Source organism: Protobothrops mucrosquamatus, unplaced genomic scaffold, assembly GCF_001527695.2.
Source record: "Protobothrops mucrosquamatus isolate PMUCROS unplaced genomic scaffold, P.Mucros_1.0 scaffold1334, whole genome shotgun sequence".
Classification (NCBI taxonomy): Eukaryota; Metazoa; Chordata; class Lepidosauria; order Squamata; family Viperidae; genus Protobothrops; species Protobothrops mucrosquamatus.
The window spans coordinates 49353-121441 of NW_015387532.1; the positions used below are offsets into that span (position 1 = coordinate 49353).

Consider the following 72089-nt stretch of genomic DNA (forward strand, 5'->3'; position numbering starts at 1 on the left):
GGGTTGTATAAACAGAGGCATAGAATCAAGATCACGCAAAGTATTAGCACCCCTTTATAAAACACTAGTAAGACCATACCTGGAATACTGCAGCCAATTTTGGTCACCATATCACAAAAAAGATCTTGAGCGTTTGGAAAAAAATCAGAGAAGAGCAACTAAGATGATCAAAGGTCTGGAGACTAAAACATACGAAGAACAGCGGCAGGACTTGGGTTTGGCTAGTCTAAAGAAAAGAAGAAATAGGGGAGACATGATAGCAGTGTTCCAGTATATGAGGGGCTGCCACAAGGCAGAGGGGGTCAGGTTGTTCACCAAAGCACCAGAGGGAAGGACGAGAGATAATGGTTGGAAGCTGATCAAAGAGAGAAGCAATCTGGAATTAAGGAGAAACTTCCTGACAGTGAGGACAATCAACCAGTGGAATAGCTTACCCCCAGAAATCATGGGCACTCCATCATTGGAGATTTTTAAGAAAAGACTAGACATTCACCTGTCTAAGGCGGTATAGGTTCTCCTGTTTGAGCAGGAGGCTGGACTAGAAGACCTCCAAGGTCCCTTCCAGCTCTATTCTATTCTATTCTAGTTCCAAGTGTATACCGTTTGGAAACAGAAATTAGAAAATTAGGATTACTGATATTTAGCAGTTCTCTTAATTTCAACCAGGAAGTAATACAAAGGAAATCATCTTTTAAAAAATTAGTTTTTTTTACCCATTGATTTATTTTACTGGTATTGACTTAATAAACTCATTCCATGCAAAGAGTGAGATGGAATCAGAGCCAAAAGTGGGTGAAACAATCTTTCGCTTTTTGGCATACAGCATCTGCAGGAAAAGATCAGATCAATGTACCAGAATTAATTTCTTGCCAAGTTTTTTGAAATCAGGCAATAGCAACAGCACTTAGATTTATATACCCCTACTTTTCCTCTTTATAGCCCTCTCAAAGTGGTTTACAGAGTCAGATAATGCCCCCAATAATCTGGGTTCTCATTTTACCGACCTCGGAAGGATAGAAGGCTGAGTCAACCTTGACCCAGTCAGAATTGAACTCCTGGCAATGAGCTGTGAATTAGAATACTGCATTCTAACCATTGCATCATCACAGTTCTTATGATACAATTTTGATAGAAACATATAGATCAAAGACCACAAGGTGCCCACTTTGATGCAAGCATAGAAGATAAGAAAATGGACAACCATAAGGATCAGTTTAATTCAAGAGCCAAAATCACCAAGAGCCAAGGTTTCTAGAAGAGCAACCCTACATAGTTCCATACATCAGTACTTAATGCAATTTGACATTCTTAAATTTTTTGCAACCTTGATATGCAGGTTAAATACCCATATCCATTTCTGGGTAATGGGATCAGATAGTAATGGTAGAAATCACTTTGTTGAAGGAAACAACTAAGAAGATCTACCATTATTCTTCAGGTAGAAGAACCTATATCCCAAAGCACCAATAAAGAATATAGCAGAATAAAAGATACCAGTGAAACAAGTAGCAACTTCTCCTTGCTCTGCATACAATGCTTCTTTTGATGTTGCTACTCTGATGCAAAGAAGCTTTACAGTAATGAAAAGGGAGAAGAAAAATGCATAAATAATAAATATGCTACAGGAACTAATTAAGACTGTGCTACCATTTTGCTTTCATATATCCTATGAACAGGACAGGAGGCAGAATTAAGTATTCAAAATATCTGCACCTGTCATTCAAGAATGTGAAACTTGGCAACACTCCCAGAACCAAACAAAGTTGAAAACAAACTTTCTAGGATTCTCTTTGTTATTATCTCCTTGAGGTCAATTAAAAGTCCCCACACTATTTTATTTAAAAACTCAATAACTAATCAAAGCGATTTACATTAATACTTTTTAAAAACTCTTTAAACTAGCAACATTTCAATTGAAATTATAAATCCAAGAAACCGCTGTTACATTTATCCATAAGAATTGTGGAAATCATAGTTTCAATATATCTGGAAACTCCCCCAAACTTTAATCAAATGTTTCTTTTACTTCCAAATAGAATCAGAGTCTCATAGGCTTGTAGAAAGAGGATAACCATATTATTATTATATCAGGTTTCAACTTCTATTCGCCACCATCCTACTATTCAGCAGAGGTTTTACTGTACCTAATCTTGAGTTTTGCATACTGTATGATCATAGACAATCATGAATTCCATGCAGTGAATGAATGGAGTAATAACAACAAATAACAGTTCCTCCAACACCACCTATTTTGTTTCCCACACAAGTTGCAAACCTGGAAAATCTCTTGTCTCTGTGCTGGAATTTGCATCATGACCACAAAGAACAGCAACTGATATGGAAGTAGATATAGTCAAGCTGGATAAAATACACACTAGTATCTTTGGGGGAATTACCTACAAGAGTGCCAAAGTTTTTATGTAAAACATCCAAATATATTCTTTCTATTTTATTATTCTGGCTCCAAGTATAAACTTTGCATTGTTCTTTGTGAATAAGTTGGATATTTTTGCAACAAAGGATAGAGTTCTGTTTCTGACTCTGCTGAATCAATCATGCCTCCATTTAGAATGGTGGCTATAACATTTGAGCAGTCACTGCGAACATAACAAATGCCTTTTGTATTGTTTCAAAAGCTGGAGGAGGGAACCCTCCCTTCTGTATCCTGGAACAAAGGAAATCCAAGTTACTTATGCATTTATTTTGAAACTGCATTTGAGGACTACCTAAACACCTAGTCCAAACAGCAATTCCCTGATGGAGACCATGCTTTACTGAATTAATGCCTCCTGATGGCCATTGGAATTCCAACTTCTCACTGCTAGCTCACCAATCAAAGGATTAATTTAACATTGGAAGAAAGAGGAGACGACAACAAAAATGTTTTGACTGTCTCCAACTTGGGAATCCCAAATCAGTTTTTAAAATGCCACTTATGACCTAATCTTCATAACTTACTTTAAAAAAAAAAAGGAAAGGAAAATACCTTTCCTTTCCTGTGTAATGCAGAAAATCAGAATATAAGAAAGTGATATAATTCTGAATATGTCAAATATCAATATTTATTTAAAAGACAACGGACCAAGACATAGAATACATTTAGTTTACAATTAGAGCCAAGTTAATTTCCCAGAAACTCAAAGCCACTCAGTTGCATCCTCTTATGTACACCCAAACCGTCTCATTCAAAGTTCCTGAATAAGCAGCATTTTGTCAGGCTGTATGGATGCAGGTTTCGTACTCCACATGTATGAAGTAATGCTGAAAACTTGCAGACACAAAAGGATTAGAGAAGCATCTCTTTAATGTGTCACATAAGACATGGTGATGTGAAGCCAAGCCCACTTGTTTAATGCCACCTAAATATTGTTGCATGAAGCTTGTCCATCAAGTTGTTGCAGTAAATGCAACACAACCTTTAATAGCCATCTTGCCAAAAAGAGCACAGAATTACTGAAACAGTTTATCATTATCCCTATGCAGTTTAAATTGAAGGGCATTGCAGCCAGCTGCCAAGGGTGTGTGCATACACAGCAGGCATTTATGAAGAGTGAAAGCCTTTTGGTGCATACAGCTGTAAAAAGCTCCTACGAGCTGAATCCATAATACTGCCAAACCACAAAGCTTCTTAAGCTATTATAGACATTTCTCAGAGGACAAGTACCATTTATCATCAAAATAAAATTGTATGTCACATTTATTAAAAAAAATGTTTTGTCATGCATTGGTGTGTTTTTGTATGTGCACATATGAAGACAAAATAAAGGCTTCATAAAATAAAAGATATTTGAAAATATAGTAGTCATTAAGAACCCAGCCCATGAAGCAGCAATCACTGTCAGCCTTTCTAACATACACTACTGACAAACCTCTGCAAATTCCTGATGATCCGCAAATGCTTTGCCTTTCCACACCCAAATATGTAGTATGAATGCATGCACTAGCAAATTAAGGCTGAAACACATATACACAGAGATGTACATCAGATCCATTTAATTCTTACCTTTGACTTGAGTGTCATATTCAGCTATGATCTCCTTATCCTTTTTTAATTTAGCTGGCGACGTCATGTTTCCTCCCCCCAAAAAGGTTATCCTCCGAACAGATCCTCCAGAATATCACAAATAAATATAATTTGTGTTCCTCCCAAAGGAGGGGGAGCAAAACAATCAGTTGGGCAGGCTTGTCTTTCCTCCACAGCAGTCAGTCCATGGAGAGAGGGCGTGAGATGGTGCGTTTGCAAGCAGCAGAGACATGCAGATGTGAAGGGCTCAGCGGACGGAGAAGGCAGCAGTTTGAATTTCCTGCACCAAAATCCTGAGCAGCAGTGGTGGTAGCAGCAGCATCAGACTAGAGAGAATCTGCAGCCCCCAAAGGCTTTTCCCGATTGCTAACATTAATAACGCAGCCAGGGAGTGGAAGTCCTTCTGCGCAACAACATGTTGTGTGTGAGTCTGATTCTCGGTTGCTGCTTTTCTTTCTTTCTTTTTTTAAAGGACAGAGTCAGAGATGATGAAATTAAATTCCCAATAGTAGAAGTGGAAAAAGCTCCAAACCACTTTCTTCTATTACACTGCCTGTAAATTCAAATATGTATTTCGTTGGCAAATGCTTACATATGTATTTCATTGGCAAATGCTTAAATAAATATGCTACCAATGTGATTTCAAGATAAAAATGTAGTTCTAATCAAATGGTAATTGTAATATGTCACATTAAAGAAAAATGCAAAATAAGTATATTGAGAGGGCAGATTGCGAAAGGTTATATTATCATCAGGACACATGAAACCCATGAAAATGAAGAAATGGAAAGACAAAGAAAAATCAACCACCAAAGAAAGCAATTAAGTAAATAAGAAAGAAAACAACTATAGACATAGAAATATGGAAAGCTAAAAAGGGAAGCCAGGGCCAAATCTTCATATTATTTGAGCCAGGAAAGCTCATAAATTCATCCAAAGCCATTGTATAAGCATGGCTAATCCCCTTTGGTACAGTAAAACTGCAGCCATAGTCCAGCCAATAGATCAGATTTAAGTATTTTTATTATTGTTAATTTTGCAGATTTGTCCTCCACTGGACCATATCAGCAAAGAAAAACTGTACTTGACTCAAGACATCAAAGCTTATTTGGACTTAGGAAATGCAGCTCAAAGACAGATGTGAGTCTCTCAGCAGGGGGAACTTTTGCTTTAGGATCACAAGCTACTGTTGGCCATAAATGTTAAGAAAGGGTTACAGACAAAGGGGGAAAAAGATCCACTACAAAAAGACAAACAATGTGGCCAACAGAAACAGGAAATGGTAAGGCTAAAGGGACTAAGGGCAAACAAACAAAGAGAAAGTGTGGCTAACTCCAAAAAAGTGTAACATACTTTTTTGTATGCTTCTGCCACATCAACCATCTGTGAAATAACTCTAAAAAAATATATTAACCGCTCCCCATCCCATCTACAGTGCTCGTCTCCACACAGATTCAAGCCCCAGTCTTTAATCATGAGAACCTAGTTGTTCAGAAGTCAAATACAATGAAATATGACAGAGTCTATTTATATAGACACCCCCCCCCCTTTATTTCCATCTCCACCCAAGCATATAGATTTCCACAACTGTTAGCCCACCAAGCTGAACACATCCCACCAGGCATGTTTTCTAGCTAATCTAGTAAGTGACAGACATTCTGTTTTACCAGTGATATTCTGTTTTATCAGGCCATTGTATATATGGTAGCTGGTGGGCTACATTTAGCCTAGTGGATCAACAGAATATTGAGACAAGGTTCATTTTTTTCCCTTGTTACTAAATGTGTATTAGGATATAAGAAAGGAAAACACCAGACTGGAGAGGGAAAAGAAGGCAGCTTTGTTATTGGGCAAATAAAACTAGGGAGCTGTTGGCTATGCATAGCTATTCAAAAGCTGTTTATATAATAAATGAGAAATAGTTAGAATATTTCAGAAAAAGAGATCGTATAGAATGCTATAATTCTACTGGTCTGGAAGCATTAGTCCTACGGGCTATTTTAACCGATTATCCCAAAAGACTAACTAGAATACAGGAAGTTGCACTCGAAATAGGTTTTTTGAAGCAGTTTTAAGGAAATAGTTTTACAAGACCGGGACTCTAACCTGAAAGAGCTATCGTATGTCACAGGGGAGCAGTTTGTAGGGGAATCTTCTTCTCGCAGGGGAATATGGCAATTCAGTTCCCGGTTTGTCGCAATGGGAAGTATTATGGGATGGAACCTCGATCCTATTAAAATCTGTTGATTTCTCAAGGGGGGAGGGCGAGTCTGGAATATGACGGCAGGGAATGCTTTCAAAAAAAAGCACATCCTTTCAAAAAAAGAATTATATCAAAGTGGACTTCCAGATGGCACAGGGCGACAATTATACTAATTACAATCAATTATAATCAAGTTCGGGAAGGCAGACGGGAGGGTGGACCTCTCGCAAAGGAAAATTATGGAACAGGGTGAAACTGAAGTCGGAAGACGACTTCAAATTCCAACATCGTAGACGCGATTATTACCTGCACTTCTGGCACAGACCGAGCCACCTTCCACGCCTCGCGTTCTTCGGGATACTCCCGCGATCCGTTCCCTCCGCAGTCCCACTCCTGCAACCCCGCCCATTCGATTTCGCGACACCAATCAGAATCGAAAGCTACGAAAACTGCCAGCGACGCGAGCCAATGGCCACATCCTATCGTCTCTTCTCCACACCCTCCATCCCGCCAGTTTTCTGTATCGGCACCGCCCACCAAAGACTGAAGAAGGCCATTCAGGATGCTCGCACGGCAGAAGCTCAGCCCAGTTGGTTCGCATCCATAAGAGGAAGGAATATGTAAATATGAGTTCTAAGCAAACCAATCCAAAGTAAGGGGTGTCGCTTCATTCTCCGTACGTTAGGAGAGAGGCGGGATAATATCCTAGCTCTTCCAATGGTTGAGGTCGATCTCTCTTTGCCCGGAGGCGGGTCAATAATTTTCCAATGAGATGCGAAATTGTAGATTCAAACTGACAGCCAAAGGGAAGGCTGCCTATGTTTGGGGCTTTAAGCAGCTCGGGGAGCGGGGGAAGCATCCACCAATTGGGAGGTGCTGACGGGAATCCGGGAGATTCGGATCTACATGTTCATCCAGTGAGTAACTGAGAAACAAAGAAAGACTTTGAGAGCCCTAAAAGTGGGGAATAGTTACGAGAGGCACTTGCAGGTTATGCACACGAGGGATTAATAATAGGGGATTGTGTCGAAAGAGGGATAATTAATAAAGAGAAATAATCGAGAGCTTGGAGAAAACTCCTGTCGAATCCCGATGGGCTTCTATTGAGTGTTTTATATTGCCTGCAATTAAATCCAGCCTTACCTCCAGAAGCTCAACCCAGCCAACGTAGCATTGCACCCTCCTCCCGTTTTATCCTCGCCACAGCCCTGTGAGGCCACCTGGAAAGAAGGTTTAGCGAGTTGGACTAATTCGGGGTGATCAATACATTTCATGGCAGAAATTGAACTTGCCTCTTGCTGGCTCATTCATTCTGGTTAGGAAGAAAAAAAAAGGGGGGGGAGAGGCTGAGTTGCAACTCAGCATCGGTATTTGTGTATATCGCATTAAACGGAATCGGTGGTCACAGACTTCCTGAGAAAACAGGAGCAGCAAAGTCCTGCGAGTAAGGGGTGAGAAGAGAGAAGGACTGATTTCCACCCAGAAAGCAAACACCTTATCCGACCTACTGAAAGAAGCCAAGGGACATGCTGGAGCCCCCACCAATACAGACTGACCTTAGTATGTCTGCTGGCAGTTGGAGTTTTGCAGATCGATGTGTGTCTCTGTTGTTCTGCAAGTTCTGCCAACAAGTGCTTAGTTCACGGGGCATGAAAGCCGTGCTTCTGACTGATACAGAGACCGACCTCTATTCCACAGACATGCCTCCCATCAGGTAAGTTAATGCATAGGATTGGAGTTAACTCTTTTGTCTTCCCCTTGTCTAGTTTGAATAGCTTCTACATACGAGAGATTGGAAGAATATTATACATTCTTCTTGAACCACAGTGACTGCTCTTAATTTAAATTGAGGTTTCATTTCTTGTTCTGTTTTACTACCCTTGCAGGGTAGTTAAGGTGAGTTGAACGGTTAAGTGCTCTTGGTGGAAATACAAATTTTCAAATTCACATTTTGATTTGTGGTCCCCTAAAGGGTGAGATGGAGGATGACACAGGCCATGAGTATGTTAAAACCGGATTTCTGCTGCTGAGCCTTGTCTGTCTGTCCTGATGTTTTATAAAATCTTTATGTATTATAAATGAAAACATTTGATTTATTAAAAAATAACCAAAAGCATTGGAGAAATGTAAGATTTTCTGTAGTAGGCATATTCAATTTGTGATCCAGCCAGCTAAATATAAACCTTGAGCCATGTAATGTTGAACCTTGTTGTGTACTTTTAACATCTTACATTTTTATATTCCCTGCAGAATGCAGTCTGCTTCCATTGCTCTCTTTAGCAAACTGCAAGTTGATAAGATCTTTTAAAAACGTTTCACAATTTAAATGAGAAAAACAAATAGTTTTAATGTTAGAATTGCACTATCACTGCTGTGGCGGTATGTTGAAACGGTCACTTTCACTTCCTCTTATGTTTAGTATGTGATCTAGCTATTGTGGTAACAACCAAAAGAACCAAGTGGAGGGTTGCATAAACCACAGGAAGAGATAATCTCTGTTTCTGACAGCTTCAATGGTTGTGAATCAAAATATAACTGCTAAAGTGTGTGGAAATGAAGAACCTCACTGGGATACAATATTTTCTCTATAATGTTTATTTATCGAAGACAGTATTTTTTAACATGACTAACCATTAAATTATTTGCTCCAATGGGATCAAAACCAAAACTTACTAATGTAATCTCCCATATCTGCACAATCTTGCAAAATACATGAATATAATTGCCTCCACATTGATTTCAAAAAAGATAAAGACTGCTATGAAATTATTTCCAAGATTGCTTAGAGTATCCTATTTTGTGGAGAGAATCAAGATTCCAGATTAATAACTACATCCAACTAAATGTAGTTATTATTCATTACTTTTCATGTTAACTAATGGCAAGAGATCTACAGAGTTGAGAGGATGGGAGCAGGGAGACCTCAGCCTTACTAATTACATTTTCATGCAATCTGTATGCCGCATTGTTGAACAGCAGGCTCCTCCCTCCTTCTGTGTACCTTCTGTTTAGTTCATTCATGGCCCAAAAGTCAGTCAGCACTTCAGCAGCTTTTGGATTTCAAAAGATCAAATATGCAAACACAGCATAAAATAACTTTTAAACTTCCTAAAATGATTCAAAGACAGCTGAAAATACTCCAGAACAGCCTACATGAAAAGAACTCCTATTATAGCCATTTTATAAAGGCCAAGTCTTTTTGGAATTATATAATTGCTTCTTTGGTTAAATTTATGGCATAAGTTATACATACCTGGTAAACATTAGTTGAAATCATATTATGAGACTTTGGCAGTGTTGTTGAACAATTTAACAGTGTGGCTATTGTTACCACAGGAATGTATTAAATTTAGAAAAACTGGATTTCAGGCTGAGACATTAAAAAGGAAAATTTGTTACAGTGCTCCAGGAAATATTTTACTGCTTTTTGTTTCTTTTGCTCTGCAGTAGTAATAGCTTAGCATCCTAGCTATTGATGTTCTGATGCAACTAAGTGGTTAAATGTAAAACATAGAACCAATAAGTGGAAAAACTGGGAGTTTTTAAATGGCAAACACGCCTGATAAATGTTACCTGCCATCTGATTATTTTCTATCATGTCAAAAACCCAAATGATAAAAAATAAATTGAAAATATGCTTTGGAGATTTAAAATGTTGTACCCTTATTAGGATTTTTTTTCCTTCCTAGCATTTTCCCAGAAATGTAGAATCCATTGCCACTGAGTTTGGAAGAAGACATTGAGGACTTTGTGTTTCTACCTATGTTAACCCTAATTTGGGGGGGGGCTGAAGTACAACTATCAATAGTGTTATGTATGAATCCAATCAATGAATAGAGATTTAAGCAATCCCTTGCTTTTTACAATATCCTCTTGCTACAATTCCTATCTAGGCCTAGAGCAGAGCTGAAGAAAGTGTTGCCAATGGATCATACATGATTCAGAGATCTCCATCCCAAAGTGGGCGGGTCCTAAATACTTAAGAATTAATTCACAACTGAAAACTTCCCATCTACCCTTATCCAACAGATCTTGGTTCCACGTGCTTCTAAGGGTGTAGCCCTTGACATGCCACAAAAGTTTTGTTTAGCTCTCAAACCAGAGGATTGTAAAACATATGATTGCATTGGCAGTATCACCTATATCCCCTCTGCTTCATACAAAGAACTGTAAATTATGTTGGCGTATAATATAATAGAAACAGACACAATACAGCACTGTAATAGCTAATACATCTTCAGTCAGTATATTCTATCAAAATGCACAGCCACAGGGCTTGGAATACTGTAAGCAGTGAAGCAATCCTCATGTATTGTTTTAGAAAATGGCAATATTCTAATCTGAAATAATTATGGAAATATACCACATTATTTGGAACTTAATATCATAAGAGCTTAAGCAGTAGTTTTCTAAAAGCTAGACTAATAAAGCTAAAAATCCGCAGATTATTTAATTTTCAGCCTATAACTTCAGGGTTTTCTTTAAAGCTTGAATAAGGTCTTTTGTTAATTATGTTATTCTCAATAAAAACTGAATAAGTAATGCAAATGTGCCACTTTATCTTAATAACTATCAAAGAAATATTTTCAATTTTTTCCTTCCATTCGCAGTGCACATTACAAATGTATAGAGGTACAGTCTAAAAACTAGATCAGTGGAATTCTGCTCAGCTTTTCAGCAAAACAATTTGGACCCCATTGGATTGATTCAGAAGAAACATCCCCACCTGTGGTCAATGAATAGGTCTGAAAATGAGTTGCTGTAAATTTATTGTAGCAGCATTGCCAGCTAATCCAGCCAATAATCTCACCTGCATTAATGAAAACTTGAGACTCTTAGTTAAAATTCTGAATGAATTAACCTAGCTGCATTGCTTGAATGTTGGCAAAGCAGCTACTTACTTTTTTTAATCCTATATTGATAGCTAGAAATATAATGGAATGTTTTGTTATACTGTAATAACAGTAACAATATCCCTTGATCATTCAGCATTGGTGTTCTTCAAGTTAACAGCTATATGGAAGGTAGGATTGCTTCAGAAGTTTGATTTTGAAAAGTCTGACACCAATGGACCTGCTTTTCAATTCTGAGCTATAGGCACATCAAAATCTTTTGAATTTTATACATCTAAATGTTGCAATGCAGTTCTCTACTCAAAGTATCTATAAAATGTATTTTAGAATATATTGGGAAAGGCAAAATATCTTAAAACTGTTATCTTAATTAGTTACATGTGTGTTTTCAAATTTTGTAATTTTTTTTAAAATGAAGATTCAAAACCAAGACAAAAAAAGAGTTAAAATGAATATACCTGAAAAAGATACTAAGAAATTGACTAACATCTCTATCCATGTTGCTGTTGACCTTTGACTACAATAAAACATGCCTAAGCACAGTTGAAAACAGCTACAACCTTTACACCATGAGATTGCATTACAAAAAAAAAGTTTCAGATTTAGGAATATTTCAGAATAGAATTTTTTATTTGCAATTTAGTTGTAGGCATATTATTTGGAAGTGAATATTCTTAAAGCTGTTGGTAGCTGTTATCTATGAAGATTAATAGGATTACAGCCATATAGCCCCACCTAATGATAGTAGAATTTGTCTCTATGGCATTTACTCTGCATTTAGTAAATGGGATTACAGTCTTAAAGAGCACAGTGGCTGGGTTTCTGCAACACATTAAACCAAGTCCAAATAAATTAGACTATTTGTGCTTAGTGATTTGCTGAGATACGATTCTACATGTTATCTATGTAGTCACTGTCTTAGATAGTAAAACAAAATCACTGCATTGGTTTCAATATAAAGAGAAATGCTGATTCTTAATTTTTCATTAAAATGTTTTTCTTTCCAAACTTAGGATCATAATAGAAATGTTCACTTTCTTATAATGAGCTACAATAGTATTTCCTAAGCCACGGGTGTCAAACTCACTGTGTCACGTGATGTGACATATCGCGACTTCGCATTGCTGAAGCTGGGATGAGGGCGGCCTCTGCATGATGCAACCAGCCCATGGGCCGGCAGTTTGACACCCCTGTCCTAAGCCGTTACCCTGATCATCCTGGTCTGAGATAATAGGCAGTGTTACACCAGTACATCTGGAGCACATCAAGCTGGGGAAGGCAATACTATAGAAACTAGAATTGTCTTAATTCTAGCATGAAAAAGCCACCTATAAATCAAAGTTCCTTTGACAACTCAGTTTAGTTTCTTCATTTTTGGAGAGTCCTGACAAGAAAAGGACTTCTTGTCAAAACTTCAGAAAGTTGAATTTATTTCCCAACTAAGATAGTTTTACTGTACTTCTTTCACAGTGGAGAGGTTTATGATTTTGGAAAGAGATATGTAAATGAAAAATATAGGGAATAGCACTCTGTTAGAATTTTAATTAACACTATATTTCATAGTTAAGCAATGATCAAATTTATTTTAATCATCTCCAATATCTTTTCTTTCTAATCACTACCAGTACAGTTGACTTCATTGGAAACTGTTATTACACAGAGATGTGCAAATGTAAACTGATGAATGTTGCTTGTTTGAAATGGTGAGTAATATTACAGTATTGCTATTATTATATATTCTTTAATATATAAAAATATTGTTAACTGCTATGTCTATTGCTCATTTCTATACAAGATTTAAAAGATACATGATTACTGATAATTAATCTAAGTGAGTGCTAAATAATCATGGAAGTGTTGAATTAAAAATCTGTTGGATTAGTTTCAGTAATAAATGGGATGGTACATGGTGATCTAACACCTGTTTTGGGTTTCTATATCAAAATAAGACATTCAAGATTTCCAAATAAATTGTAGTCATATAAGTGGGTCATTAATGAACTGAATTTCCATTTACAAAATTGGTTTTCATTTTTAATGGCTTTTTATAAAAAAAGTAAAAGCAGAGATAAGGTAGATGAAATTTCTCTTAGCATGGATATAGGAAATATTGAACTGTTGAAGGAAAAGTCTTCATCATGGTTCAGTCCAAGCCGGGAATAAACAACATGGCGACTGCTTTAGAAAGAAGGTTGCAATTTATTGAAGAGGAGAGCCAGACAGAAAGATGGCTCTGGAAGAAGAGAGAGAGAGAACACATGTAGGGAGTGGGTTTTTATACCTTCTTGAGCCTTTTGTTTGGAATTGTTCCTGTGGCATGAACTTTGATCTGAGTCTGAGTGTGCCTTTCCGGTATTCTGATGGTGATGGGTTAATCCTGTTATGTCCCAGAGATCAATCCTACTTCCCTGGGGCTGTTGACTCTTAGATTTTTGGTGTGAGGGATTGTTGATTCTAGAGATCTTTCTTCCTAATCCCAGTTTCCTGACTCCAGTCTTTCTGACAAGATTATCACATCTGCAATTCTGCAGACTTGGTTTCTGTTTGGGACAGAGAGACTTGAGGGTGGAGTTGGTTTCTGCTATTAAAATCCTTTAGGGAAATATATTCTGCCTTTTAAATATTTCCAAAAATATTTCTTTCTCAGGGGGGGTGACTTACCACAGAAGCTTTTAAATTTCTGTATATTTTGTATTGTTGATTGCAGTTTTAAAAAGTTAGCAGTTATGTATTAATAGCTGAAAATCAAGGTGCAAATGATATTGATCATTAAAAAATGGGGAGGAGTTATTATTATTATTTTACTGGGTTTTCGCTTTTTGTAAGCCGCTCAGAGTCACTGTGAGTGAGTGGACAGCTATATAAATCTTCCAAATAAATAAATAAATCTGTGTGTATAAGTTAGATGTCTCTGCAGCTGTTTCAAGCCCTCTCTTATTTTAACTATTTCTCTCAGAGCTTGTCAAATTCGTGCCTTTGCACAATAAATTGATAGCTAAAGTGAAATAGAATAATGTTGGTAAATGTGTTGGTAAATGTCACCAGCTGGGGTGGGGTGTGCTGCATCAGATGAGCCCGCTATTGCAGGATAGAAAGAAAGCTTTGGTTAGAAAACTGCGAGGCCAATTTCAATCAAACTAGCCTGAAGCTGCTATGAAAACACATGGTAGTGGTGGAAGTAATGGCACCAAGAAATGTAAACAAAATAAACTGACAGGGTTTGGATTCCAGTAGTGAATCCACTGCTCAGGTCTTCCTTGGCACCATTTTGAATTATATTACCATTATTTTAATTATTTTGCTGTTTCACAAAACAGTACTCCAAATACAAATAAAAAATGTTGACAAATTATAGAACTTTACCATAATATATTCATATTTTTCCTTTAAGAAAACAGAAAGCAGATAACTATTTTTCTTTGTGTGTGTGTGTATGTATATATACATACTCTGTGCATCTGTGTATGTGTGTTGCCTATTGGATGTGAATTTGACATAGAATCAGTAAGCATTAGAGTTCACAATTTCCAGATCTATTTAGTTTGGGAAGAGAAATTAAGCTTCCATTTTAAAGTTATGTTTTGCTTTCTGATGGAATTGAAATTAATTTAACTTATTTTATTAACACAATAGTACATTTGGAGGCTAGAGGTACAGATTATTTCTCCATTTTGCTTATTACCTTGTCCATTGCATTATTTTTGGTAGATGAAAGGATTTTATTTTTATTAATTTGATATGTAAGTAGGATACATTTGCATATCTATCATTTGTATAAATCATTTTTTTCTACATAGTCTTTGATTTAAAATTTGCATGTCATATACTTTGTTTGCTTTCCCAGCGGTAATGTTGTAGGCTACCATGTGATTGCTCCATGCAAACCTTGTTTATTCTCTTGCAACAATGGACACTTCTGGATGTTTCACAGTAAAGCCGTTTTTGGAATTGACAGATTTGATTCATCTGGTATGAAACTTCTATTCTGCACATGCATTTAATTGTTTTATTTTTCAGATTGTTGAATCTATTTTGTTTTTCATTGGAAATCTCATAGTCCATCAATCAGAACCAGTACAAAACAGCTGCGTAAGGAAGTGAACATATTCTTAGTGTTGAAATATAGTATTTTAATCATGTATTTTGCTTAGGTCATGTGTGATTATTAGCCAATAATTTTGCCAAGAAAATGCTGCATGTAAACTAAATTCTCCAGTCACTTACAGTAAATCATCAGACTGGAGTGAATTGGTCAGCAAATTTCATGCAAATTTAAGATGATATGTGTTGGATGTTATTTAATGCAAATGCCAGATGGTAGTACAATTAACTCATTGTAAAACCATATGCTATGGTTACATGCTATTAAGCAAATCTCTTCATGAGCAACTACATTCAGGGATGAACAATTTATAAAGCAGTCGTGGTAGTACAGTAGTTACATTTGCAGTCTTTCCCCATCACACCACCATATCTCTTTCCCAGATTTATCAATATCAACACTCCATCTGTCTGTATACCATACCAGCTATACTCTGTATAATGTTCCCATCCATCATACGTGTGTTTACTTCACTGAGAATCCAATTATCCATTTGACTGCTGGTTGCTATGTTTTTATAATACATGCTTTACTTCCATCATATTCCACTTTTCACCACATTCAGCAACTTCATTCATTCAAAACATTCCCTATATTGAGCCTATACAGTATCATAAGCTTTCTCTAAAACAATGGACAGAAAGTAAATTTGTCACATTCTTTTGCTTCACAGTGATTTGCTGAAGAATTTGCACACCTCCAAGTATAAAACTTGCCAAATTTTACTAATTGTCACCCTCTTGTCTGCCAGCTACCTTTCAGACTCATTTAACAATGTAATGCCCATCCAGTTTGTGTTTACATTTCTCTTGCATAGGAGTATAATGGCATTACTTTTTCTGTATTTTCTCCTGTCATTCCCACTCATCCTTCCATTCATATCACACTAATAAAATGCCTTTTCCTTTAAATCAGATTTATTCAAGATGTTCTACAGCACTTCCCCCACCCCACCTCCAAAAATCAAGCCTGATTCTTGCATAGTTACTATTCTAGGTAACACACAACTATTATATAACCAAATTATGACTGCTACCTTCATAGACACACAGATCAACATCAATGTACCAGTTCATATTTTCTGACATATATTTAGCTGTTTCATTCATAAATAAATCTACACAAATCCTATTTATCAACTCTACTCCATCAGATCAGACTACTTATCCCAGCCTTCCTATCTGTTAGTTACACAAATAGACAACAAAATTATTTGCTTTATTTCCATTTAATCTGTTAATTCACTGTTAATTCTTTGTCATCTTATCCTTTTATATTCTATTTTTCTATCTTCCATACGGGCTCACAGACATTAATATCTTCTGTCCATCATGCCTTTGGTCAGTCAGGGCTTTCATATAATGTGGTTGGTCTTCATAAGTCAATAAAGAAGCATTAGTTGTACCTGCATCACATGCAGCAATTCTCGCTAACATGAGGGCATAGTGAAGTTGGTTTGGACATATATTGTCATAGGTTAATTTTATCTCAAACTTCCTTAGGTTGGTCTCTGTAGACTAGGATCTATCTATCTTTTGCAAGTTAACCCTGCAAACTAACACACTGTTGTCCGTATCCCACCAACTGAGAGGTATATCAGTGTATTGATACTCTCGGGATATGTTTTCTTTGATATTGTGCTTTATTAAGTTAACTTCAGATTCTGACCACAAAAAATATAAACTGATTTACATTTTTTTTAGGTACAGATTTCTTGCTTTGGGGCAACTTACCAGATTTACATGAAAGCACGGATGAAGATGTATCCAGCATCTCTGAGGAGAAATATATCAGATAAATATTATCTGCACTGCATCGCGTGATGTGTTTCTTGTATTTACAAGAAGTATAATGCACTGATCCCAGGAAGACAGTACAAAAGGAAGGGAAAAAATCCTTCAAAGGCTGATACCTGTCACCAAAAGCTATCTGATCTAGTAAGCATCTTGCTACATAATGAGACTTATATAAAGATAAGAATGCAGTTCTTACTTGTTCACTTTCTAAAAGGACAAAATCCATGTATGTGCATATTTGGCTTCTGGAGTCACTTGATTTTATCTGTTTCCAAATTATGACAAAATCAAATATGTTCCACACCCCTATCAATTATTGTTACATTAGGATAGATCTAATAGCCACATAAGAAATAAACTCTGTAGTGCTTGATAAGTGAGTGTTATCATTTTTCTGTCCAGAAGCTAGGCCAGACCTCACTTTAGTGGCTACATTTAATGTTGTTGCCCAGAAAGCAGGCAGTACAGATTGTCCTATTGGCAGCCTTCTAATTTCAGGCATTTGTATTAGAGGGGGTTAATAGAGAGCTCTTAAATATAACCCTTTTTTTTTGCATATATTGTATGAGTGTTGAGCATTGCTAGAAGGTTAGCTTTCAAGGAAGCTGGTAGTGATTTTTAATTACTTGTGCACACAAGACCAACAAAATGGAGATCTAGCATGGGAACTGGCATATTTTCCTGCTTCTAATGGAAAGAAAAGTTGCAAAGCAACAGTAACAAAAGAACTGGAACCTCCTACTTTTCTGTATGGGGAATATCATGAAACATATGATCAAATAACAAAGTGATTTAAAATTAATACCCAAGAGGCATCATTTCTAGCTGAGTTCAGATATTTTTATAGTTCTTTGCAAGGAGGGAAAACCAGGGAATACAATACTGGAAAGGAAGTTATAAATGCAGGGTCAGCTTCAGTAAAATATTATTCTGGCTTCTTTATTGTTGGCACAAGACCATACCTAGTGTGAGTCTCACTTGTATTCTAAAGTCAAAAGCAGCAGCAGCTAAATAGCTACAGTTAGAACAGCCTATACTGTCCAAATTAATGAAATATCATCTGGATTTTTTTAAAGAGAACTAATGTGCTTTTGGCAAGAAAAATACTATATAATTATGTACAAGCTGTTTTGGGGCTTTCATTGATCTTGTTACAGGTTATTTTATGAACCTAGATAGGTCCAGTTTCATTTCTAGGAAGTGAGTCAATAAGTTTAAATCAACTTTTATTTACTTGAATGGGATAATCCAAATTCAAAGGGGGCAGATTATACAAGAGGAATAACTGCTTGTTTTTATTGTTATTTATGTTTGATTGCTTTTAGGAAAAAAATGGAACTAAATACATTGTTTGAAATCTATCCTTCTAAACCCTGAAAAAGACACATACTTCAGCTTTGATAGCTATAGAAATCTTGGCCACTTTGCAGCTACTTACCAGTTGCAATACCATGTATTCTGTGTGCTATGTGTATCTCATGTACAGAATTCAGAAACTGGAGAGCCTTAGATTTGTTTTGCTTTTTTAAAAAAATAATAATTTTAACTAATGAAGTTCCTAATACATTGTGAAAAAATATAGATGAAATTTCAAAGCCAAACATAAAGTCATGAGTGGAATTATTTCTTATTTGGTTCAGTCTGGTTGTGTGTTGACTTTGGATTTCTGCTGGAGAAGAAGGTGTGAGGTCAACATCACCCATTATAGCCAGCTCCATTTTTCAGGTACTATTCTAACCTTCTGGAATTAATTCTATGTTTTCCTATGGAAAACAGCTTCCAGGCTTCAATTGCATCTCCTGTTTGGCTCAGGGATTGAAATACAACTCAATCATTATAGTGATACCCATCTTTATCCCATCACCTCTCCCAGTGTTGAAAGAGGAATGAGAGAGTTTGGCCCTGTAATGTTGGCCCTCTACCACCAACTAGAGAAAAAAGAAGAATCATAGTGTTCTCCACTCCCATCCTTCAAAGATAAGACAATATCATCAACGGTACTGAAGGCAGCTGAAAGATCTAGCTGGAGCAGGAGATCACACTCAATCTCGGTTCCACCACAAGTAATACACAAAAGCAATCAAAGGAGTTTCAGTTCCATATCCAGACCTAAAATCCAACTTAAAAAATCCAGATAATTTGCTTTATCCAGGGTTTTCTGCAACTGTGGATACATGAACTCCTTGTAGAACCAGCTAGATATTGTCTAGAAATAAAACTCAAAGAGACAATTATTTTTTTCTTCATCAAATTCAATAGGAATTGATTCTCAATGAAGATATTGAATAGCGCTTTTAGAATTGTTTTACAGAGGGAAAGAGAACCTATACAGTCCAACTTACATCAGGGGCACAAAAGCATTTTTTATGTCAGTTGTATCCTTGATATTCAGCTTTGCCTCATTTGACCTTTTAGGAATCACCAAAATCTGTATTAAGTTTCCCAAGATTTGATGATCATAGAACAATTAATGTAAATTCATGTAAGGATAGCAACAGGCTATAATACGACTCTTCCTACATAAAGGCAATTTTACTTCTATTTTCCAGCAAATCATTGATTAAAATAGTTCTCTGTAAATGCAACATAATTTGTATTGTATTTATGAAATAGAACACGGAAGAAACCAAATAAGTAAAAGATAGCTACAGGAATAGGTAATGTATATGCCAGAACAAGTTTAATTCTTCATCTTTTTTGATTATTTAAAGATGAAATATTTAAGATGATTGCAAATGTATACATATTCGTTCATGTGTGTGTACACCAAACAGGTCACAAGACCCATACTCACATGCTTATTCTGAAAAATGGGTTGAAGGCAATCCTTGCAGCCTTTTTGATTGAACAAAGACACTAGGTGGAAGAGTGTTACACATCCAATTATAAGAAATATATGTGTGGTACTGTAAAAGACAGACATTGAAAGAACCACATAAAATCTGCATTCCAGTAAACTGCCTTAACTTCTCTCTAGCTCTGATGTCACTCATACCTATATAAAATGCACTGTAGCAGTGCATTCTCTTTTCATAATGCATTATTCAAGACTGATTGTTGCTGGCAATAAGAATGGAAGAGAAAGGAAGTAAAAACTCACAACAGGACAATAATATGCTCTTTCCACTTATTTCCAAAAGGAGCTATTTGGGGAAAGAGTGTGGGTGACTGATTAAATATATATGCTTATTTTAGAACAGACAACTGCATAGTATCTAAGAAGCAGTCTATGCTAAACACATGCAGAGAGTCTCCACTGTAACACAGTCATTGCTGTGATAGAGTGCCGCTGACAAATAGCACATTGCAAAGACACCAGAACAAAAGACTGGCTCTAATTAATTCTTTCTTTCCCAACTATTAGGCAAACTTGGTGTAATGCAATTAAAACCTACAGCAACTAGAACTAGAATTACTTTTAGCAGGATAAACTAAATCGGCATTTGTCCATATAATGATATGTTGTGTTTATCAGAAAGAAGCGTTAGCTGCCAAAAAAGGTAGAGACAGAAAGAAATTATTACATTTCTCTTGTTATCCTGTTGTTGCAAATTTAAAAGAGGACTGTTCCTTTTAAACAAATCAGTATTTTCTGAGCAGGTTATTCTGAACAGCGCAGACTTTTAAAGGTGGGTTTCATGGAACAATGAATATGTGGACATCAATATCACTCTTTAGGCTAACATTTCACTCACGTGTACAGTTCCCATTTAACTCTCTTTTATTTTCTTTTTAAAGCAGAGTAGAATAGAAGGATAGAATGTGTACTCAAATTCCTTTTTTGTCTACTTTTGGCAAACTGCTCCATCAGTTTGGCAAAAGCAGCAGCCACAGTTCTTTGATTTCTTGTCTATCTGCCTTTTATCAACTATTTCCCTACCTTTACCCCTTTTGTGAAAATGTAAATTTTGACTAAAAGCTTTTCAACTTCTTATTGACTGTAGATCCCAAACTTGGTTCCTTTTGGACAGATGTAAAATAAAACAAATTATTTAACTCTTTTGAGTTTATCGGAATAACATATCATGGAAAATAACTGCATAATTCTGATTTCCTTTTGTACATCAGTTTATATTGTATAGCAGGGGTGTTAAACTGCCGGCCGCCGGCCAGATGTGTCATGCTGAAACCGTGCCCACCCCATTGCCGGCAATGGAAAAAAAGTCACGATACATTGCGACGCATCACGTGACGTTGTAAGTTTGACACCCCTGCTGTATAGGAACATATATTCCTGCTTGTAAAGCCACAGTAACTGCAGGCGATCATATTGCAACTCTCCAGTGTAGGAGTATTTAGGCTTTTAATTGCTTAGTAAAGTACTGAGGACTGTTACAATCTCCTGAATTTGTACTCATGTAAATAGTCTTGCTATGTTTCATCTAGACAAGAGATGAGTAACACATCTGAAAATCAGGCAAATATTTTCTTGCAGTTATTTCAGTATGTTCTCTTGGTTCCTTACAGTGTTCATAACTCAGTATCTAGCTAGGCAATACATTGGAAAGCATAGATTTTCACAGAGCATTTGAACTGGGAATATGGTAAATTAACATAATTGGTATGTTTCAATGTACAGTAATTGGTTGCAGTAGTAAAAATATATTTGGACAGTCTGCCTGCCTATTTTGAACTCTGCTTTGCTGTTAGGAAGGGTACTAATGGCTATTCAAGAAAGAGAGAGAAGTATTAGTCTTTAGTTAGGGATCATGAAAATTTGTATAGGCAAGAAGGATCTGCTCCAAATTTCCCTTCTAAACTTACTCTATCTCACGGAGCATTAGTATCTTGAGGTCTTTTTAGCAGTCATGTTGTCTATTTGCAGATCTAGCAGCCCAGATACCATACATTAAGACATAAGATCTATTGCAAGTAACATCAAGAATAAAGGTTGCTATACTTGTGGTGGAGTTCAGCTATAATTTCTATTTTAAGTCCAAAGCTTATGAAGCTTGAAACCTATGAGGAAAGAGGCAATCTTATCGTTTCCTTTACCTATAAAAATACTCTTCATGGTTTTCAAAAATGTTATCCATGGCACCTTCTTCCCTTTTGTCACTGAGCCTTCCTAACTCAGGCAGAAAGAACTGAAGGGAAATTTTAACTATGTTCATCTAGAGCCCTTATTAAAACCCTCCCTTAATGGCTGGGGGTGTCATGATCCCATAGTATTCCTAATTACAGGAAAGAATAATGGCACTCATACAGCTACAATTTCTTCAGACCTTACTGAATCAGGGATAGAGGAGGCAGAATAAGTATCTGTATGGGCTCTTGAACCTCAGTGCAGATACAGTTTACAACCAGCTCAATAGATTTATATAGAAGGACCCTAAGTGCATCAGCAGGAGGGATTCAAGAGGGGAAGTTTCCATTTTATGACTTAACTCACCCCCCCCACACACTGACATGGATATCTTTTTTAGAAATAGTACTGATCACATTTGTAATTCTGTCTATGAAACCAAGATGCCTTGTTACTACAAGCTTTTAACATTTGGTATATAGATGTTTTGTGACTAAAATTAATTCCAGGGTTTTTTTGTACTGGTTAAGAAGAGCAGTCAGAGATTTAGATACACCTAACATTGATGATGTGCTTGAAAAGAAAGAGGCATAACATTTAGATTTTCTGACTCAATGTATTAGCGATCCAGAAACCCCCTGTGGCTTTATTCTGAGAACATCAAAGAAGCAAAGGGCATTTCTCATTGATTTGCTAAAGAGGTAGAAAAGAAAATCTTTCAAAAGCTAGTCAAACTCTAAAAGCAAGACATCCCATATCAGAAAGAAGGTAGGCTTTATTATCAAGAAGCTGCCTGAAAAAGATTATGTAAGGAGAAAAGGGAAATATGCCTGGAGAATGAAAAAATACCCCCACTGATATTGTGAACCATTCACCTTTAGATTAGCAACAGCATATTGTAGATTGGAACATACATGGTATCCTTGGGAACCAAGAAGTAGATAATAAATCAGTACTGTCAATGTTATCAGAAATCTCAGCTAACAAAAAAAAATGCAGCTATTGTTGCAACAAAATAGGGCTCATTCCTGCAGCCTATAAAAGTGAATTTATTCTGGGTTAGGGATGGATGTCCTTTTATAATAGATATTTGCCTATGATGATATTTCAATAAAATCAGTATTTTCATCAGAGAAAAAATACATCCCAGAGTTAAATACAAAAATTCCCATGAGTACCCATGATGATAATGGGGGGAATTAATCACATATCTCATAATATCATTGCAAAATTGTTGAAATAATCTAATATAATTTGCTTTATTTCTATAATGATGTCCTGATACATAGCGTCATGGAGGCTTAAATCTGAATATTTGTGATTATCAAGCACTAATTCCAAAGTGAGTAAGTATTCCAACTCACAATGGCCTAGAATAGTATTTTACAAGAAAAGATTAACAACAAAGTAAGTTTTTAGTGATATTGATCATTTGAACAAGAAAAGATTGAAATATATTATTTAAAACTCAGCAACATTTATTCTTCATAGAGGAAATTAATTCTCAGCATAGCAACTTTCTAACAGATAGAAAATTCCTAACACATTAGTTAGCGAGATTAACACATAGCAAAGAAGTGTCTTGGGTTCAGATTAGCAATTTTAACTGAAAAGCTAACTCAGGAGATGCTAGCAAATACTTCACACTAAAGCAATAAACAAGCATAACTGAAAATAGTATCCATTGCATGGTTTATTTTATATATTGGTCAAATTTTACATAAAATATTAAATAAAAATATCAGTTTGGGGGGCTGATATCACAGTAGTTGCAACTTCTCATCTCAATTTTCACCCATATTTTCTCAAATTTAAATATTAAAATTTTTTCATTTTTTTCAGTCACTTATGTTACAGGTGCCACATGTCAAATAAAAATAAATTGCTAATTTGAAATTTGGTATCTTTTTGATTGGCTAACATTTCACAGTTTCATAAATAATGAAATATATCAATCTTACCAAATGATACTGAATATCCACATGCCTTTGCACAGATCATCCCTCATTATAGATCTTTGCTACAATGGCTACAAAGGTAGGGAAGAATTGATACCAGAAAACCCATTAAAAAAATATTGGAGAATGAGAATTTACACTGTAGGGCTCTAATGAGGAAGTTAAATCCCATTAGTACAGTTTCAAAAATTTGTTGCCAATTTAGTTGAGGCAGATGAAATTTGCAATTCAACAATATCAGAAGAGACAATGATTCTCTCCAGCACCACCAACAGTATGGCCTATAATATACAGTATATTGTGACTGAAAGCTGAAGAACTCAGCTTGGGAGGGAAGAAAACACAACTTATGAAGATCAAATTGTACACATCTGTTCTCAGAGGGTATTTCTGGCATCATTGTTCAAGACAATAGGATGCATTTGCTTTTATGGAAAAAAAGGGGGGAAAGTGGGTGGTTTTTCCAGGTCTGATGTAAATTTTTCCATAAATATGTCTTTTATAGGAAAATATTCAAAGCACAGCAAAAATCTACTTCTGCAGGAAAAAATTGTATTGCATAAAAGCCATTTTGGGAGAGAACTGGCAAAACACTTTTATTTGCATATCTTTCACATCGTTAAAATAAGGATCAAGCATTTCTAGTCATAGACACTAACTTTTCTGCATTTAATGAGGGCAATGATTATTAAAGCCTTCCTCAACCTGATGCCTGAGACTCCCAGTATATTTAGAGGACAGTAGATTAGAGAAAACATGATTAATGCTAAGGCACAGATATGCACAATATAATTATATCATATCCTGTTCAAAGTACACAAGTTGTCTTGACAGGAAGTGCCTTTTAAAGGCACAGAATAATCTCATGCCATTTTATCAGTCAAAATCACTGAAGAAGTTTTTCATTGAAATGTATGGATCATAATCTACCGTGCTACATGCTTTTCAACTTCTTAGACTAGGGCTGACAAAGAAACTCGGCCATCCTGAAGTTCCTGTGCCTAAGGAAGGATTGGAAACTGGGGCTCCCTGTGGAGCTCCCTATTGTATATACATAGTCCTCAATTTACAACAGTTCATTTAGTAATTGTTTAAAGTTACAATGGCAATGAAAAAAGTGACATGACCATTTTTCACACTTCTGTCCATTGCAGTATCCCCATGGTCACGTGATTTACATTTCGCTACTTGACAGCTGGTTCATATTTATGATGGTTGCAATGTCGCGGGGTCATGTGATCACCTTTTACAACCTTCTGACAAGTTGTCTTGATAGAACAACTGACAAGACAATGGGGAAGCCAGATTTACTTAACAACCATGTTACTAATTTAACAACTTCAGTGATTCACTTAACAAATGTGGCAAGAAAAGTTGTAAAATGGGCAAAACTCATATAACAAATTTCACACATAACAACATAAATTTTGGGCTCAATTGTGGTGGTAAGTTGAGGATTACCTGTATATAGTATAAGCTCACTGAGTTAGATAGTGATTCCTTTGTAAAATAACATGTTTCACTTTCTAGGGCCGTAGTCCCTCTATTAATTATTGACATATTCTTCCAGTTTAGGATAAATTAGCTATTATTAGTAACCTAAATAAGATAAAGTTATGGAGTTGTGAGAGTTGAGATTGGGAGGCAAGAATCACAATCACATTCTTCTTCAATGTTACCAAACAACATGCCAAGTATCTCTTGATTCAAAAAGATGGGAGGAAAAGCCCATACGTTTGAAATGTATAAAAGTCCGTCTCAGTTCCGACTGACTGACAAACAAAACGAAGTAAGCATAGCTGAGACAATCCAATCTCTAATGCAAAACTTTATTGAGCAAATCGTTTTGGCACAGATGAAACGAAAACCAGCTCTGGTTATCTTGCACCTAAATTGCTATATTAAAAGTATAGAAGACTCCCTCCCCTCATTAGGGCAAATCACATTATCCACTTATAAAGCAGAAAATTATTATGAGAGAATGTCTTTAGTTCTCAGTAAACAAATCTTGAAAGTCCTTGGTTCTTACGAACTGGCCTCTCAATATCAGCAGTTTGAATTCCATTCTCCCTTCCCTTCCCCTCAAGTTCGTAGGCAAGCTAAGAAGCAATAATGGCTAGCACAGCATAGGCATTCTTCGAGGCTTGATAGTACATCAATAAGTAGTCAGCTACTGTATTTGACTGCATTCTTGTTGGTAACAAAGATTTTGATTTAGCTGAACCATTTCTGAGCATCTTCAACCAAATTAGATGCACTATGAAGTCTCAGAAGATCTGTAATTTATATCCATGTTTGGAATAGAAATCACCATAACAGGAATATTTTCTCCATCAATAAAATAAAAAAGCCCCAGATCCTGGCCATTAGAACAATCTTCTATACACTGAAGCCTTCCATATGCTTTGGACTGAAATGCTCCTGTCCATTGGCATCTATTGTAAATCTAAAGATTAAAATATACCCCTTTCTTATAATCATCCAGATGCTTCTATTCAAAGTGGGTTGATTTCAAGATTCAGCAGGCATTTTAAAAATAACTTTAAAAAAAAGATCTTAAATAGCTTTTGATTATATTTTATAGTCCAATTTCCCAGTCTGGTGCTTTCAGATGTGCTTGGGATAGCAAACACATAGTCTTGCCCAATATTACCTAAGGACTGTGAGCTGAATTTTTTTCTAAAACAAGTGGGGGCTGTCATATTGTTTTAAAGCCTATGTAAAAATAATGAAAACATATTTAGACACAATAAAAAGCCAAAATTAAAGTAGTTACTATTGAATCATGTACAATAAGGGGGGGAAAAGACCTCTTTTCTTTTGCATTAATGATTGAGAAGCCAAAAGATTTTTTCCTAAATATGTAGTCCCTTCTATAGTTTCTGTTCTATTGATCAATTAAATCACTAGAGTCATTATGGGTGTGCAATTCTACTGAATGCTCATGTAACACTTCTCCTTTTGAACAGTGCTGGTTACCAACAAGCTTCCAGGTATAATGTAAAGTCCTGCTTATCACCTATAAAGCCTGTTTATCAATAGTTTCTGCCTGTCCTAAATGCTCCAGGTCCCTTTAATTAAATAGCAATGGAAGCAATGCTGTTTCTGCAACAATATTTCCCATGAGATTTGAAGGCTCCCACTTTGACCTTATTTAAATAAGCCCTTAAAACCTGGTTCTTCCCCCAAGCCTTGGGCTAGAGTGGTAGCAGATCTCTTGCTGATGTTTTGACTATTTGTGTTTGTTTTTCTACATTTTTCTTTTTTAGGCTATGCATAACTTTGTTGCTTACTGTTTTATTTTGTAAGCTGCCCAATGCTATGACAGATTGGGGTGGCCTACAAATGTCATAAATAATTAAGGTATGATTTAAAAACAGCATCACTGGCATTTGATTTATCGTTGTATATATTGCATTGTGATGTTCAATTAGAAAGTTTGCAAGTTTTTGATTCAATGGGATTTTCTCCCAGGCATTGCTAACAAAGCATTCTTGAAACTTTGAGTAAAGTTTTAAACCAATTGATTTATTGTTGGGGGATGTGATCCTGATGTTATAAATCCAATTATGTTCTTTTTCAGGTGTATCTGAAACTGTTCAGCTACAAGCTGTTGACCATTGTGGTTTCTTATTGTTTGGTAACATCTCTTCCTGCAAAGACCTGCTTTGAAGACATTAGAAACACCTCTAGCCACTTGTGTCTACCCTGTGTAGACAGCCCTCCAAAGTTTAAATGAATTCTTTGCTATAGCAAGACAGACCGTTACTATGCATGCATTGGTGCTATTTTTGGTATAGTTTGGACAAGTTAGCATTAAACACTGTTCAGTTTTAGTCTATTCTCAACCATTAAGCAAATGTATGAGTTAACATCTTTATTATTCTAAGATACCCCACAGATAATTCCTACAATAGTCAATTTGTCAGCTTGGATGATAATACTTGTAGCTCAGAGTTGAACCAGAATGTTCTTGGTGGTCTCTAAGTTTGATTGACACGCTGTAGATATTTCATTACCCAGTGACAATGCCCCTGCTGATGTTACTTAGTTGGCTAATGAAATGTCTGCAAACAAGTTCAGAGACCACCAAGAACTCCATGGTATGATGATTCTCCATCCCCACATACTGTAATTCAACAAAAGTCAAGTTTAAACTCACCATGGCACTGATAAAATGCTATAAACAGATATCCAGCAACAAAAAAATTCCAACCATTCTGAGTGTTCTATAGACTTGAAACAGTGTTAATTCTCCTAGTTCATCTTTAAATCACTTCAATTGTCAAAGAAATCTCCATCTCATGTGGATTTTTCAGATTGTTTACCTTGTAGAGGTAAAGTAGACCATCTGTCTGCATTTACATGACTGTGTGTCTCTTTGAGTTAAACATAGCTGTGCCTTCTAAAGAAGAAAGCTGATGCTGAATTCAAACAGCTGCTGTAAGTGGAATTTCCTTTTTGTGAACTGAAAAATGATAGTAATGACTGTCATTACTGATGAGGGTAAACACTCTCCAGTGCAAGCATTGGTGGAAGCATTTAACTTCCCAAAGTAAATTCAGTCTTCTTGGCTAATTGTGTACAATTTTTCACTGCAGCTGGGAGTATTCATGATGCAAAGATCGGGCATCCCACTATCTTTCAGGATATGTGACAAATTGTGCCAATTCTATATTGGATCAGAAGTCAAATTCACTGATAAGAATGGATTATTATAATGTGTCATCATAGTATTTAATTACTTGCTATTCACAGTTGTGTTCAGTGCCCCAGCCTCCCTTCATGTTCAATTGGTGGAGCATGGTAGCTGAACTTGGCAGATACACAGATAGTGACTGCAATTGAGCTGAATCTTTATGTTGCTAAGTAAGACAATTGTTGTGAGTTTTGCTCCATTTTACAACCTTTCTTGCCCCACTTGTTAAGTGAATCACTGAAGATGTTAAGTTAGTTCTTAAATGAATCTAGCTTCCCCATTGACTGCTTATCAGAAGGTCGCAAAAGGTGATCATATGACCCTGGGACATTGCAACCATCATACATGTGAGTCAATTGCCAAGCGGCTGAATTTTTATCATGTGACTATGGGGATACTGCCACATGTGAAAAGTGGTCATACATTATTTTTTCAGTGCCCTTGTAGCTTCAAACAGTCATTAAACAAACTGTTGTATAGGTTGTCAAGGTCTATCTGTAAGTCCTGACAAGGATTGTAGCTATAGCAATTCATGACTGCTTGAACATTCTTTCCACACTTGTTGCTTTTCATATGAATGGTGTGACCATAATATCTAATACTGGATTTAAAGAACTTAAATTTGTCACATCCCTCTTGAGAGACAAAGTCTGCGAGTCTCTGCAACAATGTCCTGAGTTCTCACATTTTTCTTTTGTGACAATGATGCTAAATAGCATTGGGTAGCATTTAATCCCTGCTACTTAAAAAAGCAACCCTCTTCTATTGATATATTTCTTTGTGTGTATCTAGATGAGAACAGATCCTGATAGTTCTGTTATTTTTATTTATACCAGAACAAGAGGTGTAACTCATGGGGTCCAATCAACTTTTGAAAGAACTGCTTCAGTTTCCATTCAATCCAGTTCCATTTTAACTTTTTTGTATATGACAAATGTAACTGATCATGCTTTGTGAAACTTGGTTGTAGCCTTCTCCAATTATATTATTTTGCCTTTGATGTCATCACAATGTCATCTCTCAACATAGGAAGAGTATCACAAAGTTACTCTTGGTAGTCTTCAAGATAGTAAGTGAAGTATGGAGGTTATTGATGGGACTCTAATCCAATGGCAACTTCCTGACACCAGAATGCTAGTCCACTTGTTTACACAACATGTAGGTCCAATGCACTGTGATGGTTACTATGTTTTCAGAAATCATTCCAATTAGAAGTCAAATTCACACTGTGATATAATTGTTATATATTGCAGATATAGTGTCCAATTATATTGATAATAAATTGGTTTTCATCTCTGGCATGAGCTGTATTGCTTGTTTCAATTCACTTTCTGTGCTATAGATTTTCAAGTTAGCAATCCCTGATTCATTTTCATTGTCACCTTCAACTAATGCAGGTCCCAGAGTACTCTTTTTACAGTAAGAGCTTATCTTTAGTAAACAGTTTGCTTTTTCCTGAAAACAGGCTCTCTGAATATTACTAATTTTATTGCATTTTGTACAGGCTTCTCCTTTGAGCTGGTGTGTGTGAATCTCTGCCACAACAATAGCATAGTTCATTTTGACTTATAGTTCTAATACAGGTAGTCCTCAACCTACGGCCACAATTGAGCCCAAACTTTTTCTTGCTAAGCGAGACATTTGTTAAGTGAGTTTTGTAACTTTGAACAGCCATTAAATGAACTGTTGTAAGTCAGGGACTACCTGTACCTGTAGTATTAGTATAAGAAGGCAAAATCACAAAACGTACAAACATGAAACTGAAATTTTTGCCTCTGAACACTACATCAAAAATTCAACCTCTCGACCAAGACATAATCAAAACATTCAAAATGTACTACCAAGCCCAGCTTCTGCAGTGGGTCATTGCTAAAATGCAAACCGACGGCCCATCTGCAGAAGCAAAACCCTAACCCTAACCCTGACCCAGAAGCAATTTTCCAGTCAGTATTGACTGAGGTACAACCCTGCAGAAAAGTGCTGGAAGCAACTGATGAAGCAGAAGAATTAAGTGAGGAGGACACAGAAATTGCAGACAGTGATTTGCTGTGGAAAAATTTTGCTGAGTGATATAGCCAGCATTGAGAGTGCTTTCTCTGCTTACCTTCGTAAAAAGAATAAGAAACAGACTAAAACTGATTCTTTTTTCAGAAAGAATGATCACGCTTTGATTTTGTATGATGCAGTGTTGTAGGAATGATTTTCCTGGGTTTTCACTATGTGTGTTTCTGTATGACATCCTCTAATAAAAGCTGTACAATAAAATGAAACATATGTACATATCAGTACAGTTGTTCCATATGTTGACCACTTTCATTTAGTCCAGCGGTTCTCAACTATGGGTCGCGACCCCATTTGGGGTCGATCGACCATTTCACGGGGTCGCCAAGCAAGACTGTCTGCCATTTTTTTCCCCTTTTCCGGCGGGTGCCTTACCTCCCTTGGGCTGGGCCAGCTGGTGGTCGGCCTGCTCAGTCTCTGCTGCTTGCCAGCTACGCCTCGGCCGGCGCAGGGGGCGGAACCATGCATGCATGGCGCTCCCGGGCAGGGAAAGTCCTCGACTTATGACCGGTTGGGTAGTCCTCGACTTACGACCGGCTTAGTGCTCGACTTACGACTGGTTTAGTCCTCGACTTACGACTGGTTGGGGGTCGCAGCATTAAAAAGGTTGAGAACCACTGATTTAGTCCTTTGGATGGTCAACGTTCAGAGGTTTTATTGTAGGTTGATATGCTTGCTCTCTTTGTTTATGCTTATAAAACTTACAATTGCTCTGCAATCAATAATGGTTTTGACCTCAAACATTTCTGCATTGTTTTTATTATTTTTGCAAAGGTGAATTGTGAGGAGTCATGTGTAATGCTTAAGCTTCTTAATAAACTATGCCTTGCCTTCTATAATGCTTACTAAAACAGGCAGCTTCTTTTCAGCAACTACTGTACTTTTTTGCTTCAAAAAATTTTCAGCTGTGAATATAACAATTCTCAAACACAGGCAACTATCTATTAAAGCTCATCACATTGTCAGGTTCTTTTTCCATATGTGTTGGTTTATTTGTTTGATTGTTTTTATGCCTTTTTACCCCCCCCCCCAGTCAAGGCCTGAGAGGCTTTTTATTATTACTGCTATAGCTATTGCTATTGTTTTATAATCCCAGTTTTGTTGATATTGGTGTGTCTTTTCTGCTGATCAAGCAATAGATACCAAACACAAGGGCAGGGTTTGCCTGCCACTGGCTTTCCTGATCCTTCTACAAAAATTAACTCACACACAGGCAGGCCAAGCCACCATATCAAATCCCAGGCATTCTTAATTAACCAATAACAATAAATAACACTTTCCAGTGATCAACCTGTCTAAATATTATCAACCATAGCAACATTTCATTTTTAAGTATGCATCACAATTTTTCAGGCACTTGAAAATGTCAAATGTGAAAGTGGTAGATTTATATTTGCATGACTTATAATACCTTCTCTTGTCAGAAAGCGCCAACCAGTGGCATTGTCCAGTTAAGTGCAAAGTTTATTGCAAAAAATATTTTCCTGTCATGTTTATTATCTGTGGAATAGCTTTTCCAATCCAATCCTTGTATATTTACTCAGAAGTAAGTTCTTACTATGTGCTTATTCCTGAATAAATACACTCAAAAGAAATATAAGAATGCAATCATCATTTGTACAAGGTGCATGATTTGATGTTTTATTCTGTTTTTTCTAAGAAAGGTTCAAAACATTCTTTCACATTTTGTTTTCTTTTTCCTTTTCCTGCTGCATCATCATGGTTTTCTTTATACCAATCAACACTGCATGATTTCTTTGTTTCTGAAATCTGGTGAAGCCATTTTCAAACACCAGCATTTCTGACAATGGTTACAGCCAGTCAAAGAGAATTCTCTTTCAATTTTCTCTTTCAAGAGAATGTTGGTCATTAATGGTGGAAATGAAAGATCCAATGGATCTGGAATAGATCCTAAGTATATAAAACTGGAAAAATTAAGCTGTCTCTTCATTTAATATTCTCCACTCATGCTTGTTTATTTCCTAGTTTAATCTGCCTATAATTCATGAATGATTGTTTTAATCTTATCTATATCCTATAATGTTTAATGAATAGGAATTCATAGGAATAGATATATTTTACTGAGGTCCATTCTTTATCTGAAGAAGCTCTTTAACTAAAAGTTTCAAAAGCAATCTTTTGTTGATGGGTGATGCAGGTTAGGCCCCACTTAAATATAAAGGACTACTAGGGTTTGGAAGTTGCCCATCAAAAGTAAGCATCCTGACAGCCAACTGAATGTGCACATAGGTTGCTGGTCACAATCTTGCCCACTATTAATGGACTGTATTTTTAACTATATGTTTTGTAGTTTTGTTCACTGCACAGAGTCCATTGGAGTTGGGCAGCCAATATATTTGTAATAATAATAATAATAACAACAACAACAACAGTAGTAGTAGTAGTAATAATATAATAATAATATAACAGTAGTAGTAGTAGTAGTAGTAGTAGTAGTAGTAGTAGTAGTAGTAAAATTGCTAGACCTGAACACCTTAGTTTTACAAAAAAAGGACACCCTGCTTAGAACCACCTATATTGTTAGATGCTACCTTAATAATACTTAGGTCCTTGGTTGGGACTTGAATTATTAAGTTTCCACCACTCTGATATCATAAATCTAAGTGTAGATTAACACATAATAATAATACTAATCAGTGACAATGAATTATGCCCTTCATCCATTCTATTACTTTGTCTATTTTGTGGTATCACCAATTCTTGCTAGAAAGTGGTATATGTTGCGTGTCCTCTACTTACCAAGGAGTATAGGTGGGCATGAAATGTTGCAAGTATACCAGGTAGTTGAAGAAGAAAAAAAGAGCATTGGAAAAATACAGAAGGACAATGAAGGACAATGGTATACTGAAGCTAGTATACCAAGATGCACTGAAGTTCACTGAATAATGGAGAGACCAAACTGGCCTACAAGAAAGACCAAATGAAAAAAAAGACATGGCAAGGCAAAGTATTATATGGCCATTGCATAAAAAAAAAGCAAGTAAAGCAGATAACAACATGTGGCAATTGCTAAGAGTGGGAAAACTGAAGAAAGAGACAGAGGGGCTAATTCTGTCTGCACAAGGCATTAAAAGCAAATGCATATAAAATCAGAATTGAGAAGACAGGAACAGACAGAAAATGTTATTTCTGCAAAGAACCTGAAGAAACAGTGGATCACCTAGTTAACTGGTGCAAGAAGATTGCAAGGATTGGCCAGAAACAACATGACAAAATAGTAACAATAGTGCACTGGAATATTCACAATATATACCACTTTCTTGCAAACAAGAATTGGTGATACCACAAAATAGGCAAAGTAATAGAAAATGAATAATTAAAGTGCTCTGGGCCTTTAGAATTCAAACAGACAAACACCTGCCACATAATACTCCAAACTTAACAATTGTGGATAAGAAAGACAAAAATATCTGGATAATGGATGTTGCAGTACTTGGAGACAATAGAAAAGAGAAAGACCTGGGGGGGGGGGGGAATCACAAAATACAAAGAATGAGAAGTAGACGTAGAACAACTGTGGCAAAAATAGCAAACATAGTAATAATAATAATAATAATAATAATAATAATAATAATAATAATAATAATAATAATAATAGGCACTTTGGGGTCAATCCCAAAATATCTGGAACACAAATTGAACACCAAGACCACTGACAAAAATCACCATCAATCAATTGCAAAAGGCAGCTTTACAGTTTACCGGTACATCCTGCGATGACACCTTTAACACCATCAAAGAACATCTGCCTATCCTTGGGAAGTATTTGAAAGGTTGATAAAAATGCCGAATCCAGTCTAAGCATCTCATTTATTACCTTAATAAACATCTAGTTTATATGCTTGTACAACTAACCATAATAATAATCCAGTCTAAACATCTGTTTGACTGTATGATCAGGAATAATAATGTAACTTCTCATAAATATCAACATGAAGATACATGTGAATTGGCACGGGCACATTTCAATATGACTATACACCCAATTTTGTTGATGACAACAATGATGATGACTCATGAATGGCTATCCTGACAGTGAGTCAATCTTATTTCAAAAATAAAGCATATTAAATGTTAAACCCACCCTTTAATATTTGCCCCAGACTTCATTCATCTTCTTATACCCTGATTTGGAAAACAACACTATAACATCATCTGCTGCTATACATGAAGACTATAGCGTAGCTAAAAAGGTAATATGCAAGGGAGAGGGGGGAATTGAATGCTATTTCAAGGTAAATATTGCTGATTGAATATTCTATATCTGTTCATTGATTTAAGACTGTTTTAACCAGAAAGTGAATCATATTTAAATGTATTTCTGTTCCAATATCTGCACTGCATTAAATATTGTAAAAGAGAAATTAAAAATCAGTCCAAAAAAACCCACCGCATATTCATCTTGCTAAAGGAGGACAGTGTGGCACTCTTAAGTAAATTTTTACTCATGGCTAATCATAAATAAGGTTTAATATATTTTAAGAATGTACCTAATATCTAGTTCCTCCTCCCACTTCATGTAAAAGTTTTGATAAAGGGCTATAGAGAACTCTGATAAAAATTATAGAGAATCTGCACAATTTCTATGTTTTTTTTTAAACTGGATAAATTTAAATTACCAGGCTGCTATGGTTTTTGAGTATATTTTTATAATCAGTTAGAATGGCTAGGCTAAATGGCTATTGCTAAAAATGAGAAAGCAGAACTTCTGGTAGAATTTTTAATAATTGGAAAGTTTCAGGTGGGAATAAGGTGATTTAATTTTACAAAGAATTTTGCTCATTAGATAAATGTTAATTCTGTAGAATGAGCTTCTTCCACCAGAGGGCAATGGTATACTTTGAAGGTTGATTTTTCAATTAATAACAAGATGCTTTTTTTTCTTTACAAGAGACCTAAATCCAGCACAATCTATCAGCAGCCAAATTTTGATTTTGTCAATTATTTCAAGAACTAATGATTTTCTAAGCATTATTAATAAATCCAAACCTTATATATAAAACAGAACATAGTTTTCTACAACATATTATGGGTCTGAATTCCTAATGGTTAAAAAACTACAAGTAATTATATTGGAGTGGACTCATTATGATGCTACCTTGTTCCCTTGTCACTAGGAATCCTGTCCTACTGGCTCCTGGATTTTACCAAATATAACCCTCATACATTTAGTTTAACTTAATTTAGTTTCTTAGGTAAGCTGGTCCTCAACTTGCAACCATTCATTTAGTGACCTTTCAAAGTTACAACAGTTTGTTTAGTGACTGTTCAAAGTTACAATAGCACTGAAAAAAGGGACTTATGACCATTTTTCACACTTATGTCCGTTGCAGCAGCAGCAGCATCATGTGATCAAAATTCGGATCCTTGTTAACTGGTTCGTACTTATGACGGTTGCAGTGTCCCAGGATCATGTGATCACCTTTTGTGACCTTCTAACCAGAAGCCAAATTCATTTAACAAATGTCTCACTTAGCAACATAAATTTTGGGCTTAACTGTGGTCATAGGTCAAGAACTAACTGTACTGCCCAACTCCAGAATGACTCTGGGTAATTCACAAGAAAATAAAATATGAATTAAAATACCAAGATCAATAAAAAACAAGTAACAATAAAGAACAAGAGGAAGATTCGAAAAACAACATAGAAAACATATACAAATCTTTCCTTTATTTTTGCAGTTATAAAAAAAAGAAAGTTTTTTGAGCTCAGAATTACAGTAGATTAAAAATGTTAAGAACTGCCCTGCTGGATCCACCTAATTTCTTATTCTTGTCCCTAAGCAACTATTATCAAATTTCAGTTTCGCACAGAACTGCAGAATATAGAGAGAACCCAGTATTGAATGTTGCCATAGTAACCCTTTTATTTCTTACCTTCAATTCCTTTTAGCATAAGGAATACTTTAAATATTATTTTTTTAAAAAAAACAACTCATGCACCTCAACAATTCCTGTTATTTCAAAAATAAGCATGGGTGTCAGGAGGAAGATAGTAAATTTTTATTTGGATTTTAACAGGTTTGTTGTTTTACTCAAATGTTTGGAAGAGAGCAGTGACATTCTCTTGCTTGGATCTACTTCTCTGATCCTGCAATGCTGCTACTATTTGCAAGATATCACTTTAAATAACAACTCATGCTTCAGTCTCATGGTAACATTAGTATACAGTACATTCTGTCTAAAATCCCTTCATATAGAAATGTGGGGAGCAGACAAACAGTTGCAAATGCTGCACAATAAAGTTGGCAGATTCATTAATTTATTTACCCCTTTAAGCTCTCAGAACAGGTTACAAATACATAAATAAATCATAAATAAACAATCTCCTCTGAAGCTATTAATCAAACTATTAATCAAATTATAAAGTCCAACTAAAGAGATTAGCCATATTGGCAGCAGCAATTCTCTTCAACCACGCTGCTGTCTTCCATTCGAAGTTCAACTAGATTTCTGATGATGGAAGATCAGCAGTGACTCATCCCAAAGCAGCCAACTAGTTTAGGGGATATAGGACAGGTCACATAGTACATTCTCTTTCTTGTAATACTTGCTACAACTGCATCGGCTGCCTGACTTCATGGCTTCACTCTCTCCAACGGTAAGGCAAGCCCTGAGTGTTACACACATCAGCAATGCTCCTATTATAGCCATTTTGGAAGGAAACAATTGTTGCATGTCAGTCAATCCAGAATGATGTCATAGCGGTACCATTTATGAGTGCTGTCTATAATCTCGTAGAAGGGAATTCCTATGGCTCAGGATTGAACTGTGGAGGTTTTGGTGCTCTCTGAGTTTGATTGTTTGTTTGCAGATGTTTCGTTATCCAGCTAGATAATATCATCAGTCCCTTTCCAGAATATTATCTAACACTTGGAAATGCAGACTAGAGGAAAAGAACGAGCATGCTGCCTAGGAATTGTAGGAGTTGAAGTCCAATCTATTTAGAAGGCACTGGCATACAAGGATTGTTTTATCAATTTCAGAAATTCATCCCAGCATTACCTCTTTTGTTCCCTTCATTAACAGAATTATGCCATCAACAAAAGGACATGGATAGCACAAACAGATATCTGGAAAATCTAGCTTTCCAACTTGTGGTCGTAAGAAAACACAAAAGAAAACTGGGATGTGAAGATATGAAATTTAGGCTGAGGTTTTTAAAAGTTAGATAGTCCTAGTTTTACAATGACTTTTCAGTTTCCAGGGTTTGAGGCAACAACTTCTCATCCAGGACTCCTTAATAACTTCAACAAGGAGACTCTGGAATGCTGAAGTTGGAGAATAAGAACTTTTTTCATTGGCTTTTCCGATAGATTCTTCTAACTCTGTGTCCTCCTGCCTGGCTTTCTTTAGAAAAAGAGTTTGGCTTTAAGAAAGAAGGCCATGCCTCTTCTTTATTTTCTTTCTTTTTTTTTGTGACACTCATGGAATTAGTGATTATTGGTTAATTATGAAATCAGGCTCAAGAAAAAGCGTCTAGTTCTTAGGGAGCATGGGAATTGACAATTTCCTGGGATTCCAGGGGAATATATTATTTAAATTTAGCATTAAATTAACATGTCCCTGAATATAACTGAGTGAAAATTATCTCTTTTTGGAGATGTTTACATTTCAAATTTGCGAAGTCCAGAGAGAGGAAACACCAACTGATATTTATAATTTATAGTGTTGTATTGTAACCAAATATTAAAACTATTAGTTAAGATAAAGTAAGGAACATTAATCAACTGTTAATTACTGTTGAATTCTATAAACTGACATAGACAAATCAAGCTAATTTTAAGATCAGAAGGTAGGGGAATGAGATGCTGGCTACTTTGAAGGGAATATGGGGATAAAGGCCCTCTTCATTCCTGGAATCAGTCATTTTATAGAATAGAATAGAATAGAATAGAATAGAATAGAATAGAATAGAATAGAATAGAATAGAATAGAAAGGGACCTTGAAGGTGTTCTAGTCCAGCCCTCCTGTTCAAGCAGGACAAGCTATACCATCTCAGACAAGTCCAGTCTCTTCTTAAAAACCTCCAGTGATGGAGCGCCCATGATTTCTGAAGGCAAGCTGTTCCACTGGTTAATTGTCCTCACTGTTAGGAACTTTCTCCTTAATTCCAGGTTGCTTCTCTCTTTGATCAGTTTCCAACCATTGTTTTTTGTCTTGCCCTCTGGTGCTTTGGAGAATAATTTGACCCCCTCTTCTTTGTGGCAGCCCCTCAAATACTGGAATACTACTATCATGTCACTCCTATTTCTTCTTTTCTTTAGACTAGCCAAACCCAAGTCCTGCAGCCATTCTTCATATGTTTTAGTCTCCAGGCCTTGGATCATCTTAGTTGCTCTTCTCTGAACTTTTTCCAAGGTCTCAACATATTTTTTGTAGTATGGTGATCAAAATTGGTTGCAGTATTCCAGGTGTGGTCTTACTAGCGTTTTATAAAGGGGTACTAATACTTTGTGTGATCTTGATTCTATGCCTCTGTTTATGCAACCAGGATTGTATTAGCTTTTTTGGCTGCTGCTGCACATTGCTGGCTCATTGTCTCTTTCTTGGGAAGGTTGTGGTGGAGTGCCTGGTGGTAGACTTGTCAAACAAAAAATATTGAATACAGCATTCCAGGAAAAAAATGAATAGATTATTATTAATCAACCACAGGAATCTCTATAGATAGAGCAAAAATAGGAAATGAGCCAGCAATCCAACTTTTTTAACTCCACAAGGAGAGATTCCTATTAACATAAGGAATTTTCTTGAATCACCTTCTAAGACTGTTGTGATAAGTATGGTAATATCTTTAGATATGTTAAGCTAAACAAAATATCTAATAGGTTTAAGACTATTCAACTGATTTTTTAGTCGACTTGAAGGTGAATTCTTTGGCAATGCCTTGGTCTTTTTGTAGTCTAAGACCCAGAGTGACTCAAGAGAACACCAGTTTCATTATTTCAGTTCTGATTATATTTAGCAAAACCTTGCCCAAAGGTAGAGAAGGGAGAGTTAGTAAAAAACATAAAGGGCACCTTTTGGGGGAAGGTTATCTATGCTTTAACAGAGAATTTCAATTTGATATATTTTTATTGCAGTGCAAACACTAAAAGATCATTTTTACTTCTTTTGTAAATGTAAGAAAATCAGCTCCAAACTCAGAATACTCATTAACATGTATTATAGCCTTTATTTTTTTTGATCCTGTTCTCAAATTTTAATTATTTCTGTCTTCCTCCATCTTCCTTATTTTATTATATATTATGTTGCTTAATGTGTATGTGGCAGCTTCTTCCAACCATGCTTTCATGAACTAATTGTATTTCTGACAGCAATCATATTTGATGAACAGAATTAAACTGGCAAGAACTAGAGAATTGAAGCGTGACCTGCTCAAGTTATGCCTTAACATTGAAGGTCAGAGAAGTTTATTCTGACATAGACATTATTTTACTTTAGTACTGTTAATGTGGATTAGCTTTGAACAATGTCTATGTCTGCATTAATCAGCCAAGAGGGCTTATAAAGAAAGAGTGCTCTAGTGAGTGATCCGAAAAACCCTGTTTGCTCTTTAGAGTGAGCAGAGTCACTACTAGGACAAGTTCCTCCCCCAGCACAAAGACTAGTTCTCAGCATTGCAATCATCAGAAGTAATTAATATTACTTGCTGACAAATGGAGACTTTAGCATAAAAACTTATAATTTGTCCACATTTCCCAGTAAGCCACTTATCGGACCGTCTTCCATTCAAGTCATTCATCTTTACACCTTGAAGAAGTTCTGCAAATCCAGTTGTTTTTGCTTTAGCACTATTGATTTCTGCCTTCCTATCCTATAAATGTCTGGGAAGCCTCAATATTACCATATATTTTAAGGTTCTAGCTCAAGATTTGACAATATTTGATGACCAGGGTCACACTAGCAATGGTGGCCTAGAGAAGCTGCTGGCAATTGCCCCCCCCCCCAAGGTAAATCATGTAATTGGAACCCTCAACTCCAAACCATAACAGCAGATTTGGCAATTTTCACAAACTGAATGTTGAGATTGTTTCTCAAAATGGAAACATTCCAATTCTCTGAACCCATAATAAGGAAGGCTGCTTGACGATTACTCTACAGCAATAACATGGGGAAAGGGGACCCTAAACAATTCTGATAGAGATAATGACTAGCTTCACACTTTGCTTTAATCATTATTTTTTAGATAGATTCACACAGGACACTAAGTCAGACACTTGGATTTCTAAATCAAAGTGTGTGGGAATGGAATGGAATAGAATAGAATAGAATAGAATAGAATAGAATAGAATAGAATAGAATAGAATAGAATAGAATAGAATATTTTATATGGCCACGTGTGATTAGACACACACAAAAAATGTTTCAGGTGCAGAAGCTCTCAGTATACATAGAAAGCAACAGAGTAATAATAATCATAGTAATATCAATAAGATGGGATACTAAAGAAGACAAAAAGAAGAATACTACAGCCATGCAAAATGGACAAATGTACATAGACATTAGACAGTACTGTGAGAATTAGGTGTTCAGCAGACTGATGGCACAGAGGAAGAAATTTTGGCATGCAATGCCCTATAACGCTGTCCCAAGGGGAGGAGTTGAAACAGTTTATGCCCAGAATGTGAGGGATCTGTAGATATTTTCTCAGTCCACCGGATAAGATGATGTTGGGGGCAATCAATGAACAGAGCATACTAAATGTCAGTTTCACATTCAGAAGTAGAGTTTAATCTGTTTTTGTTCTATTCCAAGCAAATGTTTTAACAAAACCCAGTTGTTTATGATAAAAGCTGGAGAGTGAAGGGCAATGAGGTGTTTTCTATGTTAGACAGATTATTGATTGGATCTTTAAAAAAATAGATGGAAGAAAAGAAAAGAAATGAAAGAAATTAGAGTAAAAGTAAGATAACATCAGGAACAGAAAGGATGACTCTTGTACAAAACAGTATTTTTAATGATTGGGATTATTGTCACCATATAAGCTAATTGTTTTATGTCTTCGTTTATTTTCTATTACCATTTCATTATTTTTTAAGTTTTATTTCCTGTATGTTTAAAGTTTTAGAACAAATTAAAAACTTTTTTTAAAAAAATAAAAATTTACTAAAGCAGAGGCTGATTTAAATTTGATATATTCAAAATATTCTTATATTTGATTCAGCGATTGACTTAGTTTACAGTTTTTCTAAGTTATGGCTTGTTTAACCGTGGTCTATGGTTTTGTTCACATAATGCACCAAATCAATCTCTTTGTGTTTAATGCTATACATCAGTGGTGGCGAAACTTTTAGAGACCCAGTGCCCAAATTGCAACCCAAAATCCACTTATTTATCACCGGGTGCCAGGTGGGCGTGCTGCAGTGGTCATGGCAGACTGGTAGGGTTGCCAGGTGTCCACTATTTGAGCGGACAGTCCACTTTTTTCACATTATGTTCACTATTTTTTTCACAAAATAGTGGACATTTTTTTTATTCAAAAGCTTTATGATGAAATGGTACGTAATCTAAAGCTGTACAGTCTACTTTTTTTACTACTTAACCCCCCCCCCCGCTTGTCCGCTATTTTTTGGAAGCAGANGGTGGGGCCAGGACGGTGAGGGCCAGTCCCTTGGCATCTCCGGGGCACGGCACGTGTGCCCATAGAGAGGGCTCTGAGTGCCGCCTCTGGCACGCGTGCCATAGGTTCGCCACCACTGCTATACATCACTGTTTGGCTATATCCATGAATTTAGATATATCATCTATTACTTTCATGTATTGTACCAGAATTAAATTAATATTTCGCTTACCTGAACATATAATTATAAATTGCATCAACAGAGCCACTGAACTCAGAATACCTGGGAGCACAGATGGTATAAGCAGAATCCTTTATTTTCCTGGCTTTGTTGCTTTGAAGGTGATGAAGGGCTTAAGTGTTGCTTGTTTGTATATTTGCCTCATCTAGCAAGTAACTGCAAATCTCCCCAGGGCTGCTTTCCACTCCCGTACCAGATCATGAGATGTTCCATCAAGGGAATTTGATAGCTAACACAGGCCTATGAGCTCTATCTCATAAAACAAGGACTCTCTAGAAATGAATCCTGCTGTCTGTAATGAATCTTCATTCATTCAAGATAAGCCTTTAAATATAAAGAAGAGATTGTCAAGCAATTTTGGTTGAGGCTTGAGATTCAGAAAAGGCAACTGGGGGTCCATTTAAGGATTAAGCCAGATAAAGAGTGATGGTGCATTGAACAAAAGCAACTTTTATGGGTTTTTTGTTTGTTTGTTTTTTAAAAGAAAGGTTTTGGATTTCTTAGGACTTACATCTTACCACTTTATAACTTGTAAATTAAAAAAAAGCAGAGAAAAATTTATCAGATTTTCTCATATAGCAAAAGAACACATTCACCACAATCCAATATTCTATAACAGTGGTGGCAAACCTATGGCACGGGTGCCAGAGGCAGCACTCAGAGGCCTCTCTGTGGGCACGCGCGCCGTCACCCCAGTCCTAGGCCTTCAGCTGGGTTTTATAAAACCTTTTCACTTTAGGCCTCCGCCGCCATGTGCAAAAAAAAAAAAAGGTTCAATCAACCAATCAATCAATCAATTTCAACTTTTCGCGGGAAAAAAAAGTTCTTGCAAAGTTGGAATTGATTGATTGAACTTTTTAGTCCCACCCAGTCTGCCGTTACCACTGCAGCCATGCCCACCCAATGGGCCACACCCACCCGGCACCCGACGATGCATAAGTGGGTTTTGGGTTGCAGTTTGGACACTCGGTCTCTAAAAGGTTTGCCATCACTGTTCTATAGGTCTTAAAACCTTTGTGCTAAATTGATTCTGATAATAGTGGCTATGGATTTGGAATGGTGATTTTTTTCAAACAAATACCATTTCTAAAAAATATGATCATTGCTTGTTTATTTAAATTTGAAATCTTATGTATGTCTATCAACCATTAGATATGGTTGGAGTGCTCTTTGATCATTAGGCATATGATTGTAGGCATGCATAACACACTGTAAATCTAGTCCTGCTAAATTGTTATTCCCAATGAATGTAGCAAAATAGAAATGGAAATATGAAATGGTTTTGTCAATAGTAAAAGTTTCTGAATACAGACACTCAGTAAAAAACAAGGCAGTAGGAGTTACTTTATCCAAGCCCTCCATTTCATATAATTTTATTGCTCATATTAGATGTGATGCACAGATTGTAAAACCCTAATTAAGTTACAGAAATAGAGATTATGCCATTATTTATAATATCATCACAACAGAAGCCTGTCCTTTCCTCAATACAAAAGATCTTTGCAAAGAAGTATAGGCATGGACAGAGTAGATCACAGTAACAAATAATCAGGACATCAAAAACTACAGGAAGTTTAATCTCTCTCAAACCACACTTGACTTGGCCCCTGGATGATAAAATTCAAACAATCTTCTGATTTAATCTGGACTGAAATCTGGACTGAAAACTCCACTAACGACCAGATTTCAGCAAAGAGAGTTTTCTATACTGTACTTCCTTGTTGCCACCAACTGGATTTTTGAAGCCAAGATCTGATGGTTATACTCTGATCACTTATATGTCTATCAGAACTAAGAAGAAAGTTTACTCAAGAATGTACTTAGCACTATTAAAAGCAAGCCAGAATATACAGCCCTTTCATCTAATTTAGCTCCTGATTTAATTAAGCTTCTAACTAAAAACAGACCAAGGTAGATTAAAAGGCAAGAATTATAAATGATTGGATATCATTCAATATAGGGACCTTCCTGGAACTATAACAGATACTGTGCAGCTGACTGACAAATAAATAGATCAGTCTGAATGCACTTTCAGGAGTCCCACTGAGTTCATTAAATTTATTTTTGTCTCAGGTTCATCACCCACTGTTTTATAAGTAGTGCAAATAAAACACATAGATACTTGCTGGTAGCTAACATGAAGAAAAAAGGAAAACATCTTACAGGCAGATATGATTGTATCAGCACAATAATAGCTTCTTAATGGGGTAGTGCATCATAGCAGCAGGGTATGAAGAAGGGCAGGGTACTAATCAGCATAGTGGTTCACTTAGTCATTGGAATTATTCAATTAACATGGGCCAATAAATATTTTATAAATAAATGTTTTATTAATCCAGGGTAAAAAGAGTCTATTTAACATTTGACAATAAAAACTCTCTCACTGAGCATGCTGTGCAATGCAGTATGGGTAACTTGGAACTCTTGACTAAACAAACTAAAGTTATAAAGAAATTAATTCCTTAACACCTATAATTCAAATAGAGAACATCCACTAAATTTAGCAATGCCGTTGTTGAATTTTGGGAAAGTCAACCCAAGTGGAAGACAATCAGATGGGTAGAGCTGTAGTGGATTTTCTAATCAGAGAAAGGCTAAAGAACCAATGGCCTTAATCTTTAGATGAACTACAACTCAATACAGTACCTACAAAGTTCAGAATTGTTCAGATGTTCTTTTCCCTCTATGGACGTGAAAGATCACTTTTGAAGAAGCAGGTAAAAAGGATTTTGAAGCTTTGGTACTAGAGAAGACCCTCAAGAATACCACGAACAGTAATAAAACCAAATAGATCATAACCAATCAGAATTTTCACTCAGGTCACTCAACAAGGAAAGGTAGAAGAAAAGGCAGGAAGAGACTGACCAGAAGGTAAGTAAATATAGTTGATTACACTGACAATGGAAGACCTGAAGAGTCAGACTGGGGACAGATCATCCCAGAAAATATCACTTAATGTGCCTGCTAAGAGTGAATACCATTGAGTATTAATTGAGTACTCAGTGGCACTTAGTCAATCAGTCAGTCTTGACTGGAATAGGAAATTGGACAAACCTTCATGTACAAGTAGTCCTCAACTCACAACAGTTCATTTAGTGACCGTTCAAAGTTACAACAGCACTGAAAAAAGTGGCTTATGACCATTTTTCACAATTACAACTGTTGTGGCATCCCCATGGTCACGTGATCAAAATTCAGACACTTGGCAACTGACTCATATTTATGACAGTTGCAGTGTCCAGAGTCATGTGATCCACTTTTGCAACTTTCTGACAAGCAAAGTCAATACGGAAGTCAGATTCACTTAACAAGTGAGTTACTAACTTAACAACTGCAGTGATTCACTTAACAACTTTGACAAGAAAGATTATAAAATGGGGCAAAACTCACTTAACAAAATGTATATAACAACAGAAATATTGGGCTTAATTGTGGTCATAAGTTGAGGATTACCTGTAGTTGTGGTTATATTTCTCTGAATAGGTCCTTCAGGCGAACAACAGGGTTAGAACTACAGGGATTGAAATAAAAATTCTTCATTTAAAAAAAAGAGTGAGAAAGCTATGAATTGTCTGGATGAGAATTGAATGAGAGGGTGAATGCTTCCTCTCTGAAAATCAGATGCTTTGCTTGCTAGAATCATTTGCCATTTCCCCCATTTATGCAATGATTCTGCATTTTTAAAGGTTTGAAATTAAGAGATTCAAAAATTTATTTCCACCTCTCTCAAAGGAAATTATCTTTTCTTCTGACACTTCTTACTGCCTTGATAGCATTATTAAATGATCTAGCTATTATGGAGAAGATTTTTGTGGAAGAGATAGTTAATGAAGGAACAGATGTAAAACTTTCAGTAGCCAAGTGCAATATTAAATCCTCATTATTATTTTACATATTTACATATTGCTTTGGTATGACAGGTATATACTCTGCACATTTCCAAAGATTATTTAAGAAAACCACCTTTCTCTTATTACTTTTGCTTGCTCCCACCATGAATAGTAGAGAGGGCATGCTCCAGGCCTCTTGTTCTCTTGTTGTCATCTTGTTGGTCACTGAAGTTGTGCCTTCTCAGTGGCAGTGCCAGCATCCCCAGAGAGATCTGGATGACCCATTCCTGTTAGCCTTTCACAAGGCATTGAAGACATGGCTGATCCTGCAGACATTTGAGCATTTGAGTCAGAGTGGATATGAGCTCTGCTACTATGGACAATTAATAGTTAATTGTTTATCCTTGGGCACTGGGGGTTTATATTGTGAGGAAAGGGTGTTTTTAATATTGTAATCTGCCCAGAGTTATTTGGCAGCTTAAATGATTATATGATAATATAACCTTGTATATATATATATTCTTATCTAAATAATTTAAATGAATAAAATCAAAATGAGAACTTCTGGATAGAAAATACCATTAGCAATATGTAAAATAAGAGCCACGGTGGTGCAGTGATTAAAATGCTGTATTGCAAACTAATTTAGCTCACTGCCAAGAGTTCAATCCTCACTGACTCAAGATTGATTCAGCCTTCCAGCTATACAAGGTAGGTAAAATGAGGACACAGATTTTGGGGGGCAATATGATGATTCTGTAAACCGCTTAGAGAGGGCTGTAAAGCACTATGGAGCAGTATATAAGTCTAAGTGTTATTGCTATTATAATCCTCATGGCAAAGGTGCAATTATAATCCTCATGGCAAAAGTCTAGTCACAATAAATATATACTTGTCAGACCAATCATTAGTGTAAAGATATATGTTACAAGGTTGTGTCCTTGGGAAAGTGCTCTGCAGTTTCATGGGATATGGTAAAAAAAATTCTAGATGACAGTCATGATTATGTGATTGAAGCTCCATCTGATTTTATGGTTTTATGTGTTTTATGCAAACACATAAAACCAGGCAGAACTTCAATCACATCACTGCAGCTCCCATCTTAACTTTTTTATGCCACACCCTGCAGATACTCTTGGAAGATTATTGCTAGTTACACAAGGAGAGCTATAATTTTTCTCCCACATTTTATACATGCAAATTCTATTCCATATGGTTCTGATTCCAAAGTAAGGTATCCTTCAGTGATATGAGAACTATAAGCCAGCCTCTTAACAGAATGGAGAAAAGGAGGACAATGGGATTTCTCAAAATAATTTCAGTGACTTCCTTAAACATTTACAGCCTTCTGTGCTGTTCTGTTCATTTATCATCAAATTATGTGAAACGTGTATATAAAAATGAGCTGGGGGAGAAAGATTTGATTATAAAAATATTGAAGGCCATGAGGCATGAATAAAAGAGGAAAAGAAACAGCTTTCAGCGTTGTCAGTTCCATGCTCCTGCATAATCTGCTGATATATATATATATATATATATATATATATATATATATATATATATATATATATATATATATATATATATTGCAAAACTCTTGAAGCTTAAAGAAGAAAAGGCTCTGTGCACTATTTACATACACAGCAATCAAAATATTCATCTGGAGGAAGAGATTGCAAAGTTGGATGCCTAGCTGAATCTGTGTGTTTACTCATGAAAAAAAGGTACATTCACTCTAGTGATTGCATACATGTGTGCACATCCATGGATTTGTATTCATGTAGATGAGCAGCAGACTTTCTTCAGACTTCAGGCTCAACAACAGAGATGGCAGTTGAGCCAGACAGCAGGAACCAACCAGAGAGGACAGCTCCAGTCTATAAAACCCAGTCCCAAGCAACAGACTCCATTTGAACAGCCTGAGCCAATTCATCAGCATACAGATTTGGCACCTGACTTCTGCCTGCATCCAAAAAGACATCCACCTTCTTCGATTTTGCATTTATACTCTGATGCTTATTTCAGGTCAATTTATACTAGGATTATTTTTTGCATTTTAAATATTTCTTTCTAGAAAGAGTTAATACTAAGGCTGCTTAGAGGAAAAGAATTTTGCCCTGAGACAAAGAGAAGTGAGAAGTCAGTAAGGAATTAATGAAGAGGTGAAGAAAGGGAGAGAGAATATTATTCCAAGAAGAACCTTATCTTAAAGAATGGATACCAAAGCGAAAAATGAAAATTAATCAAGATGTTTTGTATAGTCTGAATATTGGAGGAGATTTGTAGATTTTCTAAAACCATAAACATGCTGTTTAGAAATAATTGTGCTGCTAGTTAAATTCTGAATAAATAACAGAGCCAAATATGGTCAGTAAAAACGAAAAAAATGGACCAAATCCAAGATGGAGAATCAGCTCAAAATGCTTTATTGTTATTACACTACTAGTCTGTTCTAATTTCAGAAGAGAGAAAAATAGCTTCTCAGCTGCCTAGAGCATATACCAACACATTTCTGAAAAATCACCAACCCTTAATTAATGGAGAGGAACGCTACATATTTTAGGAGCTTCTTGGAGAGCTCTCTGCTGGAAAACATCAAGCCACTGAGTGGGGGCCTCAACAAGTCCATTCTCCATACCCGAGATGAAGAACTTGCTAAGGCTGAGATTGGGATTCTGGCTGCTATCCTGGCAGTGACTGTTGTGGGAAACCTGTGTATCCTTCTGGCCATGTATCGCCTTCGGAAGAAGATGAGCCGGATGCACCTTTTCATTCTTCACCTGGGATTGACAGACTTTGGGGTGGCCCTCTTCCAGGTATTTCCCCAGATGATTTGGGAAATGACCTATCGTTTCCAGGGTCCTGATCCACTCTGCAAGGTTGTCAAATACCTGCAGGTGCTAAGCATGTTTGCCTCTACATACATGCTCATTGCCATGACACTGGATCGCTACATGGCTGTGTGCCACCCACTGCGTACTCTACGGCAGCCAACCTGCCAGGCATATCTAATGATTGGAGTCACTTGGCTACTAAGTTGCTTGCTTAGCATACCTCAGCTCTTCATCTTCTCAGTAAGGGAGGTCCACCAAGGTTCTGGTCTGCTGGATTGCTGGGCAGAGTTCAAATACCCTTGGGGCGCAAAGGTGTACATTACATGGATGACTTTGTGTGTCTTTGTACTGCCGGTGGTCATCCTCTCAGTTTGTTATGGCCTGATCTGTCATAAGATCTGCAAGAATCTTAGAGGAAAGACACAAAGGTGTGGTCTCTCTGCAGCGGATGCCATCTCATACACAGCCACTGATCAGAATGGAGCAGAAGGGTGCCATTCTGGCTCCCGGGTTAGCAGCGTGCGTACCATCTCCCGTGCCAAGATCCGCACTGTAAAGATGACTTTTGTCATAGTGATGACCTATGTTGCTTGTTGGGCACCTTTCTTCAGTGTACAGATGTGGTCAGTGTGGGATAAGAATGCACCAAATGAGGGTGAGTCACTTTTAATTGGAGGGATGGGGTACCAGTTTGAGAAATTCAGTTTGCTGCCAGAGTCATAGATTGGGTTTATAGCCAATGTAATTACTGGATTTCAGTCAGGATTTCAGATGGAACAACTATGGTTTTTATTTCAATTCCATCTCAGTAGAAAAGGGAATTAGGGCAGATTTATTAAAAATACAATACATGCAATGAATACTCTATTACACTTGCTCATATATACACTTTATCCATCTATTCTACTTTCATAAGCCGATGGAGAAATCTATCACCATTCACCATGCCTTGGCAAAAAGTGAAGGGAAGTAAATATTCTAGCATCTATCTAAATATCTTATACTATCTTGGTACTGTAATGCTGAGTGCTGTATGTACTGTAATGCTGAGTGCTATGTACTGTAATGTTTGCAACTACTCGACATATTAAGGCAGAATGAAATTACTTTGAACTGAAAGAAAATTGCAAGTAACTTGATTTTATTCCCTTTGGGGTATTTTTTTTTTAAACTACATATTTTAATATTTTTGCAAAATACACAGGTGCCTAAATTATGCCTTTGAAATAATTACAAGCTAGAGAAAAAAATGTTTTTGTAACCTAGTTGATAACATCTGTCTATTACAAATATGCATGAATATTTACAATTGTACATACAGGTAGCCCTCAACTTACAACCACATGTAGACCAGAATCCATTTCTAAACAAGGTAGTAGTTAAGTGAGTCATACCTGATTTCATGAATTTTTGGGGCATGGCTGTTAAGCGAATAATAATAATAATAATAATAATAATAATAATAATAATAATAATAATAATAATAATAATACCTTGGAGGTCATCTAGTCCAACCCCCTGCTCAGGCAGAAAATCCTATATCATTTCAGATAAATGGCTGTCCAGTCTGTTCTTAAAAATTTCCAGTGTTGGAGCATTCACAGTTTCTGGAAGCAGGTTGTTCCACTGATTAATTGTTCTAACTGTCAGGAAGTTTCTCCTTAGTTCTAGGTTGCTTCTGTCTTTGGTCAGTTTCCATCTGTTGCTTCTTGCCTTGCCTTCATGTGCTTTGGAGAATAGCTTGACTCCCTCTTCTTTGTGGCAACCCCTGAGATATTGGAATACTGCTATCATATCAACCCTCATCCTTCTCTTCATTAAACTAGACATACCCAATTCCAGCAACCGTTCCTTATATGTTTTAGCCTCCAGATCTTTGTTGTTCTTCTCTGTACTCTTTCTAGAATCTCAACATCTTTTTTATATCACAGCCAGCATATATTTACATCATAAATATATGCTGGCTACGAAATGTCCAAATTTTGATCATGTGACTGTGAGGAATGCAGTGGTCATAAGTGTGAGGACCAGTTGTAAGTTATTTTTTTCGGTGCCATGATAACTTCAAATGGTGGCTGTATGTCAAGGACCTGCATTAAATTTTCCTTAAGTTCTTTATAGAACTATACTCAAACTACCTATGTTATCTACAATCCTTTGTCACATAATATATTTTTTAAATTAAAAATAGCAATATTGGAATTTATAATTTGAAGCAATAAACACGTTTAAAAATATGATCACTAGCTGAAGATTTGAAATTAAAACTCAAAACAGCAAGATTTACCAAGTTGCAAAGTGTGGGAGATGAGGAATAATTGCTCCAATGCTTATAGTGCTAAGTTCAGATCTCCAAGGGTTTGAATTCTAATTCTTTTCTAAACATACAAACAAAGCACCAAGTTAACATTATATTCTAAGTGTGTGTGTGAAACTCACTTGCTTTATTTATGCAAATATCAAGATTCAAGCCAAGCCCTGCTATTGCTGCATATGCCTCTAAGACAGGGGTTCTCAAACTTGCCCACTTGGCTGGCTGGGGAATTCTGGGAATTGAAGTCCACAAGTCTTAGAGTGGCCATTTTTGAGGACCCCTGTTCTAAGATATAGAATGACTTTGCCATTCTATGACATATCTAAAACACCCTGTGTTTTCACTCCCAATGTGCATAGGAAGGACAACGGACCATTAAGGGAAATTTGCGTACCTCTGTTAAACATTTCCTACACAGCTTTGTCTTTCTGTTCAGTCCAAGTTATATAATTTTTGGAGTTCATATAATTCAGTATTTTTCAAACATGCTGACTGGGGAATTCTGGGTGTTGAAGTCCACATCTCTCAGAGTTGCCAAGTTTGAAAAACACTACAATTTGATACTGCCAAGTGTGGATGAAAACACTGCAGGCATCAAAAACTAGTCTCCTAGTTTCTGGACACTCCTGGTGGGTTATGACTGCAGATAAGTTGACAGTACAAGAGGGCACAATTTTTTTATACAGATTTTATTCTCCAGAATGTGAGTTCTTGACTACCTTTACATAGTCCTATTGTTATATGGAGACGCTTTTATTTATTTATTTATTTAAATCATTTTATAGATATTTCAAAAAAGTATGCGTTAAACTGCTGGAGTCTGATGCATGTGTCAAATAATATTGTTGACATGATTTAGACATTAAGAGAACAATCGCCTTGTTTCTTCTGTGAAGCAGAGAGTAACTCTTAAATGTCTACAAACTATAGAAACAACAACAATATCTTTGTTGACATTTAGCAGCCTTTTGGATGTTTGTTCAAGCATTCAGTTGCTTGTGTCTGTATAATCTAGATTGCATCTATATAATTTGCCATGCAAAAATCCAGATGGCAACAGGCACATACAGAAAATTCTGATAGCCTTTGCTCAGAAAGAAAGAATAAATAGACATCCTTCAGAAATATAGATTATTGGGGCAATTCTAACCTCTGTGTTCAATGTCTATGGAGATTCTCAGTCATCCAGATCATAGTTGTCTCAAAGATGCTTTTTTCACGAGGCAAATGGACTTTCTTGTTTTTCTTTGACAATGTTTCACTTCTCATCCAAGAAGCTTCTTCAGCTCAGCTGATTTTAACTCTCACATAAAGTATGAGAAATGCTACGTAAAATAAAAGATGAATCTCTGTTTATCATAATCTCTAATTAATATCAATGGGGTTTAAGCAATGTTCCCCCATTAAACAATCTTACTACTATTCAAGCTGATAGCAATGTTTTCACTGAGTTTTATGGAGCAAATGTCAGTTCTTAAGCTGTTAAAACTAGTATGAAGGAAAATTGTAGGAATATATGTCAAAGTACTAATTCAGTCTTTACTAACATTGCAAAATAATTGCACTATTGTTTTCAATCTTTAATTTTCCCTTTCTCTATATTTTTACAGGTTTTTTTAGAATCCTTGGAACACATCCCTTTATGATTTGTTTGTATTTTTCAAGTTCTAAAAATATATAACTACTGCTGGGTTGGGTAACCTTTGAGTGACTAAGGACTATAGTATAGCCTATGGGCCCCCTGGAGAGCTGCAGTTGATCAAGAGTCATGTGGGTGTGACTGCATTCTTTTCAAATCATTTTAGGGAGTTTGGGCTTGCAATTTAGTGCTGAAATGAAACTACGAGGCCCCTGAAAGCCAGACTTTTCTAGAGAAATTATCTGATCATGTCTGTAATAAGTATGAAATGTAATCAACATTGGTACAGCATGCATATTCATATATAATCTTATTATTCACCCCTTCTGTATTTGGGGCATTTAAAAAAAATAAAAATCATAATTATAAACCAGTTCAACTTGAAAATTCTTGGCTAAAAGAGAAAAGACTTGACTCTCTTCCCAAAAACAGAAGGGGAAGAGTTGAACACAGTTCTGGAGGGAGGGGATAACATACTTTGGGAGCAGGATCAATTTCATGGGGGTTTTTCTTTTTGAAAAAAAAGGATCATTTTTACATGTTGATTACATGATTAACACCAGTGAGTATTTTTACTCTATACATACTGTATGTGCCAAGATGCAATAACTGTATCCATGACTGACATTCAGTGAGATACAGATACATCTGATCATGATTCATTACACTCAAAAGTTCACTCAACTGTTCTTATTATGGTTGATACAGATCTGAAAAAGAAAACGTTTCCCTTTATTTCTCTCTTTGCTCCAGAGTCAAGCGACGTGACTTTTACCATTACCATGTTGCTGGCCAGCCTGAGCAGCTGCTGTAATCCCTGGATTTACATGTTTTTCAGTGGGCATCTCTTTTATGGTGTCCTCCACTTTTTCTCCTGCTGCGGGAGTCTTCGGTCCAATCTCAGGAGGCAGCAGTCTAATGGCAGCCTCTGCAGCCATAAAACTACCATCTTGAGCCACAGTCCTCAGAGCACCCCAGAGCCGAATGCTGCTGGGATCCAGATGCAATTGGGAAATATGAAAGAATTCTACCAGCCTTATGAAGATACAGTGATTGATTCAGGGATACTTTAAAATAATGGATTGGTGTAATGCAGGGGTTCTCAACCTTGGCAACTTTAAGACTTGTGGACTTCAACTCCCAGAATTCCTCAGCCAGCTTTGCTGGCTGAGGAATTCTGGGAGTTGAAGTCCACAAGTCTTAAAGTTGCCAAGGTTGAGAACCCCTGGTGTAATGACAATGAATGATACTGTAATCCCATTATCTGGTATTTTGAAACAAGCAGGAATAGTAGAATAATATAGTGGCCCTGTAGGATATGAAACATAGCACACTGTATATAAAATAAATCAGGCCTGATTCATTTCTTTTTAAAGACTGTTCTGAATTATAGTCTTGTCTCTGTTACAGGCAGTGCTATCTTGTTATTGATTGTACTAAACAGTTTATATGTTTTAAATTACATTTTATGGGCCACCTAATTTCAAATATACAACCCTAATTTCAAATATATAAATGAATATATGAATGTAAGGATTACTTTTCAGGTTTTTCCTTTCTCCAATTATTTTTAAAACCTTAGTTTTTTTCTTGCTCACAAGACCCTCCTATGCCTATATTAAAGAGATGTATTGATTAGTAGCAATTTAATTTACCTGGTTTCTCATCTAATTAAGAAGAAAATTGTTTTGCTTTAGACTGCTGAAAATTGTATGCTTCAGCTTCAGCTCCTATCATGTAAATTAATGGTATAAATAAATGTATGCAACTAAACTGGTTTAAAACTGATATCAGTATTCCTTGAGGTACAATATTATTGAAGTGATGATTGTAACTCTTCTTAAGGTCAGAAATATCCTTGATCTCAGTTTGGAACAATAAGCACTAAGTATGAAATGACATGTTGGCAGCAAAAGTTATTGGCTACAAAACCACCTTGAATATGAAAGGTAATTATTAGGTCTAAAAAGACAGTTATCTGCCACTGAGACACTGTCAAATTGCATGCACTCATTATGAATTAATGAACTCTCAAATATCATTGTTTTTACTCACAGGCTATTAACTAAGCCAATTATCAGCCATAGAGAGTTCTAATAGCATTTAATTTCTGACATTCATTTTAATGAGCTGAAAGCTCAGCCGATACTGGCAACTCACAGTTCAACTACATCTGATTCAACAATGTTTTCTTTAAGAAGCTGTACTTTCTACCTAGAGTTCAGATCCTACAATTGCAGCTCTGAGGTTCTAGTAGAACTTTTCCCAGGCTGGTGTGCTCCAGGTTTGTCAGCCACAGCAGCTGAGAATTCTGGGAACTGTAGTCACAATAGCTTCAAATTGGAAAAAAAGTAGATTGTACTCTTATAGAATAATTGGGCCCACTACATAGATTCTCTTAGTTTAATAAAAAAATACTAAGCTATAATGTGGTTTGTTTAGTTTTGGTTTAATATGTCATGTGAATAGCCATTATGGCATATAACAGTGATGGCGAACCTTTTAGAGACCGAGTGCCCAAACTGCAACCAAAAACCCATTTATGTATCGTCGGGTGCCGATTGGGCATGGCCCATATGATGGGTGTGGCCCATATGGTGGGCGTGGCTGTGGTGGTAACGGCAGACTGGGTGGGACTAAAAAGTTCAATCAATCAATTCCAACTTTGCGAGATCTTTTTTTCCCCGCGAGGAGTTGAAATTGATTGATTGATTGAACCTTTTTTTTTTTTGCACATGACGTCGGAGGCCTAAAGTGAAAAGGTTTTATAAAACCCAGCTGAAGACCTAGGACTGGGGTGACGGCGCGCATGCCCACAGAGACGGCTCTGAGTGCCGCCTCTGGCACCCGTACCATAGGTTCGCCACCACTGGCATATAAGCTATGGTTTATGATTTAGTGAGTTGTGTGAACTCATGCTTACTCCTTCCTAGTTCTGCTGTGTGCTTTCCCCAAAGTGAGTGATACTGATAGCAAATAAAAGATACTACTCCCCAATTGACTGCTCTTGGATATTAGTTTCTTTCACTGTGCCTGCCTGAACAGCCAAGTGAAATACAATTTTAGGGAGAAAATTCCATGGCTCATTTCTAACTTCTTTACCAGATAGAATAGAAGAACCTGGGATAATGAGGAGGAGGAGGAGGAGGAGGAGAGGGCATGTTAAAGAGAACGATAATTTAACAGCTTGAGGTGAAAGAGAGAATTAAAATGGTCTTTGTAGTTCCCTACCATATCTTACTTCAGTCACTATTTCCAATCCTTGCAACAGCTTCTAAATTGCAGAAATATCCCAAGGAAACGCTATTATAATGTAGCTCTCCCTCTCCCAACTATTGACGTTCCCTGATGATCATAGTTTCTACTTAGTCTTATGCGTAAATCAACCAATTGTGACTTATTTAACAAACCACAACTAACCAAAACCAATTTAAAGTGTTCTCTTTCTTCACCTACTCAAACTAAAGAGACGCAACAGTAAAGGTAAAAGCACAGTGATTTAAAAACCAGTGGGCTGTCCAATTATTAAATACTGAGTTTGACTTTACAGTTGACTTTTTAAACCTGCTCACCTATTGATGAATTTTTAAAAAATGGCAGCAAAACTAGTTTCTAGTAAAAAAAAAAAAGAATTCATCAGGGAAGAATTAAATTGTTTTTGTGTATGACATGTTTAAATTATAAGGACATAATAAATTTCATTTCTGTGGAGACTAGGAAAAGAATAGATATGAGATAAATATCAAAGGACAGACATTTGATGTATACTTTGAACATGAAAATGAATAAGTAAATTTAAGATGAATTTTGAAATGTAAATGCTTGCATTTTCTAGATAAAGAAATATGATAAAATCAAGGTTTTGCCTGTTTTTAAATGAGTGTTTATATGCAACACAAAAAAGAGCGTCAATCACATTGTTGCAACCATTATCTCAGTTATACCCTGCAGATTCCTCTTAATGTGGAATGTTTTTGCCATAGATGTGTCTGGTGACTGATAAGACCAAAACCTGTCTAAGTCTAACCTACATAGAGTACAGTAGATTGGGAAGGCTTTGGCTAATGTTTCTTTTTTCAGGACATTGTCAACTTTTAGAATGATCTTTGCCAAGGCAGCATGCTAGGGCAGGACAAAGCATGAGAAATTAGTATTTTGCAATGCTCAGGAATATGAATAATACATTTCTCTGAGTCATTCAAACAGGTGTGTCTTTTGAAAGGTTCCTGAGGCTCCTTGAAAAGCAAACTATATATGTATGTGTTTCTGTGCAGACACAACTAGGAATAGCTTCAGAAGCAGCTACAGGAGCTTTGCAAAGTTTGTACTACATCAAAATCATTTCTTTCTAGCACTGTGCACAGAACTGAATGTTAACATTAAATATTCTATTATATAAAATATAAACGTTTGTCTTCCATATTTTCTCTAACTAAGGGTTCTCCTACTCTTGTTCCTGTTTAATTAAGCTGTTTCTCCCTTTCCCCCCCACATTTTCATTCTTGAAGCCATTCTCTCTAAAACCTTTCACATTACAGGATTTCAAATGATTACGTTAGGTACTAACCAATAGAAGGGACTACACAACCTGTTTCTTCTTATTGGGACTCTCCAGGGATAAGCGTCTTCTATATTACAGCAGATGTTCTATGTTTTTTAAGCCTAAAGAATGCAATAATGAGGAAATCAGTCATGTAGTGCCTTCTACTGCTCAGTGATTAATATAACATCTAAAGCTACATATAAAATACCCCACCCCCATCCTTAAGGGGAAGCAATCTTGAGACCTCTAACATGAGACCCAGACCAATTAAAATTAGACAACTGTCTCATATGAGAAAACAGTAAACAGGAAGGTATACTTGCATAGTTTCTGTACTATTAAGGTGACTAACTGTCCTCCTTTAGCGAGGACAGTCCTCCTTTTGTAAGTTCTGTCTTCCCTTGAAAAGTGTCCTCCTACATGTCCTCCTTTTCTATATTTCAAGACTAATCTGCAGGGCTTTTTTTTCCCTCATAGAACACTCAGAACGGCGTTCCGGCACCTTTTTTTGATGTTTTTTTTTTTCAACTTTTGCATGAGCTGTGCTACTCCCGCTATTGGCTTTCGAAAGCCAATAGGAATTGCTGCTGAGCACGCCAAAACACCCGTTGCACATGCAAGTTGTCTGTATTATTGTTGCAATGAATAAAATGTTTCTTTTATTTATGATATTTTTTCCTTCAATTTATTTGTGTCCTCCTAAGTTGGTCACCTTAGTACTATAGAACTATTATGTCCAACTGCTTACAGATCCTAACTGCAAGACAAGCTGCTCATGCACTTCAACTAATTAAGGTTGAAATTATTCATACATTATTATCAGCTTCTGGGTAAACATGTTTGCAAATCTCTGAACTCAGTCCATCCAGTTAAATAGACAAAGCATGTAAATCAATAAAAAGAAAGCTCTCTATACACACTTTCCACTCCTTTTCCTTGGCTGGTACAATTCTGATTACCACAAACATTTTTCAAAAAGCTATACTTAAAGTGATGAAGGATCAGTGCCATGTATTATGTATATGGATAACAGCATGATTCATTTTTTTTAATAAAGGATCTACTATGGCAAGGTCTACCCATGGTTGAAGTGAAAAGTTTTCTAAGTCAGCAAGAACTAGCATTTAGCTAGGTATACTATATAGGGTATAGCACTATATCTCCTTCACCAGGAGAAGGTACAAAATAATTTTGCCAAAAAAAGCAGATTCTCTCAGGTACAATATTGATTACATTTAAAAGAATAAAATATAGGATGACAGTTATTATTATTATTATTATGTCATAGCAATTGTTTAAAGAATCCTCCTGAACTAATAAATGTAGATTAGAGTATAGACAGAAATTAATTTTCTTTTCTTAGGATGACATGTTCTCATAATGACTTAGATCTTCACAGTCCCAAGCACCCCTGGTGTTTAGTTTGAAATCCTTCTAAATTTAAATTTTCAGAGTGTGAAGAGTTCAGAAACGCATTAAAGCTCTGGTTTAATGGACTCCATTTTAGCAAGCATCAGAAGTGACAGATCACATTTCTGTTGGAATCTCAAAATAACAGAGAAGTCCACAACTATCTTTGGAAGTCATACTCCAGCTAAAGAAAGCAATTGTAAGTATAGTTGTTAAGAAAGATATACTAGCAGATGAGAACTGCTATAGCAGGCATGTCAAACTGGTGACGTCACGCAACATATTGGGCCGGTTTTGCCATTGTCGGCAATGGGGTGGCCGTGGCTTCCATGTGATGTGTCCGGCCCATGGGCCGGCAGTTTGACACCTCTGCTCTATAGCATCATTAAACCTATTTTGAGGATGATGTATTGGTTACCTATATGTTTCTGAATACAATTTAAGGTATTGGTATTCCAATAAAGTCCTCCATGGCTTGGATCCAGGTTATCAATGGGACTGAAAATAATTCTGCCTATCTGGTTCAATTTGCTTGAACAGAGCCAGTTTGGTGTAGTGGTTAAAACATCAGGCTAGAAACTGGAAGACTCAGTTCTATTTCTGCCTTAGGTATGAAGCCAGCTGGGTAACCTTGGGACCAGCCCTCTTTCACAGGGGTGTCAAACTGCTGGCCCGCAGGCCAGATGCGTCATGGCAAAACTGCGCCCACCCCATTGCCGGCAATGGGGAAAAAGTTGTGATACGTCGTGACACGTCACGTGACGTTGCAAGTTTGACACCCCTGCTCTTTCATCAATCTCACTTCAGTCAGCATTTTATCCTTCCTTTCACTGATACATCAAGCAGGTCCTCCTGCTTGAGCAGGGGACTGGACTAGAAGACCTCCAAAGTCCCTTCCAGCTTCTATTCTATTCTATTCTATTCTATTCTATTCTATTCTATTCTATTCTATTCTATTCTATTCTATTCTATTCTATTCTATTCTATTCTATTCTATAATTCTGGGCTATCTATGCACTCTTTTATGATGACTTGGTATTTTTTCATCTCCTCTATGTGTCCTTTTTTCCAGCTCTTCACTAAACGTTTTGTACAATTTCCAAAATAGGCATCAGGATGGGGGGGGGAACCTTGAGGCAACAAATGACAAAAATGCAGTGCAATGTCACATCTGATGTTAGGAGATTCAGTATGACTTATGTACAAGCATCCGATGTTGGAATTTGCATTGTGAAACACACTGTGTTTCATCACAATTTGTCATCACAATTCATAATGGACATTTATGAACCCAGTGGCTTCTTTCTTATCTTTCTATACTTTATCACTGTTCCAGTTTAGTACCTCCTTATTTCTTGTTACTTCCATTCACCTTCAGCTCTTTTTCACATTAACTTCTTCTGCTATGAAATCCTACTATCATTGCTCTGAGTTTATTGAAGTCCATTTTCTTACATTCCAAGATAATGTATTTGTAAATAGTCAGTTCTAGTTTTTTTTACATTCAGCACAATATGGTAGCTTTTCTACAACACTCCAATTTATTCTTCATTTCTATCAGATCAGGAATAGCTGAATCCCGTTGGTTTTCTCAACTTACTAAAGGAGAAAATGGTCAGCAAGACAGATTAGTTGTTTCCTGAAACTATATACTTAGCAGAATTTGTCTCCCAACCGATGTCAGGTTAATAAAAGGCCTACATCCCTATTATTATATGCCACTTTGAAAGATCTATGGTTTATTTCCAGAAAGTGTAATCCGTATCTTCTTGACAGGGCAGGCAATCATAATAATAATCAACAGCAGTATCATTTTTATCCATTCCTTCACTTATTTTAACTCATATGTTTTTCCAGGACTATTAAATTTACTTACTTTGATAGCTTAGTGGATTTGCTACTTTAATCTGGCCACAATGATCTATGCTCTGGTAACCCTTCCATTAGATTACTGTAATATCTCACATGTGCACTGCCCTTGAGGATGACTCAGAAGCACCAACTAGAGCAGAATTCAGTTAATATGACTTTAACTGGACTTGCCAGTTTAAATCATTCCTACCTTTAAAAAAATGTTGTTTATTGCCGGAGCACAATTAAGCAGCCTGGTACTCTTTAGATAGATTAATATTGCTTCCAGAATTGTCAGCTAGCATGGCTGTTGGAAGTAACCAGATTGGAATTTTATTTTAAAGTTTCCAAACACCTTTCCCACTGAACAAGCCCCTTGCATTATGTAAAAAATTGTGGCTACAAAATAGTGCTTCTTTAGCGCTGCAAGTTACTGCTCCTCCACTCCATCCAAAATTCAAGTAGGAGGAGCTGATGCATATAGAAAGCAAATAGTTTTATCCATATATTCAGTAATATTTGTGTCCTTCATTTATATGTCTCTGGGATGAGATAGAGAGCACCCACTATGAATTTGCATTGAATTCACTGCAAATTGCAATGCACTGATTTCATGAATGAAATCTAGAAATATTTAGATCTTCCCATTTGAAAGAAAAGCTGGTTCTACCCAGTGTGAGTATGCAATTATGCAACTGCTTGATTATTATGGGTGCTCTGACAAAAAAAAAGTTTAAACCCAATGTGATCTTTTAAAAAGTAAGTTTCCAAAATCTATACAGTAGACTGGGTATAAAACAAATTAAAAATTGCAAACCACTTCTCCCCTCCTCGTATACAAAACTCAAAAGCCTGCTTATTGAATAGTTTAATTTAGCTAAATTAAGAGACCATGTCTAACAGAATAAAGTATTCCACAATTTGCTGAAGTAGCTGATTACTACAAGCATGAAAAATAATAATTCACAGATATAATAGACAAAACCCTCTAACTAGGGCACAAAGGAAATTAAGCTAGGATAGCAAAAGAAGAAAATCCAAGTAAATATCTTATTTACACAAGGCAGCCAAATTAAAAACCAGTTATCAGACTGTATTAGGTTGCTATGAAACAAGCAACCAAACTCCTAATAGTTCCTAGTAATAGCTTTCCTTTTTTTCCAGGTGGCTTTCAAACAGAGAACAGAAAAAGAACCTACTTTCCCTTAGTTCTTGTCTTGCATCCAAAGAAGGAAGTGTCCCATATATGAATGGGAAGTATGATAGAAGACACTTAGGGGAATAATGAAGTGAAAGAGGCATTTAGGAAAATCTAATGCAAAGAATGAAGATGAGAGAAAGATTGTGTAATCTGTAGAGCAATAAAAATATAGCTTCAAAGAATGTGGTCAAGAACAAGAAATGGTTAAGATTAAAATAAGTAGAGAAAATGCAGAGTAATTTGGAAGGAAGCAAAAATTACTTTGGAAGTTTGTAAAAAATAATCTAAACAAGGAACCTCCAATAGAGCAAATAAGACAAAAAATAAAGGTGTTAAGTTTATTTGGGATGAACTGAAGTAAAAGAAATTTGGAATTGAAATGGATGCTATAAATGATAATTGATAAAGAACTAAATGATGCTGTGAAAATGTTTAAACATACTAAAGCTGCAAGTGCAGATGATTTAAGTGAAGACATATAAAATCTGAATGTCACCAATAGGATATATGGCCACACTATATGGGTTGCCAGCATCTGGGAAGTGTAATATTTCAGGAACAGAAATGTTCAAGTTAATTATATTGGTGGTTAAGGCATCAGACTAGAAACCAGAAGATTGTGAGTTCTATTTCTATCTTATGCACAAAGCCACGGGTGATTTTGGACCAGTCACTTGCTCTCAGCCCTAGAAAGCAGGAAATGGCAAGTCACTTCTGAAAAAACTTTACCAAGAAAACTGCAGGGAATAGTCCAGGCAATCACCAGGAGTCAAAAACTGACTTGAAGGAACACATGTATACACACACACAGGGAGAGTATGCATAGTACAAAAATATTATGTATGGAAACAACTTAATATTCACCACTCTTTTGTTAAGATCTGGGTCTTTTGAGCATGAACTGCATAATTTTCTTCTGTCAATATACTTTTGAATGAGCTTTAGAACCAAAGGATTATATTCTGTCCCATAAAGACAAAAGAGCTCTAAAGTGAGTCCTATAGAAAACACATTCTATGAAATGAAGAACATCTACATCTTTCTTTTGGTCACCTCCTATCAATTCCTCCAATCACTTCCTGCTTCACTGTTAAAGAACTGTTTACTCTCTGATCACTGGAAAGGTGAATATGTGCAGTGACTAATTTCTTTTCTAAAAGTGCCATATTGACATTAAGTGGTGTGGCTTTCACATTGTACATTTTCTCCTGGGATTTTATCTCTCAGTGGCTGGGCTGATTAGTGGCTATAAGGACAAAACTTGCGTCCAGTTCCTACAAGTCAAGGAGAGCAGATGTCCTCCGCTGCCAGAATGAAATGGTTGATCTTTTTAGCGTTTTACATTTGCATGACCAGTGGATTACAAAGGTAAGCTCATTTCTTTCTTCTTCTACACAACCCCCACCCCCATTTTTCTTATTGAGCATTAGGAATTACAGTTACAAAGCTACACTGGGATAGCAGTCCCTTGAAACTTCTTTAACTTCCTACAAGTACAGCACAGTTCCAGTATTAGCAGAAACACATCAGCAATGTTTTGTGAATAATCAGTAATGCATTTAGATAAATTTACAAGACATTTACAAGACATATTAATTGTAAGAAGGGGAGTGGCTCCAAAACACCTATGGGTATTATTTTACTCTTTTCAAAATATTACAAATCCATCCTGATGTACTGTACATTCTGTTCCAAATTCCTGTCCCACACCGAACACCACTATTCATAAATATATTAAGGGTGAAGAATCATCAAATTGCAAATCATCAAATGTTGCAAATGGGAATTTCATAATCAATAACAGTGAATGCCCGATGAAAAATAAATCACACGAGTTCTATTTGCTACTATCATGGATTGGATTTATTTCAGAATTAGGCAAAAGAGAGATATTTTTCAAGTATTGAATTTGATACATAATTACATTCATGTGCAGCATAGGCAAAGTTTTCAGGATATAAATAACACATAAATTCTAGTACTGCCTGTACTATAATAAAATGCTTTTCAGATTTTCTTATTTCTGTTAATCAGCATTAAGCATATAGCTCCTTCCCTCCTCTCCAGAATAACCCTGAAAAGACACCCATCTTTGCGGCAAAAATTGAGGGAACGTGGGCAATTGGCTCAGTTTTGGAAGAAATATAAGGTAGACATGATACAGTACACTCAAGACTGCTCAGCCTTCCAAGAAGCCAACGAACCCCTCTTTAACTATCTTGATGTAAGTTAAAGCCAAAGCATGAATGAAACTATGGGGGGGGGGGAGGCAGAAATATGTTAGCTATAAAGAAGACAAATGTCACATTTTTTTTCAGTGATAGAATTTAATTTTATTAAACTCTTATCCTGTGCTTACAACATGGTGTATAAAAATCCAGGAGTTATTTGACAGTATGCCACATATTCCTGGTTTATTATATATTATGAGGCCACTGAGAAATGCAATGGCATTGTTGAAAGGGCTCGGTTAAGTTTATATGTATGCATTATAAAAATTCATCATTTCTACATTTTACTGGTATGAAACATTATCACCTGGGGAAAAGATATAGTTGCCTTAAAGAGTTGTAAACATGGCCTATGTCTCTATACTTATGTGCTCTAATGCACATTATAACTGTGCTAAAGTCCAGAGCCAATGTCATGGATGTATACATCTGTCCTACAAGCGAAAAAGAAAATATATTGCCCCATCTTTCCCACTTACTCATCAGATATTTCAGTGGTATCAAAGTTTTCACTCGATGCTCAAGAGGACTCTGAAATATTTGGCTACATTTGCAAACAGACAAGTTGAATATAAGTGCAAACTGACAATTTAGCACTTCTACAAACAAGAAATGAACTGCCCTATTTCACACTCCATCACCTCCCAATATTCTTTTCTCTTAGCCAACTCTGAAAGTGGATTGAAAGAAAATTGGTGTGTAATACAAATACACAGATCCGCCCTAAGAACTAAATGTGTCAAAAACCTTTCACAGCCTGCTTCAAAATCTGCTGGAGAGTTAAAACCAAGCTGAACATACTTAAACGTAGCTAAATTGGTCTCTGATGATGGGAAAGTTTGTGAATGAGTTGAATTGAATAGACATAATTTTGTTCCATGCAAGCCTTAGACAACTGGTATGAGCAATGTGGAAGGATAGGACCAGACTTCCATTCACATCCATGTCCTACTACTTCTCACCTTTTCAGATATGTCTGAATGCCTGCAGAGCGTTTATATCTACGCCAAAAATCTTTCCCCCCCCCATTGTATACCTATCTGAATTCTCTCTTTTTGCTGCATGCTTGCAGCGGAAAGGCAGAAGAATGAGCCAGCTTTTTTCTTTCTAATAAATCACTCTTTTTTCTTCTTCTAGATTTTTAGATTTATATAATAGTCTTGGTCCTCGAAAAAGGGTATATCCAGGAGCATACTGATAGGAAAATAGTAGATACTTTAAGTGCGAAAATAAACACAGATTTTTATTAAGAAAATGTTGCAATTTAAATGCTAGAGATTAAAATTAAAAATGCAGGTGTACAATTGGCTTATGAGTAAGCTCCCCCCAAAATACCACTAAAATTAAAATCCCATTTAAACTCTTGATCCATTTAAGCAAACAACAAGACTTTGGCATAATAGAAATACTGACTGGAAAATAATAATAATAATAATAATAATAATAATAATAATAATAATAATAATAATAATAATAATAATAATAATAATAATAGTAATAGTAATAATAGTAATAATAATAGTAATAATAATAATAATAGAGTTGGAAGGGACCTTGGAGGTCTTCTAGTCCAACCTCCTGCTCAGACAGGAAACCCTATACCATTTCAGACAAATGGTTGTCCAGTCTCTTCTTAAAAACTTCCAGTATTGGAGCATTTGACAAGATTCCCCTCAGGTTTGGAAAAAGGTTCCACTTTATGTAGCCCTAATGTGCTTCTCCATTCCAGTATATGAAATAGAAATGCTTCTTTGTTTTCCTGTTCTGGCAGGTGGAATACTTTGGACAGATCTCCATTGGAAACCCTCCACAGAGTTTTACTATACTGTTTGACACTGGTTCCTCCAACCTCTGGGTACCATCTGTTTATTGTGTCAGCAAGGCATGTGGTGAGGATTGGGCAAGGGGAAAGGAAGGCACGATTTAAAAAATATCACCTTGATGCTTGCTCTATTTAAAGGCATATACATTAATAAAATCTATAGAGAAGCCTGTTGGGTTTCGTAGATGCCAAACATTGATTTGCACATGGCAGAAACCTTAAGAAAATTACTTTAAATTATGCTGTATGAAAACTGTTAACATTGTTTATGTTAGAGGTACTTGCAGAACTAGCACTATTCAGACTAGTAAATGTTGTTCATACTTCCAATAAATCCAAATGTACAGTAATTTGCTGTCATTTGACTTTCTTTGGTAAACAGATAACAATAATTGCATAGCACATTTGCTATGTGCAATACTGGAAATCCAATTATTGAGTAGAAGTGTAATATACAGCCTTTCTGTTGGACTTGTAGTACGCTGTAGTATTCCTAACATTTTGTCCACCTGCAATCTGCAAAACAGAAACCAAATCTTGCTGTTTGGGAGCATATTTACAGTGATAAATCTAAAATAAGATTGCATTCAGGAGAAAAAAAGTTTTTGTCAAGCACCAGGGAACAGAAGATCCAGGCAGTTCAAATGAGTATAAAGATTTATTTCAAACTTAAGCTCTCTACAAGAATCTGATAGTGATAGATAAGAGTCACAGGAATTCAGGGTAGGCTGGACTTAGATCTCTTGTGGGTGTGAAGGGACTCGTGACTGATGATGCATTTGACCCTTCCCTCGGGCTCAACCTGGTCATCTCCTACAGTTATGTTATGAAGAAAGAAGTACAGTAATTGAAAGCTTGTAATAATAATTTAGTAGCACAATACTAAGTATGTTTTTTCAGAAGTATGTTTTTGCTATAAAAGATAAAACAACATGAATGGCAATTCAAGATTGTTGTCATTTGCACATTTTTCCATAAGTATTCTCTAGCAACAACTTATTTTTGAGAAAATATATATGTAAAATATGGAGTGCTTATATAACTTAGATTAGCATAGTTGCAATCATAAATATATTTTCATTACTGAATCATTGGCAACTCTCATGTGCAAAATGACTGTCTTGTACTGAAGCTACAAGCAGCACATTCATATTGCCTTATTTTAAAATAAAGTCCATTCAATAGAGTCCATTCACTGTATACAGCTGTGTGGATTCACAAGGCTGTAATCTTGTATATATTGTACTTGAATAAATATGCACAGGGCTGGACTGCAAAAGTCCATAGGCCAATAAGGTCAGAGATGCAAGCATTGAGATTTCTTTTTATTTTTTTTCAATTACAGCTGAACACTCCAGATTTCAGCCATCAAAGTCCAGCACCTACACTGAAGTGGGTACTTCTTTTTCCATTCACTATGGCACTGGTAGCTTGACAGGAATAATTGGAATGGATCAAGTGACTGTAAGTGAAAAATCCTATTCACTTAAAAAGAATTTGATGCTTGATCATTTAGCCAGTTATTCTCTGATACAGTAAGGCATTATCCTGCCTATAGAGGCTGCATATCTGCATTTATCACCAAGTTCCAAACCACTGTTCATTATAGCTTCAAATGTCCTTTCAGGGAAAATGACCAGCACATTACAAAAATGGTCCATAAAGTATTTTTGGCGGCATGCCACCAAGGAGCCAGGTTACAAATTATTACAGTATTAATAGGCTTTGCTTTTATTTTCTACGTGTATTCATACGATTCATTAGGAGAACTCTAATGAAATATATCTTCTATAGTATTTGAGCAATTGGATTTCCCCTTTTTCTCCTGTGGTCTTCTATGCCCCACAGATGAGCACAATGGGCATTCCGCCAATGACTTGGTGCAGATTTTTAAGATATGCATGGAGCTGCAGGGGAAACCTGTCCCTATCCCATCATGGAAGATGCTATCTGAACGGTATTCTCTAGTCCTTGTGTGTTCTTCCTTGCTTCTAGAACAATCTTTCTCAACATGAGTATGATTTCCTGCCAGTTTTAGGATGGATGAAGAACACTTCAGCTCAATGGTGGGGAAAGGCCTTATATCTTGAATCTATAATTCAACCTGACCTTGAATGAGAATATGTTGCATCATATTTGGTGCAATTTATTTAAAGTAGCATTAGCTGTCCAAAGCCACCACAATGAAACACCAATTCCAGTCTTTTTTTGATGGAGGGGGGGAGAGGGGAGAAGGAAAGAAGGAAGGAAAGGAAGGGAAGGAAGGAAGACTTTCTCTTTTAAAAGAATTCCATGGCCCATTACTATGACTAGTTTCTTGCCACAGATTAAAATTCATATCTGGGATTTCTGTGTTTCAGGTTGAAGGACTCACCATAGTAAATCAACAGTTTGCAGAAAGTGTCTCTGAACCTGGTAACACCTTTCTGGATGCAGAATTTGATGGGATACTTGGTCTGGCCTATCCATCCTTGGCTGTGGATGGTGTCACCCCTGTATTTGATAATATGATGGCCCAAAACCTGGTGGACTTACCAATATTCTCAGTTTACATGAACAGGTAGTGTATAAAAAGTTGACTCTTCCTCCCAATACTGTAGAAAGTTTCCCTTCCAGATTAGCACCTACTTTACTTGAAATCAATAAAAGCCAATACCAAAGGAAACCATATGGTTGGCTATTTTTTTTAAAAAAAACCCAAAACCAATTATTTAGCAGGAAAAGGGAAGCTTTTCTCTTTCCCTATAAATTAGGTACCAGATTCTTATTTTTGAAACTGGGACCAGATTCCAAAGCGAGCTATTATTTTTGATTATTATTGGAAAGAATAGTTATATTCATGTACTTTCCTTTCTCGGACTCAGTCAATATTCCATTCATCATTGTGCCCAATGTCCAGGCATGATCCAGAGACAGCCCAGAGGACTGATGTGAGAAACCTGGAAAATGTGGAGTATTAGAAAATGTGGGGGCATCAATTATGGTTTAGAATTTTGAAAAGAATGAGTATGTAATAGAAAAAAAAACACAAAGAAAAGGCTCGTATCAATGTAATTATTTCTTCTTTCTCTCCTCAGAAACCCTTATTCTTCTATAGGAGGGGAACTGATTTTTGGTGGCTATGATGAGACCTATTTCAGTGGAAACCTTAGCTGGATTCCAGTCACTAAGCAGGGATACTGGCAGATCCAACTGGATAAGTACATATCTTGTTTGGAAGTAAGGGGGGAATTCTCTGAGATAATAGCTACTTTTCTATCTCTGATGAATGCTAGAATTCAGGGTAATTGCGCATTTAGGACTCAGACTTGTCAATCTTGCATAGAAGCACCACATCTGTTTCATAAATCCCAACCTTTCACTATTACAATGAGCTGTAATCATCTTTTAACTATTTAGCTGGATATGATATATATTTATCCTTTGAGTTAGAGAGCTATTTTTCACTACTTTAAAAGCCAGGAAGGTGGTTTAGGTGATTATGTATATTAATTATATCATTGTCTGTAACAGATGTTTTTACAACAGTATTTGCCAATTCTCCAAAGGTTGTAAATAATTCCTTGTGGATAAAAGAAATTCCATCTATTACTTGTCTATTCCCCCTCCATCCCTCCCTTCATATTTTTTTATATTGAAAAGCAAAGTAGCAATGCTTTGAATATTCTCTAAGTTTCTACAGTTTGTAAAATTCCAAGTCACGCATGACGTTTCAGAAAATCTTCAAATTCAATTGCTGTCATTGTGGAAGAATTCCTGCTTCATTCCAAAAAATTACAGAATCTAAAGCACCAAAACTTTCCTTATCTACTGAGCTTTGCTTCCTTGATACCAAAAGTCCTAGGAAAGTTTGAAATCAGCAACCATAAATCCTAAACTTTCAATATCTTTATAGAAGCCCTCAGCTACATCAAACGTGCAAGATAACTCTTGTTATTGTTTGACTGCATTTCTTGCCTAAGAAGCTGCAGAATGAAGAAATATTTGCTTTTAAACTAGATCCACAACAGTAGGGAAACTCCAGACAATTAGATAGTAATTTAGTACTAGTTTTGCTATATTAAATATAGCATTTTTTGCATCTTGTTGCAATTTTTGCAAACCAGATAAGGTTACTCTAGACCAGGGGTAGGCAACCTTGGCTCTTTTATGACTCGTGGACTTCAACTCCCAGAATTCCTGAGCCAGCCATGCTGGCTTAGGAATTCTGGGAGTTGAAGTCCACAAGTCATAAAAGAGCCAAGGTTGCCTACCCCTGGTCTAGACAATCCATATGGCAAGAAAAAATACGGAGATTCCTGAAGGGGCATTATAGTCACAGATAGAGGCAAACAAAACAACTTTGTGAGATGCCAAAATTCCAAGTGTGTCTTTCTTAAATAAGCAATCGCATTTTAGGAGACAAAGATATTCTTCTCCCATGGTGCAACCAGAAATGTTGTTCACTTATCATTTAAAATCTACTAATCTCCATCACTGCACATCTCTAGCACAGATCTTTGCAAAGGGGAACCATTAATGAAGTGGCAGACATTAAAACAAATGTAAGAAAACAGTGTCAGGATCAAGTCAACCTATAACCATGCTATAAGAAGAGTTACCACTGTAAATATCTTGGAGAGGCATTACCACCAAAACCCGCCCCTCCCAAGTTTATTTCCATTTTCTTTTCAGTATCCAGGTTGGTGGAAAAGTTGCATTTTGTGCAAATGGATGTCAGGCTATAGTGGACACAGGAACATCTCTCATCACAGGCCCTTCTGAAGACATAAAGCAAATGCAAACATTAATTGGGGCACAGTTTATAGATGGTGAGGTAAGTCCCAACATGGAAATCAGTCAACAGCATCCTAATCCTGGTTCTAATCTAGAATAACTTTAAATCTAAAATTATCTCTTTACAATCCTAGTTCATTCTTTCATTTCCTCTTTTTGTTTCTTTCAATTTTATTACATTCTAGTTCTTTGAACTTTAAAGAAAATTTACGCTACCATTTGGCAAAAGGTGAAGCAAATGCTTTAAAGGAAGGCTTAGGAGAAGCAGTGAATTTAGGCCAATTCATCTCCTGATTTAGCTTCTGAAGCAACTGTCTTTTTGCCCCAAAGTTGTATAACTTTTGAGAATTGGCAGCCCATTGGGTGCCCCACAGGTATTCTGAGAGAGAGAGACCCACTAAGGCAATTGGTGGATGCTACCCAGGAATAGCCAACACTCCAGAAGACAGGCTTAAGATACAGAAGGATCTTGACAGAGTTGAACATTGGGCACTACCTAACAAAATGAAATTCAATGGTGAAAAAAGTAAGGTTCTACATTTAGGCAAGAAAAACCAAATGCACAAGTATGGTTTAGGGGGTACCTTGCTCAATAGTAATAACTGTGAGAAGGATCTCGGAATCCTAGTGGACAATCACTTAAATATGAGCCAGCAGTGTGCTGCAGCTGCCAAAAAAGCCAACACAGTGCTAGGCTGCATTAATAGAGGGACAGAATCAAGATCACGTGAAGTGTTAATATCACTTCACGATGCCTTGGTAAGGCCACACTTGGAACACTGCATCCAGTTTTGGTTACCATGGTGTAAAAAAGATGTTGAGACTCTAGAAGGAGTGCAGAGAAGAGCAACAAAGATGATTAGGGGACTGGAGGTTAAAGCATATAAGGAACGGCTGCTGGAATTGGGTATGTCTAGTTTAATAAAGAGAAGGATGAGGGGGGACATGATAGCAGTGTTCCAATATCTCAGGGGCTGCCACAAAGAAGAGGGAGTGAAGCTATTTTCCAAAGTGCCTGAAGGCAGGACAAGAAGCAATGGATGGAAACTAATCAAGGAGAGAAGCAACCTAGAACTAAGGAGAAACTTTC

General features: G+C 36.4%; 3 protein-coding genes across 3 annotated transcripts in view; all 3 read left to right on the forward strand.

Annotated features, from left to right (window-relative positions):
• The first annotated feature begins 7756 nt into the window (after positions 1-7756).
• On the forward strand, positions 7757-16986 carry FAM72A (family with sequence similarity 72 member A). Its single transcript, XM_015821461.1, has 4 exons — positions 7757-7941; positions 12706-12783; positions 14925-15049; positions 16886-16986. The coding sequence occupies exons 1-4, from the start codon at positions 7790-7792 to the stop codon at positions 16978-16980; spliced, it is 450 nt and encodes a 149-aa protein (XP_015676947.1). The 5' UTR covers positions 7757-7789; the 3' UTR covers positions 16981-16986.
• A 31929-nt stretch (positions 16987-48915) lies between these two features.
• AVPR1B (arginine vasopressin receptor 1B) lies at positions 48916-54238 on the forward strand. Its single transcript, XM_015821459.1, has 2 exons — positions 48916-49867; positions 53919-54238. Exons 1-2 carry the CDS (start codon positions 48916-48918, stop codon positions 54236-54238), a joined length of 1272 nt encoding a protein of 423 aa, XP_015676945.1.
• Positions 54239-63518: 9280 nt separating this feature from the next.
• The window catches only part of CTSE (cathepsin E), an 11441-nt gene continuing 2870 nt past the window's right edge, over positions 63519-72089 (forward strand). The window contains exons 1-7 of the mRNA XM_015821460.1: positions 63519-63538; positions 64205-64394; positions 66173-66290; positions 67569-67687; positions 68584-68783; positions 69301-69423; positions 70898-71039. Coding sequence (XP_015676946.1) covers positions 63519-63538; positions 64205-64394; positions 66173-66290; positions 67569-67687; positions 68584-68783; positions 69301-69423; positions 70898-71039 — 912 coding nt within the window. The remainder of the gene's footprint in view (positions 63539-64204; positions 64395-66172; positions 66291-67568; positions 67688-68583; positions 68784-69300; positions 69424-70897; positions 71040-72089) is intronic.

Coding starts and splice junctions, on each gene's coding strand:
- AVPR1B (XM_015821459.1), top strand. CDS start 48,916: ATGGAGAGGAACGCTACATATTTTAGGAGCTTCTTGGAGAGCTCTCTG. Junction 49,868..53,918: donor TAAGAATGCACCAAATGAGG/GTGAGTCACTTT, acceptor TCTTTGCTCCAG/AGTCAAGCGACGTGACTTTT.
- FAM72A (XM_015821461.1), top strand. CDS start 7,790: ATGTCTGCTGGCAGTTGGAGTTTTGCAGATCGATGTGTGTCTCTGTTG. Junction 7,942..12,705: donor ACAGACATGCCTCCCATCAG/GTAAGTTAATGC, acceptor AATCACTACCAG/TACAGTTGACTTCATTGGAA. Junction 12,784..14,924: donor AATGTTGCTTGTTTGAAATG/GTGAGTAATATT, acceptor TTGCTTTCCCAG/CGGTAATGTTGTAGGCTACC.